Source organism: Anser brachyrhynchus, assembly GCF_964034855.1.
Source record: "Anser brachyrhynchus genome assembly, chromosome: 2".
In the NCBI taxonomy this organism is placed as follows: domain Eukaryota; kingdom Metazoa; phylum Chordata; class Aves; order Anseriformes; family Anatidae; genus Anser; species Anser brachyrhynchus.
The window spans coordinates 153,712,643-153,784,731 of NC_137695.1; the positions used below are offsets into that span (position 1 = coordinate 153,712,643).

The 72,089-nt window shown below is 41.4% G+C and overlaps 2 long non-coding RNA genes across 4 annotated transcripts; one reads left to right on the top strand and one right to left on the bottom strand.

Moving 5' to 3' along the window:
• Nucleotides 1-1,979: 1,979 nt before the first annotated feature.
• Nucleotides 1,980-28,868, bottom strand: LOC308190742. 2 transcript variants are annotated; one of them, XR_013947469.1, is made up of 3 exons: nucleotides 28,794-28,868; nucleotides 15,380-15,550; nucleotides 1,980-2,702 (listed from the first exon to the last, which is right to left on the bottom strand). It is a non-coding gene; the product is annotated as an uncharacterized lncRNA (long non-coding RNA). The 2 variants fall into 2 exon arrangements; XR_013947470.1 differs by lacking the exon at nucleotides 1,980-2,702 and adding an exon at nucleotides 14,117-14,316.
• A 2,503-nt stretch (nucleotides 28,869-31,371) lies between these two features.
• On the top strand, nucleotides 31,372-52,223 carry LOC308189233. 2 transcript variants are annotated; one of them, XR_013946171.1, is made up of 3 exons: nucleotides 31,372-32,233; nucleotides 46,411-46,538; nucleotides 47,310-52,223. It is a non-coding gene; the product is annotated as an uncharacterized lncRNA (long non-coding RNA). The 2 variants fall into 2 exon arrangements; XR_013946172.1 differs by lacking the exon at nucleotides 31,372-32,233 and adding an exon at nucleotides 46,217-46,301.
• Nucleotides 52,224-72,089: the final 19,866 nt, after the last annotated feature.

A 72,089-nucleotide genomic window follows, 5' to 3' on the forward strand; every position in this document is an offset into this window, starting at 1 on the left:
ATTCACCTGTGAACTATGGATGGGAGCAGCTCGTTTCCTTCCACCCCTGCATCATCAGGAGCAAAGGGGGCCATTTGAAGGGAATTTCCATCTGCCTTGTTCTCGGGGAAGACACTCACCTGGAAGGAGAATATTGCAGAGGGTTTGAACCATGGGCATAGCAAAGAGCTTCCTCAAAAGGTGGGCATCCTAGGAAGCAGGTATTTTATAAGCAAGGCTTTTTATTCTGGAGAAGAGGCTGACCAGAAGGCAGGGAGCTTTGTGGAAAAGGCTCTGAAGGAGACTAGAAGGTACAACATACAAGGAAGGTCAAAGAGGAGATGCATTGAGGAGTAACTAATGAAATTACAATTGCTTCAGTTTTCTCAGACTTGGGCTTCTCCAACTGAGACACATCTGCCTACTCAGCAAGAGCCTTAAGTCCTTTTAGCCCTTCATGTTTATGGACCAAGACGCAGGATGTTCTCCCAACGCTTAATCTGTCTCCAACTGTCATCTTCTTCATGGCACAGGTTAACACTGGAAAACTTATTTTTCAGATCATTTCTAAGGTTGAGGAAAGTCATGTGGTAACAGGTAGCAGGGTCTCTGGAGATGTGTTGCCTGGAAAGCAAGAAGAACCCTCACTCTTCTCAAAAGCTTGTGTCAAGACAGCAGCCAATTAAACGCAGCTGTAAATGAATTTCTTTTAGTCTTAATAAAAGCAGAGAAATTCCCTGTGGAAATATACATGTCCAATATAAAACAAACCAGACTCAGAGGGCATCATTTATTGTGTAAAAGTTCAGTTAAAGACAACAGAATGTCCTACATTCATACCTGGCTCTATGCTCTTTCCCCTCCCTCGCTCCTGACCCCATTTAACATTCCCACAGGACATACTGAGATTTATTGGAAATGTTCTGGACAGGACTGAAATGACAGCTCCAGTCCCAGAAGCTGCACGATGTTAAGTAAGATAGAGAAAAGTGTTGGTAGCCCAGATTAATATTGCTATAACATGTACAAAGTACAAGAAAAAATAATATGAACTCATCTAGTCTATCTACACAAAACAAATAAAAACTAGAAAGTTGAAAGTTGTTTCAATTTTTCTCCTATTAAAAGTGATTTTAAAATTGGTGTTTTTCTTCCTTTCTTTCTTTCTTTTTTTTTTTTTTTTCTCTTTTTAACTACTGACTGATTGTGAAACACTTTAATTGGAAAAACAAAGCCTTTTCTGCCAGGAAAGTTGTATTGTCACCATTCTCTCAGGATAAGCTCCAAGGGGGACCCTCCTGAGCTGATATAGCCATGACTGAAGTTGTGGCTCTGTTTTTTCCCCCTACCTGCTCATGCCTCTCGCACACGGCAGCACATTTACCCTGCACTCCCTGGGTTTCAGCTCGTTGGATGCATGCCTGGCTGCAACCACTCCTTTGCAAACCCCAGCATACACTGGGAGGGTGCTCAGCAACTTTTGTTAATGTTCCAGTCTTTTAGTGCACGGCAAACCTCTTGTCTTTTATTACAGGTGTTCAGGCTAGTTGCAGCCATAACCTAGCAGACTGCACAAGGAACCAGGCAGGACATGGAGAGAGAAACAGCATTTTTTCCTCTCTGTTTCTCATTCTCATATTAAGTAGTTCTCTAGTCAGGAGGTCCTGGATACTGCCCCATTCTTATTGTTTTGGCATTTCACTTTGCTTCATGTTGAGTTTCTTCTCCGCTTAAAAAACACTCAGTGGACTTATTGCTAAAAGTTGATATTGGTTGTTCAACAAAGGGAAGTGCAAAGTCCTGCACCTGGGGAGGAACAACCCCTGGATCCAGGACATGTCAGGGGTCACCCAGCTGGAAAGCAGTTCTGCAGAAAAGGACCCTTTTGATGAACACCAGGTTGAACACGAGTCATCAATAAGTCCTTATCACAAAGAAGGCTAATTATATCCTGGGCTGCATTTGCCAAAGTGTCACCAGCAGGTCAAAGGGAGTGATCCTTTCTCTCTGCTCAACATTAGTGAAGCCACACCTGGAGTGCTGTGTCCAGTGCTGGGCTCCTCAATACCAGAGAGACCTGCACATACTGGAAAGAGTCCAATAGGTAGCTCATGTAAGATCTTATCAGTGTCCATAAATAGCTGTAAGGGAGGGTGCAAAGAGGATGGGGCCAGGCTCTTTTCAGCGGTGCCCAATGACAGAACAAGAGGCAATGGGCACAAACTGGAACACAGGAGGTTCCTCTGAACACCAGGAAATGCTTCTGTGCTGTGTGGGTGACAGAGCACTGGCACAGGTTGCCCGGAGAGGTTGTGGAGTCTCCCTCCTTGGAGATCTTCAAAAGCCACCTGGACATGGTCCTGGGCAACCTGCTCTGGATGTCACTGCTTGGACAGGAAGGTTGGGCCAGAGGGCCTCCAGAGGGTCCTGCCAACCTCAACCACTCTGTGATTCAGACTGTAGAGATGCCTACACTTCTCCATAGTTTTTATTTCACTGAATAATAATAGGAAATAACTTTTATGAAAAGGTAACAGCCTGAGATTCCCAGAGCGTGAGACTTTCCTCCCCACAGCCATGCCTTTGAATGACACCTTCCAGCTTCAGGGATGGTGGAGCAATTCCAATTAACTCCATTCATCACTCAGGGTTGAGTCGCTGAGTTGCTGAGTTTGCAGTGATGGTTTCTGCAGTGTGGCCAGCTCTGTGTGCTCAGCTGCCTGCTGGAAAAAGACAAATGCAAATTGCTTGCACATGTAGCAAAGACCAGAACAGGTTTCTTCAACTCGTTCCCCAAATACCTGTGAGGCAAAGCACCCTCCCAAACCACCTAGTAATGTTGCTACAAGGTCAAATCAAGCCTTACTCCACCCTGACTGTCCTGGCCCCTTCAGCACATTGGAGGCAACAACGCACAGGATGTTGGTGGAGTCGGATGCCACCCAGCTGTGATGGCAATGGGCACTCATGTGGAAGCTTCAATCCACCCAGACGACAAATCATTTGTTGGTCTATCTAAAGGGACTGACCCTGCAACTGTGAGTCAGGGCAGCTGGTTTCAACAAAAGAGCCCTTTACAGCTCAGTTTGCTAGGAGGGAGTAACACTGAGTAAAAATGTTGTTAAACACGCATGGTGCTTCAAGTAAAGCTTGCAGATCAGTAATGCTGTGAGTGAGCTTTATGGACATCTGCTCTGAACAAGCCAGCATTCCCCGGAAGCTTTTTTACTTCTTGCCTACCTTCTTTCAGAGAAAGGCTCCTCCATCCCCTGGTCCCTGAATTATGCAAGGAACCCATAAATCACTTGAATGTTGAGGCTAATGCTCAAGCTGAAGTGATGGAGCACTGCAGGTTTCCCAAGATTTACTGCCTAGAGTTGATCACCTATGGTGAATCCTCCTGTCTTCCTCAGGAAGTATGTTTCCCCACTCCTTCAGGCTGCCAGGGTGAAGAAGCAGCCGTGTGAGCTTCAGCATGGGTGAACCCTTCATGTGAATCACCGCTGCCACAGCTCCATCCACAGCTCCATCCCCAGCGGTGCCTGGATCCACGCTGGCTCTCCTCCACCCACCTTTGCAGGCCCTGCTCTGTGGGGCCAGGCTGTGTCAGCATCCCTTTATTGTACAGCACCACCCCATCCCACATGGAGATTTTTGCTTTTTTATAGAATGATTGTTTCCTAGAAATAACATTTGCTTATCAGCAAAGCAAAAAATGTACGTTGTCTGTGTCAGGTCACACTAAACAATGTATTTGGTTATTATCAGATTCCAGGATGTGATCTTCTGAGCTAATTATTTTTTATCTGAGTGACAGTTTGCCTTGATTTTTCCACAACTGAGAATCCATTATTTCTTTGTAGGCAGAGAAGGCCTTTAAAACAAAAACAAAACAAAACAAACCACCACCACCACCAAAACACTGAAAGAGCATATCTTTTTTTTTTTTTTCCCCCAAGGGGTTCATGAAAAATGTGAAAAAATCACATTAAAGCAAATTTCTTTCTTTAAACTACTATCTGAGATGTTTGTGGAAAGTATTAGCAAGCCTGAGTGACCAAAGACGTTTGTGGTTTTGTGAAAATTTTGTTTCAGTAAAAAATACTAACCCTTGAAAGAATTATTTTAAACCCACGGCAAGTTTGGAAAACCCACAGACATCTTCAAATAAAGGAAAATTAAAAAAAAAAAAAAAAGGAATGTTGTATTTCATATAAGGAGGGGATCTCAAGCAGTTATAAGCTTGAATATTTCTGGATCAGGAAGCCTCTTTATGAGGTATGGAGAAATGATCTGTAACTGGCATAAACAGCAAGCAGAGGCAGCTGAGATCACCACAATTTATAGACTGGTTGCTGGCTATGTGGGAAGGCTGGACTCTGCCTGGGATTTATTATGAGGTTGGATGGAAGGTTGCAGCTGCCTCACATTCCTAGGGAAGCCAAAACCAAGATCTCTACCTTCTTGGAGATGGTTTTTCAGTCTCCTTGCAGACCAAGCTGAGGCTTGCTATTCTGCCCCATTTTGGAAGGGTCAGGGTGACTTTTTTTCTTAATTTGAAAAAAAAAAAAAAAAAAAAACTTAAAAGTTATCACTTGAAGAAGAAAGGGAATAGAGTTTTTATGTTCCTGGGCCTGATCTCTGCCATCCTCCTTTATGCCTCAGTTCTCACTGCCCCAATTTAATGACACATTTTGCTCTTAATTCACACTGCGCACAGTTGCACTATCTTCAGTAAGACTGCATTTGCTACAGGGTATGGTGGAATTTCACCTAAAAGTTTCTTCTCTCTCAGCTCTAAGTAGGTGTATTGGGCTTATGTCCAGGTCGCAGCGGGACTGCGGGGGTGGTCTTTATGAAAAGAGACCAGGGGCTGCACCCATGTAGGACATGGCCTAGCTGCTCCAAAAAGGACTGGTCACTGGCTGAAACCGAGCCCATCATCAGTGCTGGTTGCACTTCTGTGATAAGATAGTTAAAAAGGGATAAAAAATGCTTTCCATCTACTGAGAAAAAGAAGAGTGAGAAAGATGACAAAGAAGTAGCCCTGCAGAAACCCCAGAGCAGCAGTTCCCCTGCGGCCTGTGGAGAGGCCCCTGGTGGAGCAGGCTGTCCCCCTGCAGCCCACGGGTCCCACACGGAGCAGATCTCCACGCTGCAGCCCGTGGAGGAGCCCCCGGTGGAGCAGGTGGATGTGGCCTGGAGGAGGCTGCGGCCCATGGAGAGCCCCCGCAGGAGCAGGCCCCGGGCCGGAGCTGCAGCCCGTGGAGAGGAGCCCACGCAGGAGCAGGGGGGCTGGGGGGAGCTGCCGCCCGTGGGGGACCCGTGCTGGAGCAGTTTGCTCCTGGGGGATGGACCCCGTGGGACGGAGCCGTGTGGGAGCAGTTCCTGAAGAGCTGCTGCCTGTGGGCAGCCCCCGCAGGCTCAGTTCGGGCAGGACGGCATCCCGTGGGAGGGACCCCATGGAGCAGGGGCAGGGAGGGACAGTGAAGGAGCAGCGGAGACGAAGCATCAGGGACTGACCACAGCCCCCAGTCCCCGTTCCCCTGCATCACTTGCGCTGGGGGAGGTAAGAGGAGGCAGAAGAACAGGGAACAAAGGACTGAAGCTGAGCCTGAGAAGAATTGGGAGTGAGAGGACCGTGTTTATAGTTTCATTTTTGTTTCTTACTATCCTACTCTAATTTATAATTGACAATAAATTAAATTCATTTTCCACAAGTCAGATCTGTTTTGGCCATGACAGTAACTGGGAACTGGTCTCCCTGTCCTTACCTCAACCCATGAGCTTTTTCATCTAATTTTCTCCTCTGTCTTGATGAGAGGGAGTGAGATAGAGGCTGGGTGGACAGCTGGCAGCCACCAAATTGAACCCATCACAGAAGATAAGTGCTTATTTATTTATTTATTTATTTATTTATTTATTTATGTCTTTATTCTTACATTTTCACCTTAACCAGTCCATGGATGAAATACCATGGCCCAAACTGACATAGGTAACCTCCCTCCAGAATGACTGCAATCCAGTAGTGACATGCTACAAGCCGTGCGCATGTCTGTCCGTCTCCCTCTCTCTCAGCCGCACAACTCATAACAATTTTCATTTAGTCAATTAAATGTCCTGTGGGTCACCTTGTACACTAGATAATTTATAATTATTGCAAGATCTGAAAAAAAAATAAATTATTAGTCATTGTAATAACAATAATAATAAAAACCTTAGTGATTGTAATACCAAGCAGAAAGGAATCCATAAGATACGGCTTCAATTAGATATTATGAACATTTTAAGGACAAAAAGAACATATATGAAAAGAAAAAGTCAGCATACAACTATTCCCAGGAATTCTGCATTCTCCACTTGAATTACATTTTTTTTTTTTTTTTTTTTTTAAGTGTAAGACTGCTGTATAAAACTGTGTTGGCAGCAAAAATGAAATGGCCAGTTGTGGTACCGCCAGCCAGAGGAAAGAAAATGTTCAAGTCCCTTCTTGTTCTCTTGCTATGCCCAGGAATGTGTAGGTGCAAACCTGGCAGATGCTACAAAACCCTGTCTGACAAGCCAGACCATTACTGTATCAAATGTGACACCGGTAAGTCACTTGCAGCCAGTACATAACACTTCAGACTTGGCATCTTGGCCAGGTTTTACAAATATTAGTCTTCCCCTGTGGTAAGGTCTAGTTTGTTTATCCCTTCCTTGTGCTGCGAGTAGGGTTTCACAGAAAGAATCCCTCTGGAGCTCAATGGAGCTATTCATTCCTGTAGATGTTCATTACTTCCATGGTTGCACAGATTAATCCAGGATCCAGATTTTTAAAGGACACCTTGAAAGACACCTATATCTTCTCATTGGCATTGAGATTTAAATTTACTTTTTCAAAGAACACGAACGATTAGTTTTCTAGCTGATGTGATTTCGGAGAAGAAATGGATGTTTCTCTAGAAAGAGCCAACAAAGGAAAACATCAAAACGCAGCCCTTTTTAACATTAATATGCACATTTCTACACTAGATCTTCAAAGCATCATTAGTAATTCTGGATACACAACTTCCTGTATCAGAAGCGCTTGAGAGAACACTAAGTATAGTGAATTCTTAAAAAGCAGGTCCCTCAAAGGTCTCTCAAGACACTCATCAAAAATGTAGTCAATTTGGATCACAAGTCACTCTGCAGATCTTTTACTGCTTTTATATTGCTTCTGTCATTCTGCACCAAATACTTTATACCTGTTATCCCCCAAAGCTGCCTTTTGCATTGAACTATACAGTAACAAGCAATACTATAAACCTCACAAAAGCCATAAAGTGTAATAATGGAAGCACTGAATTATTTGCGAACTGACATTTTTGATTTATATCAAATGACATAATTCATTTCGGTCTTCTTAAATGCTAATTACTTTTCTCTTTATTTTCTTTTCTTCCTTTTTTTTTTTTTTTGTGAAATAAAATATCTGGGAGTATTTCCTGCATGTCATATGTCTTATTTATGTAATTCCAAATAATTATAAATTTGTGAGATTAGATCATTCCTAGTTCTGGACATGTTGCTTTGAATTATTTGGAAGGTATAAATCTGTAATATTTAATGAATTTCAGGAGTATTTTTTCATTAAAAATGTATCACAGAGGTTCAGCGGGTGATTTCTAGAATCACACCAGGCATTTTTAATTAATTTTTGAACCTGGCAAGGTGCTTTTTCTTCGGTATGAACTAGTTGTCTGCCAAAGGGAGTTTTGTGATGCTCTGAAATGTGTGTTAGGTTCTCTAGCTTGTGCTTTGACTTACAAAAAAAAAAGAAAAATAAGGAGGACAAATGCCAACATTTCTCTGTGACACTCCACTCCACAGTATTGCCCACTATGCAAATATTCTTTTCTTACATTGCCCATTTCGGGATTCCTAAAATCATAAGTCATACTCCAAGTGAATTATGACATGCTCCTCAGTTTTTGCATAGTAGGACATCACACATTCTTTAAGTAAATAGGAATTAAAGCTTGCTTAAAAAATATTAGTAATGTACTTGAAATGATTGTCTCTGGCTTCTTATTTGGTAGAACCATTTAATAAACTTCTTATGGAAACAGCCAAATGAGAAAATTTCCTTTGAAAAGCATAATTTTTTCCAAGCCACTTGGATATTCCACCAGGAAAAGTTTTACAATCCCGCAGCTGACACGAGGACAGCCAAACTGACACAAACATTTCAGCTAAAGGAACTGCAGACTGACTAGGATTAAAGAATGGATGGTGAAATTCTTTCCTTTGTTCTCCTTCCCTCTAAGGAGAGTGTGTAAAAAAGTAATACTTTCATGCTCTGGCCAGTCTGAAAGATTTGGTGGGTTTCATTTTCATCAGTGAGGTCTGGGACCCACAGGGGTGCCATTTTGTCCCTCCTAGAAATGAAAGCTGGAGAAATCCTGGCCCCCTACAAAAACAGAGAGTTTTGTTGTTGTTGATGTTGCTGTTGTTGTTGTTGCTCCATCCAGAGCATTTTCTGCCACTCAAATGCCACTTTCAGCCTTCCCCTAGTGCTTGGTCCTACATGGGACACAGAGCAAGAAGCTAGGTGAAGATAGCTAGGGAGCAGAGTGGGAGTTTTGGACTGGACTGTGTTGCTGACTCAAAACTACCTGCAGACATCAGGCATCACATATCATCCCTGACCTCCTTCCCACCACAGTGAGATACTTGTGCCATCAACCCAGTTGTATCAAGCTCCAACCTCCCAAAGCTCTGTTCTGCACACAGGGAAGAGGACCCAGACTGTTAATACCTGCACGATCTGCTAGCCAACATTTCGATCCGTCAGAAAACACTTCGCCCAAATTTTCCTCAAAAAGAAATGGTGCATCTCTCTACGCTTTTATTTGCAGCCCCTGGAAGATGTCAAAAGCTTGTGAAGGAAGTGTTTGCTGATCTCTGTCAGCAGTGTAATGAGATGGGTGACTCAGTTGTGGTCTAATTAATGCATGGAAAGACCTTTTCTAAAATACACTTGGTGTATTTTCCCCTGGAGACAGGAGATAACTGCAGCAAGCACATCCTCCCACACTTCTCCTGGGCACTAGAACTTATTAGCAAATCCCCTACTGATGCTCTTTTACTAGGGCAGGTAGTGCTGCAGCAACCATGATGGGAAATATAGGGTAAGTGAGCTCAGGATTTTTGTCAGTGTTTTTAATGCAGTTCTTTACCACCTAACCATGAATCCTGATGGCATAAGCTAAAGGGCTGTTATCCCACCAATTCTGTAAATACAATACTCCAGTATGAAGGAGGGTGGGTATGCTTGCTAAAAATAGTAGTTTAAGCCACTGCCTTTCTGGTATTACCTCTGTAGGTTATGGAGCATCCTTGGGGTATCTGTGCTCCAGCAAATCACCAGCAAGGAAGTAAGTGAAAGGTTTGCAGAGAGTCATTTGGACAAGCAAGTCCTTAGCTCACTGAAACAAATAAACAAAACCAAACAAACAAAGATAAAGAAACAAACAAACAAAAATAACAAAAAACCACCACCACCAGACCAAACCACCCAACCACCCAAAAGAAAAAACAAAACAAGAAAATCAAAACAAACAAACAAACAAAAAACAGACAGAGAAAGAGAGGACTTGAGTAGATTAAAGACCCAGCAGTCCCTTACCAAAGCATTTTGAAACATTTACTCACTAGAGATTTGCTTCATGCCATTTTTTTTTTTTCGCAGTGGAAAGATTGACAGGATTTATTTATTTTCATAAAGTGGCAGAACTTCACAGCTCTGACATCTGTCAATACCTTTGGCCAGCAGGTTCAGAGGTTATTAGTATGGATCACAAAGACACACACAGACAGCTTAGTCAGACAAACCCAATTTCACTGGTGAAAATAGGCTTTAAGTAAAGAGACACACAGGCAAAAAGAGTTTAGCTGCAAAGTGGGACTGAAAGAGAGAACCAGTGTTACTCAGAGGGCCCGAGATAATTTCTGCTGTCTCCCCATCATCCCTAGCGTTTGTAGGGTGGTTGCTGGGTCACCTTGCCAGGACCCCTAGCACAGGGTGAAGGAGAGGAACCTGATCTGGGGCTAACAAGGCAGGCAGCGGGAGGCCAGCAGGCAGAAAAGGACTCCCATCCCTATCAGGAGAAGACAACAGCGTGACATCTCTGCTAGCATGTCATCTCACCCTGCTTATTTCACCCTGGGCTCAGTGCCCTTTTTCATGCGCAGTATTGGCACCAGTGACCGGCACTATCTCCTGCGTTGGCTCTGCTGAGAGGAGAGGTTGAGAGGAGGCTGCAGGTGACCTCACGTCTAACTGGTACAGGGAAATCAACCCGTTCCCCAGACCAAAACCAGCTCCTGTCTCTGTCAAGGAAGTCACCAGTTTCCTACTGTGAAATTCAAGACAAGGCTCCATCAGGACTTACATTTAGCAAGTGTTTGTGCTCAAGACAACCTCAGACAAACTTTCCGTACAAGTATAGAAAACATTAGCATCCTAGAGAGCTCTCAGGAGTGCTCTTCAGGTTAACTACTTAGCCGGTGATTTGGCATATCACAAAACACTTATATTTGCATGATCTGAAAGATAACAGCTCTGCACCTGGAGTGGGAACCTGTTTGTCTTGTCTCTCTGGGAAGCTGACTCCTGGGTGACTTTCCTGTGTGTTTCCCCATACCTCCGTGAAAATGTGAGATGTAAACTCATCCCGGCAAGTCACTCTCTAGGGAAAGTAACTGTCAGATCTCAGATTTTTTTTGCAGAGACACCAAACCCGTGGGAATTTGTTTCTCTGCGGTTCTTTTATGGCTAATAAGAAGGAAACAAGCACTGGAGCTTGCTGTTCTTCACCGTCGTTTTGAGGTACTGCTGGATTAGATGAGTTGCATCCTGCATCCCCTTGTTTATACCTCCACACATTGCAAAGGATGTTGAGGATGACGTATTTAGAAGTAGCTTTTTGTATGGTTGAGATTTGTAGGTTTTCTTAGGACAGACCTGGCAACATGTAGTTGTAGCTTTATTGTTTCCTGGAAAGGTTGGACCAGATAAAGGGCAACTACTCAAAGATAATGACCTCTGCCAGGCTCTGCCTGGGTCTGCCTGTGCCATTCAGGTGTTTCTCTACAAAATCGCAGATGTTTCAGATGCCTGTACTTTACAAGCCTGAGTTATCTCACAGTTAATATTCAAGCAAAAGTACCGAGTGAATAACTGAGAAAACCTTGCTTAAGCCATCACATAACAAATCCAAGTTTTCTGCTGACCTAGCAGCATTTTCTGTTGTGTCAACAGAAGGCCAACTAGGACATTTCTGGGAGATATTTTTGGCCATTGACAAACACTCTGATCCAGTAAGTTTATAGCCATCTGGTAAAAGTCCTCAGCTGGTGTTTGTCACACTGATTTACACTGGTGGAATACCTGCCCAGCCATCTCCCAGATCATCACAGAACTTTATTGTGCCTTTTTCTCTCTCTCTCTTTTTTTTTTTTTTTTAGAAGGAAAAAAAAACAAGCAAACAATCAAACAAGCCACCACCACCACCAACGAAACCACCCACCCTGTCCCATAAAAGCGACCACAGGATGCACAAAATAAGCTCACAAAAGGGGGACATTGTCCCTCGGAAGAAAATTGAAACTCTTCTGAGTAACAACATTATAGCCCATGGCACTGTCATGTAGCTGCACTTTTATAACGGACACAATATAATGAGTGTTGTTCATGAAAGCTGGTTATTATATCCTAGCTGGAGGTCATACTCCGGCATGTATAGAGCTGGTTATTTGTACGCAGTGGGAGTTCTGCTTTTCTTCTGGTTTTCTTGGTCTTTGTCTGTTTGCAAGGTACCGCATATTCAAGCTCACATTGTCCCTCACACTATCCTATCAACCACACTTGAGAGCTGAGTATTTGAAGTGCTGTTTCAGCCCAAGCCCATAAGCTCCACTGACGTCAAAGCTCTTTTCTTGATCAGTTTGTCGAGTGGTTTTCGTGTGGCTCTGAGAGTGTCGTTACTGATCTTGAACACAAGCAGACAGTCCTCTGCTCTCCCACCATTCTCAGCCCTTTTGGTCTCATTTGCTCCTGCTATGTGTGATGTTGGATATTCTGTTTTCCTTATGAGTGTTTCTGCCATGGATTGGAGTTTAAGAAAAAAGCTCTCGTCAAACTCTTCAGTCCTTGCCGAGAGTAGCAAGGGTTTTTCTATCCTCACCAAGGTATTGGTACAGGAAAAAGAAATTGTTTTTAGCTGGTATTGTCTTTTATGGTCTCACTGAGGTAATCATCAGTCCTTCAGGGGCAAACTACAAACCATTCATTTCTTGTTCCAAGTCGCTTGTGGTTCTTCTTGCAGGAGATGGAGCCAGTCTCTGAGTACCAGTCAAAGCTACATCAGTGGCTTAGCAATGTTTCTCTGGAGTACACCCGTGGTCCTGGGAGATGCTGTTTGTGAGTTTGTCATGCAGCAAGAACTCTAACTGGTGGAGAAATGAAGCAGCTTCTGCTGGCAGGTCAGACAGTGCACGTGCCTCTAGTACGTTGTAGTGAGCTCAGTGAAACCTCCAGGTTGTTTTGTTTTAAAACTTTACATTGTTCTCTGTTCAACTACAAGAGAAGGGGAAATGACAACTATGCCAGAAGTTTTATTGAAGTATAAAAAATCCAACAAGCCCTCTAAAATGGCTAATAAACCACCTTCCCTTGCCCCAAACTACAAGCAAAAAACATTACCTTGGAACAGATACTTAATCTAGTAGATAAAGCAGCTCTTGTCCATACATAAAATTAATTAGGCACAAAATACTCTGTACAGGCAAGCGGTCCCCATTATCCCTGAGGTTTTATTCTTTCAGGCAAACAGAAGCACAAACAACATATTCAAAATCAGGGGTGGCTGCGGGGGGGGTGGTGTTCAGTAAAGCATATTCTGCAGTATTTTGTTCTCCATCACATAGCAGGTACCTTAGGTTATTTATTAACATGACTGATGTGTTATGGATGAGAAAACCTCTTGCACCTGTACTGTCACTGCTATCTCCTGAACTGGAGCTTAGAAGGAGAACAGAGACATTTTTTGCATGTGCCCTTTGATGTGCTGGGTCTGCAGAAGAGACTACAGAATACTTACTACTGTCATCATTTTTTTTTTTTTCAGAGAACAAGAAGACATTCATCTCCACAAACCACTAAGAATATTAGCACCAAGAGTTTTAGCATCTGTCTTCCTTCATATTATCACCACCTTGCAAAGTTAAGAGTAGGGCCTTAAATGTAAACCAGAAAATAGGTCCATTAAGGCTTCAATTTATCACAGCTATGCTGCAATTTCCACTCCATCTATGTGCATGCTTCTTGTTCAAACAGAGTCCCTATCTCTCCTCCATAGGAACAGTCTTTGTTGCTTCTATGTCTCCTCTCCTCTCTTCTCCTAATCAATGTCATTTGTTCCCCCCATCCCTTCTAAGAGGTCTGCTGGTCAAACAGTACATGCTTCATCTCTTTGTGGCTGGTGGGATTGTTGCATCACTTTATATGACAAGAATCATGTAGAACTGGAAATGAGGTTAAACACATTTTCTGTGCATGTTTATTCTGTTTTGATAACTTGTGTAAAGGTGAGATATGCATGGATCCCCTGAAGCAGACAGAACAGCCAGAAATAATTTGCAGTCAGGTTTTTGCATGGAAATATCATCCCAGACTACGTAAAAATCTAATGGCATCTGCATGACAGGGCACTCTACATGGTTGTGTTTACAGATATCTGTGCTAGGATTGCAACAGGTCCAGATACCCAAATTGTCTCAACAATTTTCTTTGCTAATAGAAAGTTCCACAGAACCCAAGGGAGTGTGATCCTGGGCTATGCTTTCACTGTGTGCTTTACACACAATATTTTGTCATCTTATTCTGGGAGAAAAGGTATGGGCCAACACGTGTCAACCAAAGCCTAGATGCAGTTTGATCATCACATTGCTGATGTCCAAACTGTGTACTTTAAACTAGCAGTTATTTCTGACATTCTTGGTGCCAGAATATCTTGGGAAAGCTTCTAAAATACATGAAAAGAAAGAAAACAAGTATGAGATGAACCATTCACAGGAGCAAAGAGTCTTGGTCCCAGAGTCTCATGTCAACGCAACTTTGTGGTAAGTTACTTTCTGGTTCCCATGGCACCAGAAAGGAAAGGTGAAAAGATCTGCAAGACCAAAAAAGCCTCCACTCTGAAGGGTGGGCATGGAGGTCACTATAGCCAGCAAGCCACTTTCCTCAAGTGTAGTTCTTGAGAGATGTTCTGGTGTCCTGGCTCTTCCCAGGGTGCCCTAAAAAAGCCTGGACTGGAGAGGAAACCAGAGACAATGAATGCAGCTTTGAAGTAACAGATGAGTGCTGTCTGTGTGCATCCAGAAAATCTCAGGAGAAATAAGGTTCTTATTGAGAGACAGTGTAAATGAGCAATAGGTTCCTCCTTGGGATTTTTATGTGCCAAATAATAGTAATAATAATAATAATAATAATAATAATAACAACAACAATAACAATAATAATAATAATGCACACGTTACAGACAATTACCAAAGAAAACACTGTGCAAACAAAATTCACATCTGTCTCTTCAGGGCCAAGCACAGTGACGTAGTAAGCAAAAGAGAGATTTGTAATTCTGTGGTTTGGACACCTCCTCCTAAAATAGCCTGAAGCCATGACAAGATGGGCTGTTATTCCCAGTGAGCAGTAACAAGTATGGCAGGTCTCAACTTTGTAGTGTGCCCAGTGGCCTGGGGCAGAAAGGGACAAAAGCCTCAACACCTTTTTGTTTGCTGTTCTCCTTTTCTGATCCTGTAGATCACTATTGAAGGACAGTTTCAAAACAACGATGTAATGTAGAGTAGCTGGGGGCAGAGGACGATGCCCCAGGGCAGAATGAAGGAAGCAGCAATGTGACCAACACGATCAGGTGTCAGGGAGCAGGTTGTGCCAAGTGTAACACTATGGCCATCTAAGTCTGGGTTGGCACAGCCCCTGTGTCAATGTTATTCTTGGGCTGCTCTTCTGTATTGGAATCAGATCGTTTGACAACGATTATCAACATCTAAATCATTGAATCACAGAACCATAGAATCATTTAGGTTGGAAAAGACCCTTGAAGTCATCATATCCAACCATCAATTTGCGTTACCAAGTCCAACACTAAACTGTGCCCCTAAGCATCACACCCACACTTCTCTTAAATATCTCCAGGGATGGGGACTCTACCACTTCCCTGGACAGCCTGTTCCAGTGCCTAGCCACCTTTTTCATGAAGAAATTCTTCCTGATATACAATCTAAACCTCCCTTTGTAAAACCTGTGACTGTTTCCTTATGTCCTATCACCTGTCACCTGAGAAAAGATACCGACCACTACAGTCTCCTTTCAGGTAGTTGTAGAGATCAACTAGGTCTCCCCTCAGCTTCCTTTTCTTCAGACAACAACCCCAGTTCCCTCAGTCCAAATGAATGGACTGAAGCACAAGGAGGCCGCTTAGCAGACAGACAGCATTCCAGCTCCATTTAGTTCCAAATCTGGTGTCTGTAGGGGAAAAAATAAAAAATAAATAAGTAAATTAAAAACTCAATCCTTAATATGCTGAGGTGGTCAGACTGAAAACAGTTTTTCCATGTAAAACTTATTTATATTCAAAAATAAGAATAGTAATAATTAGGGTTAAAAAAAAAAAAAAAAAAAGAGAGACTTAGGTGATTGTAAATATCTTTTTTTTTTTTAATAGAAACAACTAGTTCAGATTTAGGTATAATATTTCTTTCACTTTATATTGAAGTTTTTAAGAGAAAAGGGAGGACTGTACGCCTATGAGATTCTTTATTTTTCTCTATATGCATCATCCTGTCTAGTAAAAATTATTACTTCTCCCTACCAATCTTGTTTCACTATTAAAAGAAATACATTTCAAAACAAGAACAAAAAAAAAATCTATTCAATCCTAGTATGCTTTGGTCTGCTAAGACCAAAATGTTGAATTACGTATTTTTTATTTGAAACGTTTTTGCTTTCTATCTGTTTGTACAACAAAATCAAATTATTTCCTTTCAGATTACTTCCTTTCATTTTCTAGATTAGCAATGAAGCATTAAAAAAAAAAAAAAAGAAAGAAAGAATAAAGATAAAAAAAGACTCAGCTTTTCTTAAAACCCCATCAATTATTATAATTACCCTCGTGCATCCTAAGTAGTAGACCATAAACCAGAGGCAGGCTGAACAGTATATTTTAGTAGTTACTCCAGATTTCCAGAATCTTTTACTAAATGTTCTGAGGGTTCTGTTCCTGGAACCTTCCTACATTCCTGATAATAATAATAATAATAATAATAATAATAAAAACAATAATAATAATACAACCACAATTAAAAAAAAATAAATAAATTCACAACCAACCAACCAACCAATAAAACACCAAAGCAAAGGAGTAAGCAAGCCTATAATTAATTATTCATGATAAGGGTCGTAGGTGCTTGTAGAATAGCTCACAGACCAAAGCATTGTGCAAGGAGTAGGACCAGGAGGTCCATGCTAATATGTTCCCAAGTACTTGGAGCAGGAGAGAAAGGATTTAGAAAGCTGTTCACTATCTCATTAGTGGTTTGGGTCCAGGGTTTCAATTGCTGCTCCTGCAGTTTAACCAGGTCAGCACTTTCCAGTGACTGAGGCAGTAGGTGGCAAACTGGCATCGATGCCCTGCATTCGTTGACTTCAGGAAAGCCTTGCAGTGCATTTCATGGTGTTCCCATCTTGTATTCATCCTTCTGCCATTGTCAGTGATGCTAAAGCAAAATAAGCTCTATTTGTTGCCAGTGAAAACTGACTCAGGGCTAAACCAACAGAGGGAAAACTAAGTTCCATGACTATCAAGAGCTCATTATTGCAACAATATGATATTAATAATTTGACTGACATTTCCTCTGGAAAACGCAGAAAGGATATGTCAATAATATTTACCCATGTGAATACTCTTAGAATGCTTGCACATTTAATTGCTGCTTTGGATTTAAAAGTCTCTTCTCTCTAAGCAAATACAGTTTATTCAACCACAAACTGCTCCTCTCTCATCCGAAGCAACACAAAAGTCCTCAGATCTGCCCTAGGAGGAAACAATTTCAAGTATTTCTCAAGTATTTTTCAGGTAAGGATGTGTGTGTATGTGTGTTTGTGTGTGTGTGTGTGTGTGAATGCTTTAAATGCTTTTAGGGTAACTGGTCTGCTTCCAGGATGATTATTTCAGCTTTCTCTTCCTTGATAGCAAGCCCTGCTCTCATGTCCCCTTTGCTACCACTTCTACCTTGTGCTTGGTGATGACAGCCCTGTACAGCCTTCTCCCAGCAGTGACCACAGCAGTTGCGAGAGGGCTTGGGCATGGGCACTGCTCTCATCTTGTGCCAAAGGCTTTCTGAGCACTGGGTCCAAGTATGGTGATGGCAAGAGACAGCTCAGCAGCCTGTCTTTTCATTGGTATGAAAGAAAAGTCAGCCTGTAACTCAGCGTGCAACCCAGCCAGGAGCATATATCCTGGGGTTAACAGCAGCACTGGCCCAGCCTTCTCCACTGAGAGTTTCTGAATGGCAGCTGTGGTGTCACCCTGATATTCATTCCGGGGACTTCTTTCTCACTTAGTTTCTTCATATTCTCTTGCTTTGCCTTTGGACATGTTTGGCAGACACACTGACCTTTCTCTGAAATGGGATACTGGTTGCAATACCTGCTGTGTTTGCATGAGCTGATGGGACCAACAAGAGGGGGGACTGTTGTCATTCCTTGTGTAGCTTGTGCTCCAGAAAGCCCTGAGAAAACACAGCATCTAATTGAATATGCCTGTCTACCTTGCGTTTAAAAACTGGAGGTTAAGCTGTGAGAATATCCCGGGGAACTCTGCAGAGATACACTTCTGTAACTTAATTTGGGTCTGTAACAGGGTGAGGTAGCAATTTTCTAATTAAATGGTGTCAGCAACAACTCTGAAATCAGGCCAGAAGCATCTTCTACAATGGCTGTAGCCATAGGCTGAGAATGGTCCTGTTATTGATGAAGATAATCAGGAAAATACAAGATCGCTTTGCTTGAGTTTTTCTCCATTTCTATAGTACACGGTAGAGGTTATTGTTTCAAGCACATTGTCTCCAGGAGATTTCCATCTAGTTCTGCATGACTTCTTCAGCATTTTAAGTTATTAAGTCATTTATTTTTTTCTCTTAGTTTGTTAAACAATTGCACAACATGACACAAACCATGCACAGGAAACTGCTTCATTTGGTAACATTAATTCTTTCAAGCATTAAAATATCACTTGGTCAGCTTCTCTTGCAACATACAGTTAGTTTGCCTTGTTAATGTTTCAATATTGAGTTTGTTTTATATGTTCCATAGAAAAACATACAATTATACAGTTCTTTCTCCTACCAGATTTATGACAGTCCAGAGGATGGATCTGGATAACATCTATAAATCATAAAAGGCCTACAGAAAGTGAACAGGAACTGGATTGTTCACTGTTGTTTGTTTTTAAAAACTTTTTTTTTTTTTTTTTTAATAAAACCGTGGAAAGACAGAGTAAAGCACTAGTAAATATTACTTCACTCAGCACATATCTATGCTGACGAGCCCCATTCTGTAGTTCAGTGCTGTAACTGTTAGTTTTCCTTACAGCCCAGGCAACTCTGTGTTTGTGTGCAAAACAATTTGTCTTGCTATCGATACCATGTTAGCACTGAATGTGAGCTTTATGTACTTTTTTCTTCTGCTGCTCAAGTGAGAAAGAGCAAAATTCCTCCCTGCCATGAGAATTTTCACATTATCCTGTCTCAATCCAAATTGTCTACTCTTCCTATGTTATAAACCTTGGTTGTGTACAAGTTTTCCAAAATTTCCAGCAAGTAACACATCTGGTAAACTTTTACCCTATCAACAGAAAGTAGAACTGAAACTCTTTTCACCTGTTGTCTCAGAAGAATCCTGGAGTATATTCATCTATTGCCTTCCCCTTCAAAAAATTCATCTCCCTTTCCAAAATTTTCAGGTTTTTCATGTTTGTACATAGATAGGAAAATTAGTCCATAGAACAGAGGGACACTCCAATTTAATCTGTTTCTTATTTGAATTACAGGAAAACCTGAAGTTGATTGGAAAATGGGAGAAATTTCAAGCAGTGTTGTGAGTTGCACTTAAGTGCTTTTTATAATAAGTAACACAAGACAATTCTCCAGGCCTCTGGGACATAATTGTTTCCCTAGCATAATTAGGACTGCCTAGCTCCTTCCTCATACCGAATTACCAAGCACATTATGCTACTGTCCATACTATATTTTTCTTGCAAAAGAAAACAGCTGGACCCTGATGTGAAGGAACCTGATTTGGCTCATCCAATCGTTGTTGGCCAAGTAATATCACAGATAACATGTTCTGCATGCACAGAGGGAAAAGGGACAAGCTCAGAGCCTCAAGATACTTCAGGTACAGTGGAATACTATGCGCTTTGAAGAACAAGGAGTTCTGGACTGCAGCAGCTGGGTTTCCCCCAAGCTGTCTCCGATCATTTCCTAACAGCTAACTAACATAGATGGTCAACAAATATCATCCTGGCTCCATCTTGAAGTTGGCTCTTAAAAATACTCTACAGATGCAATATGGCTGCCTTTCACTGTGGGCCACTGATTCTTAGGATACTTTGAGAAAGTTTATAATTCTTTTCTCATCCCATCTGTATGTAGCTGTGTAGTTAGGCATGCGTGCTAGGGACTGTCCAAGAAGAAGCAAAAAAATCTTTAGAAGTCTTTTTGATTTTGTGATGCCTCTCTGCTTTGAGATGGTAAGATTTCCTGAGGACCCAGTAGACACGATATGTGACTGCCACAATTCCTAACGCCTTGGCAGAAAGGCAGATGTCTCTGTTGTCATCCTAGACACAGCTGGATGTCTGTGGGGAGAGGCTGTGAGTAAATCCTCGCTGCAGGAAACCGTGGTCTGTCAGGCTCCATGAATCCCAGGACACCTCTCTGCAGCCTGCATGAAAAATGTCTGTTGATTCACCAGATGGAGAAAATGGTGCTGGGACACTTTATGCAGCAGAAATGCCTAATGGAGGGTGGATAATGTTTGCTAGAAAGAGTTACACACAACAACTGACTGCACCAGTCAGGTTAAAAATACCCAAAGTGCCAATGTCAGTTTCCTTTTACTTTTCCTTAGAATAGCAGTAATGACCTTAGCACAGAACACTGCCTGGAGACAAATGACCAGCTGGGTTTAACGGCCCTTGACTTAATTTCTGCCCATCAGCACCTCCCAGCCAGTCATTAGTCCTGCTGAAATGCTCTGTGTATCGATTACTATTGATTCATTCATTGATTGTGTCCAGGGGCTGAAGTTAGAAGCCATAGTGCCAAAGGCACCCTGGAGATTCATAACAAGATGAGTTTGTTTAATTCATAGAGTATTTGAGGTGCTTTAGAATGAAACATCATAAAAAGAGGTTGAAAAGGTAAAGAGTACTTATGGGACACAATGAGGCCTGGACTCCTCTGCCTATTAGAATCAATGACACGTATCAGATATTTTTAATAGGACTGGTCTCTAATGCAGAAACATAAAGGAATCCAGCATGTATTATATCTGTCACATCCCAAAGGACAGTAAGATACCAAGCGAGAAAGCTCATCAAATAACCTTTGCCTATGGCAGAGAAGGAATGTGGGGGGTAATGTCCCACCTTTTTCATTGGGGACATCACTATTTGCTGTCGTTGCCTTTGGAAACACTGTCAGCTTTAGTTTCTGGAGATTACCTGGACATGTTTAGTTCTTTTTTCGTCTTGCACTTGAGGCTGTCAGACCCCGTCTGTTCTGCAAGGAGCTGCATCTGAATAATTAATGTAGCACCCTTCAGGAAATCAGATTGATTGTTTTTAATACCTGCTTTATGACAGGATTTGCAAATTGCAAAAGAGAGGAAAAACAGTTTAAGAGATGATATGGTTTAATAACCTGCCACCTCCATATTTTCTTTTCAAGTTTCCTTCCTGGGATTCAATGCAAAGGATAAATTAAAGTGAACAGCAGCATCTTTGGCTGAGCTCTCTTGTGTCTTTTGAAGTTCCTCTATGCACCAAATGGCAGGAGTGTACACAAAAGGGAAAACCTGTGGTCAAAAGTGTTCCCGGATACACACTGCTGAAGTGCTTCCAAAGTGCTGAGAGCTGCCAAACACCCCATGGTGGTGTAAACACTAGTGGACAAGTTGCTCTACCTCTAAAACACATAGCAAGATTTTCCATAACATGTGTCAACAAAAGAAAATATGTAAATGTTGGCTGAGGAAATGCTTATACGTTCCTGATTTGTAAAGCATTTAAAAGAACCTAGCTATTATAGACAAACCCTCTTTTTTTTTTTTTTTCCTTTTTTTTCTTTTTTTTCCACTACTTGACCAACAGGAGGAAGAAGGGTTGAGAGCATAAAGGTCAACTAGTTCTCTGCCTAACTCTGCCCACTCATTTGTCACTGACTTTTTGATCCTGTCTAAATCTTAAAATTGTTTTCCATTTCACGTCTTACCATTTTAACATGATTACTGTTTTCTTCTTCCATAGAAGACTTACGTATTTTAATGGTGTAGAGTACACTGAGGTCTTTGCATAGGAAAAGGCTCTTACCATGTTATTGTGAATAAGCAATAAAGGAGGTTGGTGAGATTAATTGTCACCGAGCTGCAAAACTGTAAACACATTTTCTGCAGAAACAGACAAATTCACATAATCAGTTTCTTTGTGTGGGAGAACAAAAAAGGGATTTGTGAAAGTTGTGATCTCCATGAATCTCAGGCCAGTTCTCTAGAAATACATTTTTCTTTTGAAACTGTAATTAAAACTGTGATGCATTAGAGATATTGTGGGTACACATAAAAATACACCCATCAGAGCTCATTAGGGCCATTCTTAGTCAATGGAGAGAAATAGGCACTTTCAGAGCATGATTTAGCAAACCTACTTTATTCATACAACTTAAATTGAGGTACATAGCACCTAAGATCAATTTCTTTGTCTTCTATTAACTATAACAGGAGCTTGGGAGAGTTAGGTCCCTGGTGCTATTTTAAACATCTACACAAAATCAGTTGAATATCATGTCTAGTGTATGTCAAATGTCACCAAGACATCCACAGTTTAATGATCAGGAGATGCATTAACATAATAGTGGTGTGAAGGAGAGACCAGGTCCAGATTCTCTTCTTCTGAAGAGCAGAACGCTATCAGTTCACTGCCTTGTCCCTCTAAATTCTGTAGACCAGTGAGCGTGTCCAACTATTCTGTTGGTCTTGAACCTAGATTTTCAAAATCATGGGTAAGTTTTGCAGTCAATAGGCTATTAAGTAAACGAACAACAACTCCACTTTCTCTTGTGTTTTAGGAAAAATGTGCCCTGTGCCAGCAGAGATTTCTTAGAAGTTTTAATCTCTGAGACTCTCTCCCCGAAGCTGCAAGTTAAACACCATGATTTGGAGATCTGCAACACATATGATCATGTCCTGCTGGCTAACATAAGTAGCCTTCCAGCTAGCTTTTGTAGATCACAGTCTAAGATGTTGAACTGTTGGTGAACTACATCAGCCCAGGTGTCTAATGGAGTCATATGAATGCCATGAGGTGGAAGAAACCTAAAAATTAAAAGGCATCACGGCATGCTGTGTAGAAACATAAAGCTGCTGTGCTTTTAGCCTTGTATGCTTAGCTCTGGATTTAGCAACAAAGCCTTACTAACTCCTTGCAACGAACACTTTATCTCTGTGTGTTTGGTTAGCCTCAATTCCCCAGTGACATGGGATTGAATCCATCTGGGCAAAAACCTTAAAACTTGGAGTTGGCAGTAATGCTGTAGTCTTTCTTTCAAAATAAAGAAACATCCATGTGCAATCATCACTGAATGTAATCCATGCTTTGTGACCACCTACTTTCTTCCCTTCAATTGAATCTACTAAACTTTGTGTGGCTGTTTTCCTTGCTTCTGGGATACAGCTCCTGATTAATAGTAATGCTACTTGGCCACGCTCTGCAATCTTCACTGGAGTCTTCTGTCATCTCTCAGATATTCAGATATTATACTTTTCTCAGTACTGCTTTTTTTTTTTTCTTTTTTTTTTTTTTTTTCAGTAGAATGGCTGGAAGACTTTTATAATTTCCACAGTCCTGTATAAAGATACCAGTGACAAAGACAAGTGAGTGCTGCTTCTAGTGTAATTCTGAGCAGTGAGCTGCCACATTTTACACTCATTTTCAGCGTCTGTAAATCCATAAAGCTGTGAGATTCCCAAAGTAAACAAGTGTAATTTTTTTTGGATGGCAGAATACATTGGCAGGTAAATCTTAATGATAATTGCTTCTAATTAGCACTTCTATCAGATGACAAATCTTTTAGTCACAGCAGAGTGTCACTTGAAAATGTGCAGATTCTTTTTTTTTTTTGCCTTTGAAAACATCAAAGAAAATCATATATATTGTTTTTACTGTACTGCCATAATTGTTTGTTAAAAGCAGGAGGAAAAAATGAGGGATGAAAGGCAGAAAGACAAAATGAGAAACAGCTTTGATAGAACAAGGTCTAATTTAAATGGAGGATTGGATTCCATTCTGTAGCCAAGTTTCCTGCTTCTAACAGTTAGTATCTCACCCTCTTGCACTCACATCCAAAGCTTTTTCTTGAGCATAGTGGACAAATTTAATTGTTTATAGTTAATGAGAAACAAGTGTTTAAGTCCAGGTTGGATGGGGCTTTGAGCAACCTGTTGTAGTGGAATGTGTCCCTGCCAATGGGACATTTTAGATTTAAATTATATAGATATAGATATAGATATAGATTTAAATTTAGATTTAGATTTAGATTTAGACATTTTAGAATTAGATGATCTTCAGGGTCTCTTCCAACCCAAAGCATTCTATGACTCATTCTATGATTCTATGACTGTGGATTCACCAAGCCAGGCTTTCCCTGTCTGAGGACTGAACGTGTCCAGTAGGTACTTCATGACTCCATGAACCTTTTGATTGAGTGAGTGTCAAGTGGGATCTAATGCAGGGGGTATTCGAAAACAGGATGACATCACAAAAACAAACAAACAAAACAAAACCAGAAAGGATATGCATTATTTTTTTTTTTTTTAATTGAAACTAGCACAATGTTAAAACTGGTCATATCTATGACAGTCAACAGCCACCTGAGGCAGTTCTTCATAGGGGTCAATGAGGCTGAGCAGATCTGCTATTCTAGAAGACCATATCACAGACTGTTTTCTCACCTTGCATTTCTGAGGCTATTGTAGAAAAACACAGTAGCTAGAAACTTTTCGTAAAGGAACTGGTGAAATTCAGAAGAATCCAGCAACACTGAGAGAGGCTTGTTTTGCATTTGTATATACTGATTCCCTACTGTCTCTCCTTCCACATGGGCACTAAGAGGTGTGGTAACACATATGTTCCTGTATAGAATCATAGAATGGCTTGGGTTGGAAGGGATCTTAAAGTTCATCCGGTTCCAACTCCCCTGCCATGGGCAGGTTGCCCAGGGCCTCATCCAACCTGTCCTTTAACGCCTTAAGGAATGGGGCATCCGCAGCTTCTAAGGGCAACATGTATTATGGTGCAGGCCATCTCTTCCTTTTCCTCAAGGTAGAAACATAGGTGCCATACATACACTCTTTTTTAACAGGAGCGTGATTAAGTAAATGACAGGTATTGACAGGTAGTTTTGAAGAAATCACCTTTGATTGTAGAGTAAAAACTGATGGGACTCACAGTGATATTTTAGCTCCTCTGGGAGCAATTTCCTTTTACGCTGAGGGCTGTTGTGCTCTAAAAGTACAGTTCATAATCTCAAGTGGGAGTGTTCATGTGGGCCTGATGTCTCACCTTGCATCTTGTGGAATGATTATGCCTATCTAAACATGGAATTTTTCTCTTGTCTTTACAACATATGTTCCATTCTTTTACAGCATATGCTATCCATTTTCGGAGATCTTTTTGAATCCCCATCCTAGTCTACAAAATGTTTGCAAATATTTTCCAGTTTTATATAATCAGTTAATTCAATAAGGTCATTCTATATTTCTTCATCCAAGTCATTAAAGAAAGTATTTAACAGGGCTAGATGGACTCTTGCAGAACCCCATTCAATACTTTATTTCAGTTTGACACTAAACCATTGATAATTAGTCTTTCAATACAGTTCCCCATACTTTAATAAGTCTGTGTTATAACTCATTTCTTGAACTATAAAGCAGGAATGACTGTTCCTGCAACTCACAGGACTGCTCTGAACATAAATCTAACTGTGACTGTCAAAGCTAACATGTTACAGTGGTCTGAAAAAGAGATTTTGTCCATCGTCCTACAATCCTGTCTACTAGATTGATCTTTCTCACCATGTGCAATGAAAAGCACATATTTATTCTGAACCATTCTCTAAATCTGAAAATACTAATTGGAATTCCAATTGGAATTTCCTGGATTATGTCCAGCTGGAGTTTTTTTGTTTGTTTGTTTGTGTTTTATTTTGTTTTGTTTTGGTCATGTGAAACAAGTTCCTTTTTGAGGGTCTAAGAAGGGGAGCTGATTCACCCTATTTTCTTACGGTAAAACATGAGGAGTGACAAACAAAATGAGAAGAAACAGAGACAGGAACGAGCAAGGGGAACAGAGAATAGGCCAACTTTTCATTCTACCCACTGCCCCAGATTTCCAAAACACAAAGTATGTATCTCCTGTTAGCTTACATGAGAGCTGAGTAATTCAGATCTCAGAATGTATCCAGATCTAAGTCTTTTTATCCTGACCACAATCTATCCTTTGTTTTGAGGCTGTACAAAGAAATAATTGACTGTAGTGGATTATGCATTCCAGTTTATACCATGGCCAAATTATGACATAGTAAAACCTTCAACAGTAAGGGCTATTGTTTAATTACAGAACATTAGAGTGTGAAGGCCTTGGAGAAGAAAAACAAAGTCATTGTTTCAAGACGAAAGAGGAATAGGTTCATCACAATTAGAAGTTGCCCTCAGGTCAAATTATAGCCTCCCAGGGCTCCTCCACCCTGTCATTATTTATCATTTATGTCATTATTTATCTTGAGAATTCATACTGTTGCATGTCTGGTAAAAAGTTATCCACACAAAGTTTAACTGCCAGCTCAGTCTAGATGTCAGGCTTCCCATTTTATATGATCCAACATTCAGGGACCACGCAGACTTCAGAGTAATCATAGAGAAGGAGTTTGCCTTCTATTGCTAAAAGCTCAGATTTATCCAATCTTTTTTGGTCCTATCGTTCCAATCTCTGGTGACAGGGACAGGTATCTCCAGAGGGCAACTGAGATCTTCACACTGCAAAACTGTCCTCAGGAAACACCTTTTTCTTTCCTTTGTCTAGAGAAGGAATGCAGGGTAGCTCCATGTCTATTTTGGTTTCCTTTGTTAAACAACAATTTTTTCATTCCAGGTGAATAGGAGAGTTTTGCAGGTACCATTCTATGATAATCAACAAACTTCAAAACAGCCAGAAGCCTCAGATGATGTGTCCTGTGTATCTTAAAGTGGTGTCAGACCATTCTATCCATCAGAATAACGTTTCATATCAATACATGTTCTTTCTGTCTTTAAATCTAGCCAGTAGAAGAGGGAAGACCCATTAGAGAACTTGAAATTCTAGGCATAACAATCTAATAATTGAAATACTTTCCTATGTTATCACCTTTGTACCTACCCATTTTGTATATTGCTGACAGGACTGACTGATACATTTTTATCATTCTGAGGATGTCAATAAAATGGTTACATGACTTAAAATACTTTTTTTTTTTTCAAACTTTAATTGAATTTGTTTGAAATTACTTTTACTGTCAGTGTCTTCTGTCTACACATTAAGAACTTATCAGAAATTTTCCCAGGCTCCTCTTTAAATATTTACAATGAAAAATTTCTGTTGTTAAAAGATTTTCTTGCTTTCTGTATTTCATTCATTTGAATTATCCAAAAAATAATTAATATATATATATATATACCCATGCATCCAAACTAATTATCAGAATCCCAACAACTGCAGATATTAAACGTAAGGGGCTGCCCAGGTGGAGAACCATCTGAGTGCACTGCAGCATGTGTCCTCACCCAGTGAAGTTGGTGTCCACTGCCCCACACAAAATGACAACCACATTACTGTGTTGTCCGTAAGTCATCATCAATTATATGTGGATGGTAAAGTTAAGCATGTTGCTCTGCTTCCTTTTCCGTTTCCATTTAATTTTCTGGTTCTCCTGTTTTTTTTTGCTAGCAAAAAAAACTCTACACTTCTAACTCTCCATCTGTGAACATTTGCTTTTGTGTGAAATAGATTTCTTTAGTGTAAATATTTGAAATAGGAACCTTTCCCTTCATATTTTATATCAGGTTTTTAATTTAAAAATCAACTTACAGATCTCTTTACATTCATAATTTCACAGTGTCTTCTCCTAAAAACAGGAAAGCAGTAACTTAGAGTACCTTTTCCTTTTGTGAAATGATAGGTCATGGCCTTTTAATCCTGAAAACATCATAATTCTCTTCTCTCCATTTCCTGTCTTTTTTTTTTTCTTTGCCTATTTATTCTTTCAATTTTCAATGTTTTATTTCTTTTCAGCTGCTATGCCTTTCTTAACTGTCTTTTATTCATTGTCTCTCTTTTGCTCTTGTTGATGGAGTTGAATCAAATAATATTCTGTCACTATTTTGAGATCTTTCATTTGCTGCTAGAAAACATATGAGTTTAAGTCAGTGGAACCTGCTAAAAAAGAAAACAGTAAAACATTTTATGTCTGTGTGAATGAACTGGAGATTTCAGCAGTTACATTCAACTCCAGGCAGTCCTTCTAGCTTCAGACAGCTTATTCCAAAGTTTAATTTGATTTTATGAGTTCTTCCTGGCATATTCAGTGTTGTCTGAAAATAGGTAGGGCTTCTTTGTTTCTTGGGAAAATGCAATCACCAGAAGTTGCCAATATTTCAAAATACCTTGAAGAGTGCCAAGATTAGAAGAGCATTAATCCTCTTGGTTTGGAGTGAGTGATAATTTCTGCTTATGTGTTAGGCACAATTTTGCTTTTCCCAGTTCTTTGCTCAGAAGAGATAACCTCATACTCCTGATAAATACTGGTGCCTCCCGAAACCTCTAGGTGTTTTCTCATTCTCACTTACATTTTAGATGGCTCTGCCTTAGCTTACCTCTGAAATCCTGACACCACAGCATTGTCTGATCCAGCTGCAACTCAGCTGAGTTTTCCTGTGGGCTGACAGAGGATCACACTGCTGTTGATGAACAAATGTGTCAAGCTGTTCAAAGACAGCTTCTCTGGTCAAATAAAATCCTGTTTAGGCACTGTCTGTGGTGCTTGTTACCATAGTACCTGCACCTCGAAAACATTAATAAAATAGACATTGCTCCGAGACAGAACGATATCACCACTTCAGCTTTCATGATGCAGGAAACACAGCCACGTTACGCGGGAAGCAGTGGGAGCCTGAAAATAGTAGCCTGAGGTTTTATCCAGATTAAAGAGTGAAGGAAGTCACCAGCACAGTTCTGTTAAATTCCTGCTCTGAAATTTGCCCCGGAGGAAGCTTCCACTATTTACTGGTTATACAGAAAGCCTAAATAGATATTGTAAATATATCACCAGCCTGATGTTATCCTAAGCACAGCAGGAGCCCACAGAGAAAATGTTTTCTCATCTTGGAAATCGAAGCCTACCTTTCTGGTGAGCTTGATGCCCAGGATCAGCTCAGTCTCTCAGCTCCCTCTTTCCTGCTCCAGCAGAGCATCTCCATTCTGTCTTACACTACCTGTACCCGTTTTATGATGTGCTAAACCAAGAAGAGGTGTTGAGGTCAGCCCCTCGTGGGGCCTCTGGCATCCTCACCTCGTGACTCATAGTTTGGAGTGGCTCACTGGTGCTGTGGGCTGCTGCTCTGATACTCTTGTTTGTCTATGCAAACATTGACTGTATTTACTCTTTGAATTCAGCCTAAATAAAAAAGTGTCACTTGCACCTCTTTACTTTAACCAGGCCTGCAGTGAAAACATGTGATGGCAGTCTCTAAAAATTTCCCCCATAATGCTGTGAACAAGGTTTTACTTGTGTGAATGCTAATGAGATTAAAATGTCATGAATCCAAGATCTCATTTAGAAATTGCTAAATGTTCAGAATGGTCCAGATCCTCCAGGCATGTGAGTATGTAATTCCTTGACACCAATAGCACCAATGTGGCTAAGTCCCTTTAGGAGAGAGATAACCTCACCATGTTATTGAAGGATGCTGTGACTAACAGACATCAACAGCTTGCTGCCAGGTCTGAGGAAGCCTATGTTGCTATTGTCCCACTTGTTTTCCAGTTTTCCTAAGCATTATCTTTTAGTTGATTGCTTATGATAGCAAGTGTGAGCATTCCCAGCAAGTTTACAGTCCTTACACAGAGTTAAGATCATCGCGTTCAATAGCATGCTACACTGAGGGGCTTCAACTGCCAGTGACAGTATTCTCTATCACAGTTTCCTGACCTCCTTTGGGAAACTGATGTGCATATATAGACTTTGAATTCAGAAGGAATTCTTTAAAAATAAAGTACTATAAAGTAAACAAAAAAAAATGATGGAAAGTTCCTGTGAACAGTAACCTGTAGGAGGAACTGTCTCTTGCTAGGTCACTGAAAGCTGAAAGGAAAGGGCTGTGCCTTTCTAACTGTAATCCAGTAAGCATTTTAAACATTCCTCAGGAAACAGCTTTATCTCTTATTTATTTATTTATTTATTTTTCCCCTCCAATGTTTTGACTGTATTGATTGTCAAGGGCTCACATCAATATCCAAGTCAGTGAATGAAATGTTACTTGGCTTAAAGTAACTGGGGATAAGGACATGATTTCAACACCAATCCTATTTGAAGAGGTGTATTTTTTAATGTTTTTAAGGAAATTGAGAAGAAAAATAATCTTTTAAATATTGCCAGGCTTTTTGGAATATAGGATACAGCTCTACAGGAAAGGGCAAACCACCATCTCATCAGTATTTCTGTCTTTAGCGAAATAACAAAATAACATTCACAGACAAACATTTGCTCTTGCAGGTTTTTGTTTGTTTATTTGTTTTAAATTTTAATGTCTTTACTATCTGGGATGTCTAATTGTTCCTTTTCTAGCAGAAGATATTAACATATGCTGATATTGACCTTGATCTTCTTTACACTGTAATACCCTTGAAAAATTGCATTCTGCATACACTTCATACACCAGATCGAAAGAGTTGTGCATTTTGGTTTCTTCTCTTGTATTCTTATATTTTATGACAAGTCATGTCCTTGGACTTCACTGTCTAGGACAATAAAAATAAATTATGTTCACGTCATCAAAGTACAGCCATGTTGTCTTGTAGGTTACTCTGTGACTCCCTCATGTACTGTATTTCAGAGTTGGCTGCAATATGAGATGAAAAATAGGTATATGGGAGCTTTCTTATCTAAATTACACACTAGGTGTGGATGTTTTTCTTGCTTTGTTTCTTGGCAGATTTTCCAGGATGCTGCATCAGAGTAAGCAGCCAGAAGAGGTAAGATCAGTCTACATTTTTTTTTTTATTATTTTTATTTTTTAGTACCAATCTGAAACGCTTGGCTTTCCATAATGCTTAAGAAAAAAAAAATGAACAAATAAATAAATAAATAATAAAAGTCAAGTACGTTGTTACTAAGCTGATGTACAAACTAAATAAGCTTATACATCTCCAGGTCCTTTTCCACAGCCAGTTCACTGACAAATCAGCCCACAATCCACAGTGTGACCTTGGGCCACCTGCTTTGTTTATCTTTTGTCTTTGTTTACCTTTGTTTACCTTTTCTTTGTCTGCCTTAGATAAGTCAGATCTAGGCTTTGAAGCAAGGACTTTATTTGTACAGCGCCTGAGGGAATTCAGACCTGGTCTCTTTCTGGCAATATCCACTGCTGAAGACAACACAAATCATGAATGAGGGTTCACTAATCTGTAATGCCACAGCTGGCATGTATCTCACCTGCCTTAAGACATCAGCAGAGTAGATATGTCTGCCTGAGAAGGTCAGCTTTGGAGTCACACTCCCTTCATAGTCAGCATGGAGAAAGAAACAAGTACTTCTGGGGTATACATTTGTACTGCTTTCGGCTGGGATAGAGTTAATTTTCTTGTGCAGGCTCACATGATGCTATGTTTTGCATTTTTGATGAAAATAGTGGTGATAACACACAAATATTTTAGTTGTTGTTAAAGGAGTGCTTGCACAGAGCCATTTCTGCTTCTTGTGCTGCCTTGCCAGAGAGGCTGGGGGTGCAAAACGAGCTGGGAGGGGACGCAGCCAGGACAGCTGACCCTAAGGGACTAAAATGATATTCCATACCATATGGTGTTGTGATCAGCAGCCAAATGTGGGGCGAAGGAGGAAGAGGGGAAACGATCGGAGAGGTGGCATTTGTATTCCCAGTAAAGCCCTGCTTTCCTGGAAGTGGCTGAATACCTGCCTGCTGATGGGAAGTAGTGAATGAATGCCTTGTTTTCCTTTGCTTGCATGCACAGCTTTTGCTTTACTTAGCAAGCTGCCTTTATCACAACCCACAGGCTTTCTCACTTTTACCTTTCCGATTCTCTCCCTCATCCCACTGAGGAGGAGTGAACAAACGGCTGTGTGGGGCTTGGCTGCCAACCAGCATTAAACCACAACATAATTCCTCCAGCCTGTATTGGCAACCAAATTGAGGATAAGACATATTTTACCCTAGATTGTTCAGAAAGTAATAGCTAGATATCCACTGGGCAGCTCAGAATAACTAGCTGAGACAGAAGTGAGTGTTTTAAGTGAAGAGAAATCATGCCACGTTCAGCTTGAAGACTGTTCTCTATTGAGAAGATCTCCGTCCATTTGGGTTTCTACCTGCTTTGCACCCAGGGGACAGCACAGAGCAAGCTCATCCAAAATGTTGTCCAATGGTTATGACTCTAAGCCCTGAAAGAAAGCTCATAGACATATAAAATATGTTTAACTGGGGTTTGTCGTTTAAAATGGGGGCAATAGAAGATGAAGCCGACAGCATCTGGATTTTGGTTTCTCTGCTGTCACACTATAAATAGAAGGAGGAGGAGCAGTTACAAAACAAGTTCTCATGTGCAAGGTGAGATCAATTGATCTCAATGCACAGTGAGGGCATTCCCATTGTAATAAATCCTTGAGAAATTGTGATTTTTGCATGGCCACTGAAGTCGTGAAAGGTGGCAGTGAGGTGCCTCACAGGCTGTCACCCACTCTGGTTTTGGCTGTCTGGGGCTTGATCAAAGGTCCAGAAACCAGTATTTTTCTGAGACTTTTTTTTGTTTTGAGTGTGAGAGAGATTAGAGACATGGATGTTTCTCATCAAACAGAACCTACCCACGGATGACTGGTGATGAGCTGGTATTAGCTAGTGTCACTCTTTTGAAACCATGAAAACATTGTGCATCAGGATTTAGATTAGTGATTTATTTATTTATTTTTTCCTGTGTGAATATATATGCAGATTGGAGGGAAGATCTGAGGGTGTCAGCTGAATAAAAATAAAAATAAATAAATAAAAATAAATAAACAATTTGGAATACTGGCACCTTCCTTAGTATCAACTCCGTAATCCACAAAGGCAAACAACAGTATGACAGGGTGTAACATTTGCATTAAAACCACATTTTGGCAATTCCTGACCAAAATTTCAAGATTTTAAAGATAAGTTTATGATTTTAAGCATGTAACTCAGGATTTTTTTGCAGTTTGAGAAAAATAACATTGTGTGATGAAACAAAGAATCTAAAATGTGCTGATGTTGCTCAGCGTTATATTGAAATTAGCTTTTTGTGCAAAACTACCAAAGGAGAAACTGCTTGCTGGAGATCAATGCAGTGTATTCACTGCACCACAGAGGTGACTCTTCTAATTTCATTTTAGATGGAGTTTAAATTCCACTTCAATGTTTATTTGTAAACATCAAGTTGACACAGACCAGATATTTTAGATGATTCTGTTCCTGAAACAATCTGTGATTACAAGATTAAATTAACATCAGCTTCATCATTATCTTACTCTGCTGAAATGACTGAATATATCTCCTTTGTGGCAGGTTGCACCAGTCATTTCCAGGCATCGAATCTTTATTTCTGAGATAGCACAAACAGTCCTCTAACACTTTATTTATTTTTTGTTCCCCACTTAACCAAAAGAAATAAATATTTCTCTAAACAGCAGTTCTCTTCAATTAGCTTATTATAGTTCACAGGAACAGGATGTGCATTCTGTGTCCCTTTAGAAAAAAAGTCTCTTGCTCTAAACTAGCAGTTTGCACCCAGCCTATGAGTATATTACCACAGTTGCAATAGAGCATCAACAAGTGAAGGGAATATCCAAGCCAGATACAGTCATGGCAACATCCATGACCTTTCAGGGGGAAAGGTGCTTTTTTTGCAAAATATAAACTGAAAGAAAAAAGTTTTTGCTCACTCACACTCCCTCTCATGCTCACAGGTAGCAGCAGCCAGGCACCACAAGGTTTGTGTCTGGATGGTAGGTCCACTGTGATAACATAGACGGCAAGTGACACCAGCTGTCAAGACCTCCTCAGGACTCCTGGGTTTTGCTTGGGTGGGTGACCATGATTTCCAGTAGGCATTTTTGTAGTTTTTCAGAGCTGGCAGTGATCGTTTTCTCCATCCTAACCCACTCTGCACGTCTTCAGGTCACTACTCTTCTTCATCTCCAGGCTTGGGTGTCTTGAGAAGCTGCAGGTAGATGCGCTGGGGTCATGATGACCTGCTAATCTTCACATCTTTAACACAGTCCATACACAGTCCATTCTGAGAACCCTGTCCTTGCTGTATGCTCCTGCTGATTCCTCCACACTCTGCCATTCCCATGCATTTTCCATTTGCACCATTCTTAGCCTTCTTTTTACAGTGCTGTAGACATGGACTAGCACAGATGTGTGTGATTAAACTGTAATGTCAAGTTACACCAACTGTTAAAAAACTCAGGCTTTGCTGCTTGAAAACATTTTGGCTCTCTTGGTGAGATTTCAATCTAATGTAACATGCAACTCAGGACAAAATTTGATTTTAATGCATTTTTCTTCTTGCTTTAAACAACTGAGAGTTTGTTTTGAATTTCCATGTGAGGTTAATTTTAATTGTCTTCAGCTACCTAGAACTAAATTTGTACCTAGCCTGTACTAACTGGATGTGGTCACTACAAGTCGTGTGTTGGATTAGCTGCCCCATCCGAAAATAGATGTCTAAGGTAGGAGAAGTCATCCTCTGCTAAGAGGTACATTTCTCCTAGGCACTGACAATAAGGAAAGTTCGACTTTGCTCACACCACTCAGCCAGCTCTCAGTTGGTTCAAGGTATATGAGGAGAATCCCACCCTTAACAGAAATATAACTGGAATTGTTTCCAGATGCTTAGGACTGTAAAGCCCCACAGACTGCTCTAACTACCCAGTATTTGTCAGACAGCCACTTCTGGCCTGAGAAAGTACAGAAAATAAGTGGAATTCAGCCATGCAAGGCTATAAATAATCAGTTTAATAAATCTGAATAGCTTGAGACTTAAAATGCGTGAAAATACTGATTTATTAAAATAAAGTACTCCCTGCCTTGTTGATGCTGATCTAGAGCCAGAGAATGGAGACAGCCCACTTCCTTCAGACACCTCCAAGGGATGGAACAACTCAGCCAGGATCTGCACGGTCTGATGTGTGGAACAAGCCACTATCCCAGCTCGTAAAATTTTAGGAAGATCAGGGTTTTAATCTGAGTTTTGGACTCACGGATGAGATCTTGAATGAGAATCCCTTTTATGGTTTCTTTTTTGGATGGAACACAAGAGGCTGAGTAACTTGTGTTGAAAATTCTGCTTTTATTTGGGAAAGATGAGGGCAAATCATGACCTTTATTTTCCTTCCTTTTCCTTTTTTTTTTTTTCTTTTTTTCTTCCCTCCCCCCTCCTCTCTTCTCTCCCCCAGGTCATAGAATCACAGAATGGTTTGGGTTGGAAGGGACTTTAAAGATCACCTAGTTCCAACCAGACCAGGTTGCCCAAAGCCCCATCCAACCTGGCCTTGAGCACCTCCAGGGATGGGGCACCCACAGCTTCTCTGGGCAACCTGTTCCAGTGCCTCACCACCCTCTGAGTAAAGAATTTCTTCCTTATATCTAATCTACCCTCTTTTAGTTTAAAGCCGTTCCCCCTTGTCCTATCACTGCACCCCCTGACAAAGAGTCCCTCCACAGCTTTCCTGTAGCCCCCTTTAGGTACTGGAAGGCTGCTGTAAGGTCTCCAAGGAGCCTTCTCTTCTCCAGGCTGAACATCTCCATCTCTCTCAGCTTATTTCCACAGGAGAGGCGCTCCAGCCCATCTTTGTGACCCTCCTCTGGATCCCCTCTAATAGGTCCGGGTGCCTAGAGGTCTCACGAGAACAGAGAAGTAGCCCAAGCTATTTCTGCCTAAGCTGGGGAGATGCTAAATCACTATAAATTGCAATTGCATACGGTATGCTCAGCAGTGTCTAACCACAGAAACTAACACCAGGAATATCACTGTTGGAAGGATCACACTCTCTTTCTTTACTGTAACAATACCACCAGCCCTTGGCAATTGAGAATGAATGGGACGTTTGATAAATAATGCTGACAGTGCACAGTGTATGAACTGCTTTTGACAACAGGCACTTAGTGATAGATGTCCTATGCAAAAAGCAGGCTACACACTGAGATAGTCCCTTCCAGAAGCACGGCTATTATTTTTTTCCTTATATGATAGAAAGATACCTCTTGGAAAGCTGTTGTTGCATTGTCTGGATGAATGGCAACAAGTAGTTTACAACATTTAGGGAAAAAGGACCCAGCCTTTCATTTGAGAGTGCAAGGCAATATCAGCGGTGTAGAAAAGCAGAGTCTCCAAAACAGAGGCGAACAGCTTTTGCAGTGGTCACCACTGTCTGGGAAGCCTCACGGAAGCAGCTGCTTCCAAATATTCTTTTAAGCCCATTGAGCCTTGATCCAGCTGTTAAAAATAACAATGTTTTTCATCCTCCATAATAATCGGATATAGCCGGGCAGTGCTGGAGGAGCAGTTGCATAAAAAAAAAAGCCTCTGTTATATAACAAAGATGCACCATGGCCTCCAAGCCAGAGATCCCAGGCAGATTTGTGCAGCAGCCTCTTGTCGCCGCTTTGCAACTCACGGTGCTGACAACTGCCTCTGCTCAAGGACTCTGACACCCCTGCGAACAGCTGCAGATTTGTGCCGTGCCTGGATTTGGTGTCCTGTCTGCGTAGGAAGGTCGGGGAAAGAGCCCACATGTCTGTACCTCATCAGCTGTACCTCGCAGCGTGGGCTGTCGTCTTAATCCCGTGGTGCCACCGGATTTGCAGTGATCTCCTGGACTTTGCAGTGGGGAACAGAGACGGGGCAGTCACATCTGCTGGTGCCACCGCTGCGTTCACAGGGGGCTCCTCCCAAAACCTCTCCTTTGGTTTGTGGGCATCTGCATCAACCACCCTGAGAGGAAGCAGCTCTCTGCTTTCTCCTGCCTCTCCCGGAGTCAAATTGGCACCCACCTGGGCTACATTCCTGAGGTCCTGAGGTTTTCAGAGGGAGGGATCAGAAGCTCCCCTGCAGCAAAGCACTTAAGCGTGAGCGCACGCTGACATATTCAAGCAGTCCCTCTGGGAGTCAGTAGGACGTTTCACACTGTTAAGTGCTTCTCTGGATTGGTCTCAGACTGAGCTTGAACTTTACTGTCTCACTTACCATAAGATTACCTAAGGGTGAAAAGAAGCGGAAACAACTAAAACTTTCCTTTTAAAGAAGCTGAAAATGAAGACAAATATTTCCCTGAAGATTTACCAGCAGTAAGATTGGAGAAATTGGTCTGCAAAAAAATATGAAACCTATTCCCACAAAGGTTTCCTGCCTACTTTTAGCCGCAAGTTTCAGCTGATATTTCTTCGTGTGCTTAGAGCCGCACTGCATGTTGCAGCTGGGGTTTGCAGGATGTAAAAATCCTGAGGCAATTGGCAGAGTAGGAACTGTCTTAATTAAGAGAAGTTAATTCAGCTGATCTGAACCGAACATGCATAGGCAAGATGGGGTTTGCTCTACTATTATCTGGTGCCAAGGAAACTCTTAAAGAGTTGAGAGAGAAGGGACTTATCCAGGGAAACACCTGATAAATGCATTAGACCTCAGGACAGTTTTCAGTCTTTGAAGTCACACCAGCTCTGGTTTGTGCAAAGTGCAGCAGAGCTTGGCATTGGTAGGCACTCAGAGGACGTTTCTCTCCTCACCATAACTCCCTTTTCCAGTGCTGACTGTGACTCGAGCCAACCTGATGCTAAGAAAGGGGAAACTGCTTCTGTGAGGGCCCTTTTGGCAAACACAAAGTGCATAGGGAGGCATTTTGGGTGCTTAACCATACACCACAAGAACGTGGAACAGATCCCAGTCTGCAAAGAGCACACCAGGCCCACACGCTCTGAACATCCTGAAGAAGGATTTTAAAGAAAAGAAGCTGATTTTCAAGAAACCCTGAGGTTAAAAACTGGATTATTCATCTTTTTTTTTCCTGAAGAGGTGGTCTGTTTGATGTTCAGTGGTACCCACCCATGGGCAGAGCCTGGAGGAGGACTGCCAAGATTTACATTGCTGAGCATGTATTAGTTGGAAAGACCTTGCTTGAAAAAAAAACTTAACCTAGCTGGTGCCTTCAGATGGGTGAGTGAGACTATTGCTTGTCACCTGAAGCCTTTGGATGAGAGAATCTTTGGAAGCCAGTCATCTGCAGGAAATATCCACGTGCAAGTAAGAAGAGCATCTTAGAAATGAAAGTGCTTGGTTAGTCTCACTAGCTCATATAAGCATCTGGCAAGTCCACCAGGCTGTGTATGCAATGCTGGGCTTTGCCTGTGACTTAAGCAAGACCTCTGAAAACACAAAACCACCTCATATAAAACCTCATGGGTTTTGATCTGTCAAAATTGTGAGAATTTAAATTGGCATATTTCACACAGACCTGATATTTCCCTTCCTCCTGCCTGCAGTTTTCTATCATCTAGGGTACCATTTGCTCACTCTATTACAATGCACTCTTGATTTCAGTCCCCCACTTTGCGACCTCAGTGCATTTTCTTCCCACCAAGGATCACAATATAAATCACTAGGTCAGGGATTAATGAGTCTAGTATTTTTAAAAAACCTCCCCCACACAGGCAGGATATCGACTGATGATTCAGCAGGTGATGGGGCTGTAATAAGGGGACATTTTTTTCCTTTAATTGCTGCTGAAAAAGCGAAAAAGGAGCAAGAGAAATACTTAGATTTCTGAGACAGGGGTCTTAGCTTCACTGGGCTTTGGTTCAGTGGAATCACCTGACAGGCTTGAGCATAAAGGACTGGAAAAAGCTAAAAGGATTGATAAACTGGTAAAAGACTCCGGTATGACTTTGCCTTTCTATTCTGAAAATTGGGCTATATATGGTAAATAATAGACACTGAGAAAGGGCTGACCTGATGGTCTGTGAATGGAACAGGATGAAGGGACTCCTGGTTTCCAACCCTCTTTCTGTTGGACCTGTTTGCGTACGACTGCAGGGGCAAATATTCAAAGAAGTACAAACACAAAGGCCAGAAGGGGCTATTAGAGCCACTTCGCTGAACTGTTGCAAAACTAATATAAGGAAATTTTGCACAGTAGCTTCTGCACTAAACTAGTAAATTCATTGGGTGAGGTGGGGGGCACCATGGACAAAATTGGGGCAAACATGGCTGGTAAGGGCAACGAGTGGATTTTGTTGTTTTCCTTCTCAAACCAGAGGATAAAGATGTTACTGTAAGCTCAGTGGAAGGCAGTAGAAGCAAGATGCAGGAAACATTCCTGTCGGCAGCACTTTGTGTGTGAGAGGTGAACTCCCACATTCCTGCTGAGTCCTTGGTGCGAGCAGAATCCTCATCTCAAAACAAACTCATTCCTGAACCTGACAACTTCCAGAGCCAGTCCTAGCCCAACCAGACCGCATCACCTGGGTTTATGTGCATGCCATCTCCACATCTTGACCCTACAGCGACCCGACAAGATGCTGAGATTTGAAGTGGCAAAGAATAAGTAGTTCTTTCTGGTGTATTTTATAATAATTAATTCTTTCACTGTACAAGGAAGGGAAAAAAAAGACCTGCCCTATTTCTTATCATGAAACTTTTTTTTTTCCCCCTTCATGTCAGTAAAAGTTAATAGATATCATTTCCCATTTCCTGCCAAAAGAGAAGGAAAAATCACTGGGTAGCAGGTAGGTGGATATAAGAATCAAATGTGACACAATGAAAATATTTTGACTAACATAAATTAACATGCATTATATTTTAAGGTTTTAATGATCATATGCACAGACATTAAGGTGTCTGATGGAGCTGAGCTGCTGTAATCTACAGAAGTTTTATTTTATTTAATTTGTTATTTGTTGTATGAAAATCCACGGAATTCCCCCTCTCCTTCAAATAAGCATCAGATATACTTCAAAAAAACTGTTCATCTACCACTTCACAGAAGTTGCTTTATTCCTTGGAACAAACAAACCAACAACAAAAATAAAACACACACAAAACCAACCAAGCAAACAAGCCCCCTCAAACCTAAAGCATGTACAACCTCCTTTACAAAAATGCCCAACCAGCCAATCAGAACTGGAAGCCACAGAACAAAGAAGGCATTTTTACTGTTTGTTTCTATCCTAGCCCTGTGTTTTCCCCTCATATTTTACATTCCCTCCTACCTGCTGCTCTCTTATCTGAAGCTCATTCTTTCTCTCTTCTGTTTGACCCCAGGTTAAATGTATCATTTATTTCCATGATATCCTTCAGCATTTTGCATTTCTCTGTGAAGTCCTCAGCCAGCTTTTTCTTTACTAAAGATTAAAGGAGGTTGTTTTTCATGCTGTTTTGAGTAACAAGAGTGAAAATCTGCAAATCCCTCTCAGATGTTCTTATGCCAGTCTCGCTGCCTGTGCCCATTCCTCTTCACTTCCAGAGGAGAAACTGTCCCCAGAGTTTCTACAGTGTTGGCTCTTTGTATGTCAGGGGAAGAAAATAGTTTTGCAGAATTTATAGGCTGTGATGGCAACCCAGTGACCCTGAGAAAGATACTGATATACTCAGAGACAAGAGAGCAAGGCTACAGATAACATACTTGAAATACCTGAATCCCAGTCCAGCACTGCAGGCAAGCTCGGTTCAGAAGTAAGCTCCCAGTCAACCTAAACAAGTGATAAGACGAGGGGAAATGGCCTCAAGTTGCACCAGGGGAGGTTTAGGTTGGAGATTAGGAGAAATTTCTTTACAGAAAGGGTTTTGCAGCATTGAAACGGGCTGCCCAGGGAAGTGGTTGAGTCACCATCCCTGGAGGTCTTTGGGAAACGTGTAAATGTAGAACTAAGTAGTGTGGTTTGGTTGTGGACTTTAGTACTAGGTTAAAGGTTGGACTAGATGATCTTAGAGGTCTTTTCCAACCTGAATGATTCCATGATGATCACAGCTTCCCTCCTGAGCTGAGCAGAAGGGGGAATATGGTGTGAAACTCGTGTCAGCTCCTGTGAGTCAGGCCAATATCTTCGGCAATTACGATGTATACAGAATGGCACAAACAACTCGTGGATTACAGCTGTTGTAAAGAGTGTGTGCAGGTATGTTTCTAGGATACTGCCTCATATACTAATGCCAATTAGTACAAGACTGAAAGCAAATATTGAAAAAGATAGAAAGGGAGACGGCAGCAGCAGTGAGCTCCATGGATTAACTGGCATGTCTGAATCCTCTTGTTTTGACTGAGTTTCGTCTGGACCTGCCAGCTGGTTTATATGAAACCCCTTAGCTGTCCACTAGGGACAGGGAACAATTTTTTCTCTCGTCACAAAAACTCTGGGCCTCATGATTTTATGGACCTCTCTCATACTTCTTCCTTAAACTGTTTCATCTCCACTTGCAGCATGGTGAGTGTTAATCTCCTCAGTTGTTCCTCATACAGAAACCATCCATTTCCTCAAATCACCATTTTCCTTCCCCTTGAACATATTCCAGGTCCACTGTAACTTACCTAAGGAAGGAATGGTTTGGGGGCAGAACCACACACAATGTCTACTTACATGTGCGCAGTGGATCTGTTCTTTGATCTTTTCTCTATTTCTTCTGAAATAGTTCACTTTTTTTTTTTTTGGTCTTTTGTTTTCTTTTTTCTTTTTTTTTTTTTTCCTCTCTCCTTTTTGGGGAAGAAGATGCAAGAAGGGGCAAACAGCTCTCTAGTTTTTACGCTGCTTTCTTCCATAAAACTATCTCGTTTGGCACATGAATAAGGCCACTAAGGAGAAAGAGGTGCAGGAAGGAGGTTGTCTGGAGCAAGACACGTGGATCAGACATGCTGATCTCCAAGGAGCTGGTTAAGGGACTAATAGAGAGGCAGGATATCAAATGATGAAATGGGATGGTAAAGAGACTCTGAAATAGAAAAAGCAGGTGACAGAATATGGCACCCAGGTCACCCAGCCAGGAATAATCTTCCTCCCCACTTTTCCCTGTCTTTCTTTTTCCTCTCCACTCCTCTGTCCCAGGCAGGCTAAAAGAAGCGTGACAACCTATCAGTGATGGAGGGCTTATGGAAAGGGCTAATTGCTTTCTTTGCTTTGTTCAGATGTACAAACAGACCATCACTTACAATCATTATCCAGTCATCATACATCACACAGACCAGTTCTATTTTCCATGCTCTAAATATGTCACAGGCACTGTATTTGTCACTAATTGCACAATGGGCTATGCAGGCCTGCTTTAGGAGCTAGTAATTTGTTAATATAAGACATGGGGCTTTGGCTTTATCTCAAATTTCCAAATGTTATTGAGGCAGTTAAATAGTTTATTTGTTTAAAAGACATCATAAGCTGCATTTTCTGTCATTTTTATGAAATCATATATGAAAACCAACAAGGTCCATGTTATGACATTGCATTTTGTTTTAATAATGATAGGATTACTGAGTGGAATTCTGGAAAAAAAAAAAAAGAGAGAAAAAAAAAAAGGTCATTTCTTCCAGGCATATTCAAGTTTTTTGGCTCTACTTCTCCTTGCCTTTTGGCTTCTGACCAAGTTAAACTGCATTTCAGAGTTGTTCATTTTGTCTTTCATCAGTGTATGATGGTTTGTGGCAGCAGAAGCTTAATACAAGAAGCAGGAAAAAAAAAAAAAAAGGTCAGAGGTTCTACTCCCACCCTCATTTATATGTAGGCAACAACAACAAAGGCAAAAGAGCTGAAGGGACACTCTAGTGACAAGAACCAGCCTCATTTCTTAATGCAGATGAGACAGTACTGGAGCCATTGGTTGCAGGGATTTTATTTACCATGGGCTTTGCCAAATCTTTACAGCCAGAATATCAGTAGCTGTTTAATTCCTTCACTCTCAGCCTGGAACAAATGCATGGAGCCCAAATATGATTCAGTCCCTTCCTTGCTTTGGGTACTGATCAGGCTGTGGAGTTGTTCCAGCTAGCAAAAAGCCTCAAAAGGCATCATTCAAACCAGTTGTCATTGTATTTCCATATGGAAGGTACTATCCACACAGCCAGCCCGGCTGGCCAGTGTGCAAACAAGACAACATCTTATCGTTGTCTCTCTTCATTAAGGCGATTTTGCACGCTGTCCTTTAGGTTTTAGAAAGCACAGGTATGTAGCAACAGTACTTGTATCTGGATGTTTTCTGTGACTAGTCAAAATGGTAATTCAGATACATCTCTGCCAGCTACCAACCTAAATTAATGTACAAAAGAATACTGACCGTATGTCAGCATCAGGGGGTGGTGATGCTGATGCTTGACTGTGAGCTCCTCCAGCTTGGTCTGGGCTTGAGCAGCCACTGTGCAAAGCCCTGCCTGGACCAAAATGTCCCTCCCTGACTTTGTAGTTCCCTGCATGTTATTAGTCCCCACAAGAGTTATATCATTTGGTTTGCATGAAGCTGCACAAAAAAGCCCAATGGGAAGAGCCCAAGAGGGCTGGGACACCGACCCAGTGCCATGCAACACCATGCAGAGTCTAAAGGTGATGTGAAGAGTTGTGTAAGCTCTAAGCTCCTTCTTGGGCCAATAACTAGCTGCTTCTCAGAAAGCCTAATTTGTTTAGGTAGGCTCTCCTGAAGTGGTTATAAAGTGTCCCGTTCCAGAGACAGCAGTGTCCTGGTCCAGGGTGTGGTGAGACTGGGTACCTCTGAAATAGCTCTCCAATGTAAATATGGCATGTAAGCACGAATATATATCCAGGCTCACGAAGAGAAGTTGCAAAATTGCCCTGGATGAGTAGATAATCTATCCTCCAATCTCACTGAAAATTTTTTGAGCTACCAGTGAGCAGAATTTAATTGCACTAATTAATCTGCAACCAACCCATAGAGATAGGTGGGCAGAACGGTACCTCCAACCATCACAGTCCCTGTGTATACAAAGTGCCTAACACTCCCAGAGGTCTTATTGCGAATAAACACCATAATACAGCTGCTGTTTCCTGTGGGCTGTCAGTTAAATGTATTCTTGAGAAGGTTATATATTAATTTCTCAGCCTGAAGTTGTACACCCACCCTATCAGCCTGGTGGCAACTTCACGTCAGTTGAAGTTAAAGCTGTCCTGTCCTCCAGCTGGCCAGGTTGGTATAGCAGCAATATGGGTTTGCCAGCACAGAACTCAAAGCCTGACCTAATTTTCCAGGCTTTTCAAATGGGATTTTCTGTCTGTGCCAAAATTTTTCTGCAGCCAGACTGCTATTAGTACGTAAGCTAATATATTTTAAACTACATTATGCTGTGGTCAATGACTTGGAGGTACTCATTCATGTCATGGCAAAAAGGATCAGAAAGTAAAAGGGGTAAAAAAGTAACTTTTTTTTTTATCTTGTACTGTTTTTTGGAAGACTTGAATTTTTTTGAGGATGCTGAATGCTGATTTTAAGGTGCTGCTTAGATATGGATGCAAGGAAGGAAACTGCTTGGAATCAGGAGAGAGGGTGGTGTTTGCTCCTGCCCTGACACACAACCCTCCACATGCACACATACATGCACTGGGAGAGATGCACCATCCCTAGTCCCTGGTTAAATCCACCTTGAAACTACCCAGATATGATAGAGAAGGCAAGCTTCTGGTGCTGAGCGTAGACCCTGCTTTCCCATTTTGTTGGTGCAGCACAAATGGCAGTTCTATTCTCCGTAAATACTAAGGGGAGAATAATTCACATCCCTCCCCACCCCTTTGTAAACTACGATTATGCTTTTTTTCCCCCCCCTCACCATTTTTATTTGTGCTTGAGTGTCTATAAGTGATGCCTGTGCTGCCAGTTACCTTTTAGATTTCCATGCAATGTGGCAGAGAATCACGGGTTGAAAGACTGCTGTCACAGGGAGCTAAATCAAACATCTCTCTTTTGGCCTTCAGCAGTGTCACCATGATGGATGGGAGACATCTTTCTCCATGGCTTTGCAGGTTGATATTTTCCATTTAGCGAAGTGTTTTTATAATGCTCACTTTGTGCTCTACAGGGATAGTTTTCTACTGTGCCCTTCAAGGTTGGGGCAAAAAATAATAATCCCCAAATGAACACCACAAAAATAATCTAAAAATTTCAAATCTTCAGTATTGCCAATAATGTAACAGAAGTTGAAGAGAGACCACAGATAATTTTCTATCGCTGCACTTGCCCCTTTGGAAACCTGAGACCCTCTCCTGCCTTCAGTATCACCTCCCACATGCAAACTCTTCAGGTTTAGTGAACCCAGAGATGCTGCTCCTTGAGAGCCCTGCTGCTCTGTGCTGCAATCTCCCTTGGATATGCTCACTTGCCTCCCGGTCTGAAGGGTGCACCCTCCACAGAGAAATGCCAGCACAGTCCTTTCTTCTCCTTCTTAAGAAGACAATGAGCAGGCAGATAACTTGTGGCCCTGCCTGAATATACAACCTATTTGTTCTTGCCTTAAATACCTCCACGAGGCAACTTCCAGATAATGTCTTGTGGGAAAGGTCCATGCTGAGGCAGTCAGGGTGTGGGGTTGCAGGGCCAGCACAAGGCTGATAGGACCTGAAACCTTTCCTGCTTTTTTTTTTTTTCCAGATGTCTAAATACAAGCATCTAATGTAGTTTTACTCCCTTTTTCTCCCACCTGCCTTCCAGCTGCACTTCTACAAGACCATAGCTTTTCCATGGGCCCTATGTCCTCTTGGCCAGTTTTGTGTGGATGTGTTGAGTAATTGAATAAGCCTGAAATAGCTGAAAATTAGGACTAATATTCTGAGTTGTCTAAAATGACACTAGCTACCCATGTTAAGGCAACTGGATCTCACTGCAAGGTGGTGACACCAATGCACAGGCCACTCACCTGCCTCCCCCAGTCCTGAGTTGAAAGTGCAGGTGATTTCTGGTTACCAAGCGCAGCATCATAGGGACCATCACTTTGTGCGACAATTCATGGCATTTTCTCATTAATTTCTGGGCCATCTTTTCAGAATCCTGTATGGGAAGCAGAATGGCTCTGCTCTTTATTTTCACAGCACTTTTTTGTCTGTCTGTCCCTAGCTTTTAGTTTTTCCCCCAACAGAAATTGAACTTGCAATGATTTGTGCTTTAAGGGAAGTTATGATGATTAGAGCTATATTTTCTAGTTGATATTTGCATTGTCCTTGTTAGTCATCATTTGTAATACGCTATTGTTTTTAAGTGATTATAATTATAAAAAAAAAATATTTGGTTATGAACTTTCTGGAGTTTGCCAGCTCATTACCACTAATTAAGAACTTTGTTTAGTGTAAGCCCGACAGCTGGCATACACATAGAGGAGCATTTATTTCCCAGTCTATTGGCGGTGATGTTGTTTTAAGTTGTGCAGAGGAGACATTTTAAAATTCCTTTTTTTAAAAAACTAAGTCTGCTTCCAGGCTGAAAACTCATTTGTTTTTCCTGGTTCAACAAATCAGGCAAAAGGAAAAACAGGCAAACAGGAGGCAGAAAAGCTGGATGATGTAGTTAATGCAGCATCCGTGTAACCTTTGCTTCTCCTCCTTTTCCAGCTGCAATTTGTTCACAGTCTTTGCCAGCTGCTGCTTAAGAAATTCAGGTTCTCTCACCTTAAACTGCCCTGACTAAGCTCAGGTAAATTAATCTCATTGCCTCAGCTACTCTTTTGTTTGAATGGGGAAGAATTTTGCCAGAGCAAGTGTAGCAAGCACGCTTTTCCAAAGCAAAGTGTTTATTTCTTCAGGTAGGGCAGTGTGGTTTGCACTCCCAGCTTCTGCACTCACTGGAGACTCTGAAGATTGCCTCCCATGTGTTATGTGAATGAAGAAGATTTACTTAATTGAAGTTCATAAAGCACAAGGAGCTCATCAGGTAAAATTTACTATTTAATTGTAAAGCCATAATATATTATGATTTCTTGCTATTGTTTTTAATACTGTAATTATTTTGCCAATTGTTTGTGGTTCACTCTCTCTCTCCTGGCTGTTGGTGTGTTAAAAAAGCTCTATTTACAGTCCCATTCACCATTTTGCCTTGCTTCCTTCCTACCACTCTTCTTCTCCCTGACTAGTAACTGCATTCAGAAATGCAAACAGGTTTAGAGAGGGAAAATCTGTCTAAATATTTCAAAGTCAAAAAAAGAAAAAAAAAAAAAAGAAAAGAGGAAAAGTAGAAAAATTCAAATACTGCATCCTGATGGGTTGAAAGCAGAAAGTTTGCACAATTTGCTTCGCCTGTGCCACTGCAGTTCAAGGGCTTGGATCAATTGGAAATCATTTGCTGGCTCCAGTGGGCTTTTGGTCAGGTCCTATGTGAAATTCAATTGCCTAATGAGCTCTCAGAAGGGCTATGAGCTGTGCAGGCAGGATACAGGGATAGGCTCTCACAGCTCTCTCAGATAAATACAATGAACAAAACCTTTGCAGGTTTGAATAGCCACAGAGTTCACACAAGGACACATTTCACACATCAAAAGTTTGGGCACTGCATGGTCTTACAGGACCTCTACTTTTAATTTGGGCTTGAATTTGTAAGGAAAAAAAATCTCACAGTTGCACACCTTACAGACCTTTGAGCCAAAAGGGTGGTTCAGACTCTGGTGGGAGAGTGTCCTGTGTAAGTACTTGTCTCTGTCACCTGCAGGTACTCAGAAAAGGATGAACTGAGGTGTGAGAGATGTGCTCATGGCAGGATTTGTAGAGCTTTTCACACTGTGAGTGACAAGAAGTGAGGAAGAGCATCCCCCTGAAACCTCCCCAACCGTCCTGTCTCCATGGAACAGATTGCATGGAAAGAGCACAGAGAAGAGGAACAAATGCAACAACTTTTACCATGTGGAAGAGAAAAACTTATCTCTAAGTCTTATAAGGGCTCAGGCACCTAGTCACTTCTGTGCCATAAGAGCTGGGGCTGGCTTGAGACTTCAGGGAAGGCTGGAAGCATGCTGCTGAACTGAGAATCAAATGGCTGCAAGCACCTTGCAAGGGCTTCACAAAGCTGTGCATTGACTACAGGCCACATCTTGGGGACATCTGGATTACAGAAAATCTAAATACTGAATCACCTGCCAGAGCAGCAAGGTCGGAAGTTGTGGCCCAGGCTTTGCTGAGCTGGTGTAAGACTGGGTACAGCGGCAATGCCAAGAGAAGTTGGAAGGGACACCCCAATGACTTGGGGCCACCTTCATGAAATAAAATTCTCCACTAATTCTTCATTTGTATCATAAATTTCCCTTACCTTTAAATAACATAACTCCACTGAAGTTTTTATTATATTGCCAGCTTACTCTGAAAGCTTACTTGATTCCCTCTACATTTACAGAAAAGGTCAGAATCGGGTTCTGATAACCTCCCCTTTCACTGCTATACTCACAAAATGGTTGGGACTTTGATACCCAGGAGGACAGCAAGGATGTAGGCTCCAGCATGGCTAGTGACAAATGATAAGGAAAGGTTCACCTTACCCTGGGCAAAATATAGTAACTTTTATAATCTTGGGAGTAGGAATGACCTGGCCAGACTGAACCTCTCTCCTTTGCTTCAGGCACAGCCTGTTTTCAATGCCCAGCTCTTTGATGTGAGTGCGTTACTGTAGGGACTGTTCTTATACGACCATGTGTCAGTTCAAGGAATTGAGCTCAAGAAAGTGCCAGCTTTCCGCTGCCAATTACTGCATGATAAAATTTCACAGATCATCACTGGCATTTGTGTACTCGAGGGCTCACATCACAGTCAGATATGATTGAACACAGCTGCTCACATGTCTGAAATAGGCAGAGCAAGCTTTGCACAAAATGCTAGACGGTGGTTGCCTACTTTCACAGTCAGTCTTTGAGATACTACAAGGCTGCAGCTCTGTGCTCTGCCCCCTAACGAGTTCATCTGGCTGTCAGGAACCATGCTGGCTTGAATCAAACCTCTTGATGGGGTCTGACCAGTGCAGTGTGAGCAGCACTGGGAAGAGAGAGGCAGGCAGCTGACAACCAGCCCAGATCTAGGAATAATAGCGGTGCCTTCCCCATCCCTTCTGGTGGTAAAAGACAGCTGTTACCAGCTAGCAGGAATTTGCTCCTGATGAAAAACAGCTCTTCTGGCTAGGTATACCCATGCCCCAGTACGGGCTGCACTTGGGACTGCATGTGAAATATGTGCATATGAGTGCATTGAAGCTTGACATTAATTTGCACGGTTGTTTTCTCTTGTGTTGCTTCATGTTAAGTTTCAGCCTATGCTCATGGAGAGATATAGATGAAGCTTCCCTGGAATTAAGAGGGTCTTGAAAGATGAGTTTTGTTCCTGAACCACTGTCACTTTTTTCACCATCTTGTTCCTTCTTAGGACAGTTAGAAAAAAGCTTCTGAGGTTCTGGTTTTCCTGACACAGCAGTGTCACCCAGGCTGTGATTACAGAGCTGCTTTCATATCAGGAAAAGAGAAGACCTTGCATGTGATAAGGTTTCCCTGTTGTCTAGAGAAAAGCTGAGCTTTCATACTTCATTGCTTTTCTGCAGAGCTGCTTTCCAGCTGGCTGGTCCCCAGCTTGTCCTGGGGTTATTTCTCCCCAGGTGCAAGACTTTGCACTTTCCCTTGTTTAATTTCTTGAGGTTCCTGTCATCCAACATGTTGAGTTCCCTTTGGAAGGCAGCTGAACCCTCCTCACAGTTCTGTGTCATCAACAAACTTGCTGAGGATACTCCCTGCCCCATCATCCAGTTCATTAATGAAGATATTAAACAGGACTGGACCCAGTATTGACCCCTGGGGTACACCAGTAGCTACTGGCTTCCATCTGGACTTTGCACCACTCTTTGGGTCTGACCGTTCTTCCACTTTTGAATCCACTTCACAATAAATTCATTAAACATGAAGTCATTTCACTCTCTAATGCCAACACGTCCCTTAAACCCTGGATATGACTGGAGTTTAAATGGCAGCTGTATGATGTTGATACACGACGGTGAAACCCACCTGGTCAGGGACTTCCCACTTTCTACTTTTCTATGTCATCTTCGGCGGCACAGAATGGAGTTGTCAGCATGTCCTCAGCAAGCCAAACACCTGCATACTCAGGTGAGATCTGGTCTTGCCAATAGTCACCAGACCTGCAATTCCACCAGCCTCTGACCAGCAAAAATGTCAATTTTCATCTCTCTCACTCTCACTGGTGTTCCCTCCTGCTGTGGTGGCCTGAAAGCAGCAACATCTGTGAGCTATAAGAACAACTGTGGTCAGGGATGTGTCTGGTTCAAAGAAAAATGAAAATTATATCCCGAAACTGCTTTCTGGGAAACCATTAACGGTTACAAAGTAAATAATCCGTTTTCATTATGATGAGAGTTTTAATAAGAAAACACTATCCTGTCCTTGTGTTCTAATGGTGCACATTTTGCACACTTATATGAGGGATTATCTCCCTTATCCCCTGAGTTTTACTTCAGGAAGATGTTGGGACATTAAACTGCCTAGCTCAAAGTGGGAAAAATACATCCAAGGGGGTGAGGTGTTCAGCTGGGGCAGCACTGGGGACCTCACCAGCTCCCATGGGGCTTCTGTGCCAGGATCAGCTAAAGCCAAGGCCAGGCATCGAATGGGTGAAATCGAGACACGTTAGCACAAGTGCAAAGCCTATATAAATGCCTGCATTCAGGTGTAAACTAACTATAGAGGAACATCTACCTGAAAATACGATTGTGGGGTAAACAAATGAGTGGATGTATTTCAGCTATGGCTCAGTAAATACCTATAAACCTGCACATACCCGTAATGCATGAATAGTGATCACCTGCAGTGAGCGATGGCTGGGTACCTGGAATGGGAGAGGTGTTCAGTAAGGAGTAGCTTTGGTCCTGAATTTTTCCTGCTCCTCACCTTGAAGGCACTTGTTCTCATACCTACACTTTGTGACCGAGGTGTAAACTGCTCCTACAGCCTTTTGCTGCTCTGCATCCATACAGTGATGGTATGTTTTCCTTTCGGAGGGTTTGCAGGTGAGGTTAAACATCCAGATAATGTAAAACACAGTGAGTGTGCTGGTTTGGTATATAAACGTCTCAATACATGCACCATAATTACTAAAAATCCAACCTTTTATACATTTTCAGGATTTACATAATTTTCAGTTTGGAACCTGAATGTTTCTTCTCTCTCTTACGCCTGATGGAAAAAGCTTTTTTTATTATTTTATCTTTTTTCCCCATTTTTTATTGTTATTTTTTTATTTATTTTTTAAACTTTCTCCATCCCTTACCATTCTGTCTCCAGCAGCAGAGGTGAGGCAGGCCCATGTCCCTGCAGCCCTGGCACGCACCAGGCACATTCCATCAAGTTCCTTGTCCAAATGAAAAGCTGAAGTGGCTTCTCTGTGCAAGGAGGATTGAAACCAGATCCTGTTATTAAATTTGCTAAATGGGAATGTAATGATTTATGAGGAAGGTAGCGAACACTCAGAAAGAATTTGGTAATAATAACACTGGTTGAAGAACAGCATGGAGCAGGCTTCAGAAGTAAAAGATCAGTTAAAAAAAAACAAAACAAAACAAAACAAAACCAAACAAACAATCAACAACAACAAAAAAAAACACATACACATAAAACAAACCCACAAACAAAGAAAAAAATAAAATAATAACAATAACAAAAATAACCTAAGCAAAACTACTAGATGTGAAAGAGATAAAAAAGTTTATATTTTTCTAATGAGACCAGCAACCAAGCAAAGGACTGAAGTGGGTTTCATCTGATGTATCCAATAAGAGGCACAGACAATAATATCGTTCTGAAGTCATGCTTGAGCAGTTCAAAGCTTGCAACATATTTAACCATGCACCAGTACTGCCGGCAGATATGTAACTAAATTCTAGATGTTCCTTTGAAACGAAATAAAAATCTATCATCTCCATAAGTGTTTATTTTTCTGGAATATGTGTGGCAAAATTCAAAGGGTACTGAAAGTTTTTGTTGACTATATTGAGCACTGGGGGGTCTTGGCACATTTAGAAAAGGTTGGCTTATCGATGCAAATTTTAGCCAGCTTGGAAAAGCAACACTCTAGTTTGTCTTCTAAGAAAAGGGGTGAGGGTGTCTGTTCATGGACTTGCATATGTTTAAAGCTTTTTCAAAAGGGAAATTATGTCCCTTAAAAAATAAATAATAATTAAAAAAAAGAATTAAAAGGGAATTTAAAGATAAGAGGGAAAAGGCATTGCCCCTTTCCATGTTACTCTGCAGTGAGTCCGTGCTGCAGCAGGATCTAGCAATGAATGCTACACACCAAATGAGGACTGAATGAAAAGAAAAACCTGGAGATGTACAAGATCTGCTTGTGTGAACCCTTCCAAACCTCCCACCGATTTCTCTGGGATAACAGATATCTCACGGTGTCACTGTGAGCAGGAAAGGAAACTCAGACCTGATAAGAGGTGGACTAAAAGAAAGCGGTATCTCTGTGACAGTGACCACGTATTGCTCTCAGGGCCTGGGGAGCACACACAAACACACGTAAAGATTTAACTCCAGGCTCCCTCTGACTCAGGCAGAATTGCTGCGATTAACCAGACTCGCTCCTGGAAAATGGTGGTGGCCCACCACAAGTGGAAGGAAACATTTATACGTCTTTTTATTGTTTTTCTAAGAATGGCAGGATCTCTCCTGTTGCATTCCTTTGCTTCTGTGGCTTTTTCACCACCAGACTATTACAATTGCAGCACCGTAAATTTTTCCCCCATTTTTTTTTTTAAATTCCTCTCAGCTGATTTTATTTCTCCAGGCACTCTGCACGGTATAATAACGTGTGTAAAAGGGAATATTTACTTTTGCAATGCTACCTGCCCCGAGAGCAGCAAGGCATCCTGTGTAACAGCTGTGGACACTAATTCACTGCAACTGCGGTCTGTTTTCTCAGCATCAGCTACATTTCTTTTCCATATGCTAACTCCCTTTTAGCTTAATTTTCCCATTACCCAGCAGTAACATTGAGTAACTGTGTTGGGCTGTATTCAAATGCAAATTAATATCCCCTTCTGTCCATTAGCTCCACTGTTTCTTGTCTAGTCAAAGCAACTGGAAACAAGCAAGGAGCCTGGTTCAACGGTCGGACAGAGGGGCCCTGTCTGGGCTGGGGCTGCTGTTCATCCCCGAGAGCAGACACAAAACAGCAGGCTGTCAAAAGGAGAGGTCCTTCGTCAAGACGTTTCCTGTCAACTAACCCCGAACTCCAGCTAGTCAGCATATGCTGTAGCTCTCTTGAACGGCGGTGTTTGCAGTATGTAATTCACACAAGGTCTGTGCTGTGCTCTGGGTTGGAAACGTCCGCTGGATCGGCAGTGAGAAACCTTTAAGCAGGGCGGGGGAACTGAGGGGAAGGGAGATGCCACTGGGCAAACCGTATGACTCCAGTCTTAAACATGGGTAATGAGCCAGGCTGTTAAGCTAGAGAAACCTTTAAGTAAAATAGCCTGGTACAAAGCAAGTTCCCAAAAAAAGGGGATATAGACATGAATGTTGATGCTGACAACATGATAGAAGGGGAAAGGAGAGGGTAGAGAGAACAAAAATAAATATAAAAACATATGGTTTGTCTCACAAGGTGGTGTCTCTTTTTTTCCCTGCTCTCTCTCTTGTGGGACCACTTGGGACTAGAAATACTAGCACCATGCTGGGAGGAAAAAGTGCTCTAATTCCTCTGCACCCCCACCCAGAAAAATGAAGCTCCACCCATGTGAGTCACCAAATCCCGAAGGGTTTATCCATTCCTCACACCTGTGAGTTCCATTTGAATTTGTTTCCACTCTGATGCTTAATCTTCAGTCACCTACTGGTCTCACCTTTCCCTTTCAGCACAGGCACGTGCACTTGTATTAATACCATTACTCCATGCTAGGCAGATCTCCTGTTTTGTAAATAATATGATGGAGTAAATTTTTATATATTTTTTTTCCCTTTTTCTTTTCCTGCCCACTATTTGCAAAATCTTTTAGTTTAACTTGACAGTTTACCTTTGAACATCCCCCCCACACACACCCTACCCCCCAAAAGAAAGGGATGCAAGAACAGTAATAGCATCCATCACTTAGAGGGCTTCAGAACATGATAAGAAACAAAGCTGATGCCTGAATCCATGCCAAGGCTACTTAAAGTTCAGTTGCTGGAGAAGGCAAGGCAGTGAGGACAGAATGTTTTGGTTAAAGACGGTGAAGTACCACTTCTTGGACTCCACAGTTCCAGCTGGCCGAGTTAGTTACAGTCATTTAATCAAGAGGCATCAAAGAGAGCATCCCCCCACTCAGAGCAATCCCTGCAACATTGGTCGGAAATCTCAGATTGTAAACATTTGGAAACAGTTATGTGCAAAATGGCTTGTACACCAAATCTGAATGTGGTGTAAATAAAAGATATTTGTAATCAGTTCACAAAAAGGAAGGGAAGAAATTAATGATGGAATAAATTATTTACCATGACAAAATCATTGCTGCTTACAAAACCAACACCTTAAGGTTCACATTAGGTGAAAAGACCTGTGCTGAAGTTTTCCATTTCTGGTAGCTCAGAGCATTGCTTAAGTTCATATACGAGACCCTTTCACGTGTAAGGGTTCTGTTCCTCCAGTGCAGAACAATAAACCCGCCAGCCCAGGTAAGTGCTGAAACTCAGACATCTGCAAGGTGCTGCCATGGAAGGAGCCTACTGCACCCAAATTTTTGGCTGTGGAGATTGTTCTGGAGATTGTACTTTTTGTATGGGACCTTGGTTTCTTGTTACCCTTTGGAGAGAGTAAATTCCATGGCAGATCAGTGTTGGTTAACCTTAGACACACAAAAAAGCAAAGGCAACGCTCCTTCAGCATGGACATGTGATACCAGGCAAGGAGAGGTTTTGTCACAGGGTGATGAAAAAAAAAAAAAAACAACAAACATTTTCTGGACAAAGATGTGAGAAACTAATCCTACAGTGACTGAAAGAAATCAGACAAATGTTACACAGAACAGATAGACTTTCATCTCTGACCTGCCCGCAAAGGACAAGCACGAACTAAAGGCAGGCAAAACAACGCTTGTCCAGCTGGCCTGCCTTATCTTGTAAGAGATACAGCAACTGGGTGCCCAGCTTTGAAGCCAATCAAATGATGGACCTGCTAAAACTTATTAGCACAGACTTGCGTGCTGGAAACCAGAGCTGGGGATGCAGCGCTCTGAAGTGGAAATGTCTGGAAAACTCTGAGGCTGTGGGATCCCGGAGGAACATGTGGTTCCCCTCTGTCAGCCGCTGTCAGGTAAGGAAAGGCAGGGCTGGTATTTCTTGCAGCTGAGCGGGCATGTTGTGTTGCCCTTGCTGTTTGCATTTGCGTCTTTCCCTGTTCTGCAGCCCCAAGTTCCCTGTGCATCCTGAACCCCTGAGGTCCCTCGGGTCCGGAGACTCATCTCTGACAGAGGCTGGCACCAAAGTGCAAAAAAACTCATAATGAACAATAATGGAATAACAGGCCAGAGGGAAAGCTTCTTCCTAATAGCCAGAGATCGACTCAATAAAAGCAGAGCACAGCATAACGAAAACAGAGGGAAAATTGGCAGCAGGATCAGCCCTGCTATTACTGCAGAGATCCAGCTACCGAGAGCCAAACAGAGAGCGGCAGCGATACCGGGGTGCTATTCTCCTGCTGCAGGATACAAATAGCTCCCATTGAAACCAATGACATTTATTCATGTTCCGTGGCGACAGAATGGAGTATCCTATCTACTTACTCAGCAGTGCTGTTGCAGTGAGATCAGTGAGGGCGAAGCGTGTGTGCCTGTGCAATTCGTGCTCTCTGTTTGAGAACACTTAACTGTCATGACAAACTGCAAAAACATTGCCACTCTATAAAGGAGCCTGCAGGTCCCTGTCAGAGGCAGATACAGAGCCGTAAGGCTGTGTGCAGGCACTGGGGCTGTTTGCTTGCCTCCATTCCCATTTTATCTCTTGCTGGCAGGCCAGTTCGTTCAACGAATCAGTCTCAAGTACTTTTCCTTTGTGTATCTTGTTTTTTTTGGGGTAGAAAATGACTATTCATTACAGTCTCCCGTTTTGTCCTGCATGCCCATCTACCAGTGACACATTAGGATGTGCAGAAAGTCAGGCCTGCAGCCAGGGCTGGGGGTAATCATACTTTGTGTTGGTTCAGAAAAGCCTGAGAGCTTCCCTTTGGGACTAGAGGACAGTTATGGATGGCTTTGCCCTTGCCTGGGAAGAGGACTTTCTTGGGCTTTGGAGCTGGAGAAATGAGAGCTGGGGGGACATGATGGAGAGCAGGGTCTGAAGTCAAAGGCCCCTGTGCAGTGGAGAAAGCACTGGGAGAAAAAAGAGCTTAAACTGAGAGGAGAACACATATCAGGGATGTTCTGCTGTAGACATACTGCAGGGTATAGAGTTGCTCAGGTAGTTCTGGGGAGAGGCTGCTCTTGAGTTTTGAACATATAGATAGTCTCAGCTAAAATCAGATCAAGATATAACTAAAAACTTCAGAATATGGAGGATAAAATGTGTTATGAGATTTTTTTTTTTTTATTTATGTGGCAGGAAAAAATATCTAAATGCATCTGCCTACATCATAAAATTATTGCTAGCCCTTTTTTTGCTCTGGTCAGAGAAGCAAACTTTCCACTTGAGATATAGTTTACACAAGTTATTAGTTATTTGACAGTACTATAAAGGATTATGCTGAACAAGATCAAGATGTCCATTCCAGAAGACCTGTATCCATACATGGGTATAGTTATGCTAGTCAAAATAAATATTTAAAGGAAGAAAGCTGCCAGCATAACCATCATAACTCCTAAACAGATCTGCTGCAAGATAGAGAAAGTGGAATTTCCCTTCTCATACCAGATCAGAAAGTCTTTTTTTTTTTCTTTTTTTCCTCCTCTTTGAAAATGCCATTAATTCACCAGATAGAAGCTGTGTGAGAACTACTACGTTCCAAGGGGATCAGGTAACAGTGATGGACGAAGGGAACAGATTGCTGAAGGATCTTGACAAAACTCAAGAGCTTTCTCCCCACACCTTTTCCCCAGACTCTAATCTGCTTTTTTCTTCCCTGGTACCAAACTGCATCAAAAATAAGTCTCGAATTCGAACCACATTTACCTTGCTGCAAATCCCTATATTGCCACATATGCTGCAGAATTCATAATAGTGGCTTGAATCCATTTAGTCAATGCCACCTGAAGACTTTTAGGATTTTTCAGATGGAGCAAAAAATCTCCACATAGGGACCTTCAAATTTTTTGTAGCAGTTTTTGGTTCATTTATATTAATTGTGCTGAAATAAACAAACAAACAAAAACCACCACACACTGGAAAACAAAATGAAGACTCAGACAAAGAAACTGTGTTACTTTAGCTGGAAGTGTGAATTTAAACCAATAGAAATCCTCTTGTAGATATTATTTCAGTTTAGATTGTCATCCAGAACACTGACTGGTGGAAGATGCTTCATTTGAAAAATCCTACTTCTTTCACATATAATGTGTCTCTGAAATGAATTCATTTTTTTTTTCATAATCTAGAAAATATACTGCTTGAAAATTATCTCTGCTCAAGAGAGTTGCAGCTGAGGGGGTTGCTTGTGAATAATTTACTTTAGAGTTTTGCCCTTTATCTTTTGGAAATTCTGTTATTGTAGCCCTGAATTAACTAACATTTTATTACAATTTAGCTTAAAAGGAAATAACAGATTTCCAATGGCAGTCTGTTTGGTTTTAACTGCTGTCTCTGTGTATCTGCGTACCACATGGGGCTTTATCCACATCCAAATGGAAGACCTGACCGTAGTGATGTGAGCACATCAGACAGGAGTGGATACCTCTTTTATCCAAAAGGAGGTCAGTGCAGCTGTAACTTTGTCTCAGAAGTGCCTGCACAACCAGATGGTGTTAACATCCTCATCATCCACTGAACCTGCACCCAGCTGAGGCAGAATGTGAAAGACTTGAGGTGGTTGGGCACCTGTAGGCACCTGGAATGTCAGAGTGAATATTACACACTGGTCTAGCAGATGTGTGCTAGTCTAGCAACACATCCCTCCTACAGTCACATGTCCTAGTAGAGATGCTCCTTGCACTGGATTAGGAACTTCTTTTTACTGTTTTTCGATAGGCAAGACCTAGTTAAATCCACTTTAACTAAGATAATTTTGAAATATAATTTGGAAATATAAATGAGGATAAGGACCAGGCTTCTACCAAAAAAGAAATTCCAGAAAGTCTACTCTAAATTTCAGTAAATGAATCATGACTCTAAGAGTAAATTTATTTTGTAATCTAGGGGTTACTGGATGAGAAATCCGATAGATGCAGAATCCTTCCTACTTTCACAAACTATAATAATAAATGAGACACTTTTTCCAAACATCTAGTCATCCCACAAACAGGAAGAATCCTTCTTCTGATTCTTGCACAGCATTGCAAAATTACCAGATAATTTTTCATAGTCTAGTCTGGGGAGAAGGGTCATTGCTTTTCCTTCAAAATGCATGTATAGTTATTTCCAGGAGAGAGGGGAGAGTGTTCGATGAGCACAAAGTGAGCCAGGGTGTAAGATATATTGGTATGATATATCGTATGAGTCTCTCCATGCATTCACGTTCAAGCAGTTCATCACCAGGCCGAAAGGAAAGACAAGTGGTCAGCTGGTGACTGTAAATCTGTCCATTTGTGTAACTCGCTCTAGTCAGACACATTTGCAAAAAGCCCAGGAACAAACTCTGTCCTGTTTAAAAGAGTAGCTGAGTGTTGTTCATGTGTGCCCTATCAGTCACAGAGCCTTAATATGAACGTGTACGTGCAATCGGTGGAAATAAAGAGAAGACCATGCACTGCTGGGACTGTTTGTGCAGACAAGCAAGTGAAGTACTGGGCATTTTTATTCTAAAGAGCACAGAGAACCACTCCAGAGTCAAATTCGTTTTATTTCTACTATTAAAGTTCAGAGCCTGATTCTTGTCTAAATGCCCTCGTGCAATTTTGCTCTCTGAAGGAAAACATTTGGGATCTTGACAAGACTTGGGGCTTTATCTCACCTATCTTCAGCCACCTGTAAAGCAGGCTGTTTATGTGAACCAATCATCTAATTTTCGTCAGTAAGTAGCAAGAGAAGCTATTTGGGAAAACTGCCCCCTGGAGTTCCCTTTCTCTATACTGACAGTGAAGGAAACCCAGATCATGAATGTAAACAACCTGCCTAACTTTTAGATGTTTGTTGTTGTCCAGTAACTGTTTTTTCTGGGTTTCAGCTACACCAAACCTACTTTTCTGACCTCTGGGGAATCCTTGCATAACCAGCACTTGCCTCATTGCAGCTGTGGCAACTGGGAAGAGGGGCCGTAATTAGGGCACTTGCACTCAACTAAATGTGCACAGAGCAAGCAGAGAATGAAGTCAGTCAATGTACTTCCATTCTACTTAACTCTCATTTGGGACATTGGACCTTCCCTGTCTTCCTTTCCACTGAAAACTAAGAAGCTTGCAAAAGAACCTTCCTCCTGTCCACATCACAGTGAGATGCCAAGTCCAGACACTACCCTGAAACTTTCTGGAAACATGATAACACATGTATCGCTTACTCCCTTTTGATCTGCAAGATATTTCCATCTCGTTATGCTCCTACCAGGATCTGGGATGCTCAACATTTGTAAAACTACCTCTGGCAATTTGCCTCTATCCTCAGTTATGAGCTTGGGTAATTCCCATGACGTGCATGGTACTGTTCAAGCATTTATTATTTATATTATGCCTCTAATACCTATCAAAATATGTCCCCTCTACCAACTGGAAGGTGTTATCATGAGCCTTGTTATCATGTACCTTTTCTAAATTCTCTAGATTCTGCAGCAGTAGAATAGAGAAGAGCAAGGAAAGTTTCTAACTCTGTTCTCTTTACACAGCTGAAAGGAGTCAGGGAGGTGAAGTGGACAGAAATGCTGTATAGCCTTGCTCATCTCAGAGTGCATTACTTCTGCTCCCTTGTTTGAGGTGCAAGTCTTTCTTCTGCACTCTTGCCTTTGCAAGAACTTTTCAAAATTTATTCTGCGATGCAGTCAAATACAAGATCCATCCTCTGTTCCATCATCATTCACTTAACTCAGCACAAAATTGCAGTTTTCCACCACATTTATGTGTTTTTCACATTCCCACCCGTGAACTTTCCCTCTTGCTACCAGTTCCACACACTTGCTTCCTAATCCTGGCATTAATCCTTCATAATCCCTATTCATGCACTCCTACCCTCTTATTTCTTCCACCTGGGCCACAGCCATAAGCCTGACCAGTCACCTCTACCCTTGCCCCGCACTTTTCAAAGAAACATGAAGCCCAACTTAAAACTGCCTTCTCCCTCTCTCCATTTGTGTTATGTGCATTGAAACACACAATTTGGTTTTCAAACTGCTGACAGCCAATGACTGCATTTACACCATTTTGCATTTCAGAGTTTAACAATATCACGGATGAAAACCCTGCATGTCCAATTTGCATACGTGGAGAATTCATGTGCAGTTGCCCCGTGTCTTTATGAACTCTATGAAGTGCCAGATGACCAGTCACTCTAATTGCTACATGGGTTTGGGAGCATTTGATTTCTGAGGAGCGATTATGCCTGAAACAGATTGTGCCCAAAGAAAAATGATCTGCATGAAAATGCACTTAATTATAAACTGCCACGGCAGAAATGGAACCTGACAGCCCAGCTGCCCCATAGGACTGCTCCATACATCACTGAGCAGAAGAAATGGTGCTAAGAGCCAAGCTCATAAAATCCACTGACAGGCACCAAAATAAACTCTGATTTTCAGAAACAGTTGGTACTCAAGGAGCTTTCATACATGCAAGGGGAAGTACTGGGCCATGCAGAGCACTTGAAAGGGGAATTTGGTAGAGTCAATATCTGCAATCATTTACAAACATCCAAAATCAGTGGGCCAATGTGTGAGGCGCTATATATGTGTGTCACAACTTCTGGTAGAGAATGAGTCAAGCCATATGTCTCCTACTGTGTGTTCATGGCTTACACCTTTCTTTGTTAATTCCTTTATGCTGGGATGACAGGCACTAGGTACCTAATTCCTTGTCCTTTCCCCAAGAAATAACATGCCAGATGCCATAAAGACCTGGCACTACCACGTCGTGCACAGTCAGTGGTGGATTATGGAAGACATTTCCTTTTACTACAAAATCTGTGAGGTAGTTGCACATCATAATGCAATTACACTTAATGTAGAAAAGCAGCACCTAAAAGTATAGCAAACAAGTACCTTGAAATCCTGGATTACTGGGATTCATGATTTCAAGACCAAAACTTCTCACAAGCATAGTAATAAGGGTAGAGAGTATACAACAATGATCTCAGAGAATAAAGGAAAGAAAAGACAGCTAAAGTTTCAAAGAAAAATGGTAAGAAATAAATAAGATATGAATAATGTCCAAGCTACTGGCATAGTAGATAAGGATATCTGATAAATACCGTGAATGTAGATGGAGCAAAGCTATTCAGAGATACTGTTTTATTTGGAAGGAAACAAACTAGCAAAAGGAATATAAATGCTTGTTCTCAAGAGCAAAGATATTAAAGTAGATATGGGTCTGTTACTGGAACTTTTGATTCTAGCAGATCAGATCAGAGCAACTGTAAAAAAACGTTACCTAATAGTAAGTACAATAGGCATCTGTGAGGAAGGCATCAAAACAAAGACAGCCATTGTACACTGCAAGAATAAGAATACAAGCACCAGATTAAAGCAGTGGGGCACACAGGACAAGCAAATTGACTGAGGATGGTCTAGTTTGTATGAAAATGATGGCACCATGAAAGGCAGACAGGAGATTCCAGGCACCCATGTAGGGCCATGGAAACTTTGGGAACATTGGGTGCGGTATGGTTCTCAGGAGGAACAATTATCCTGGGTAGAGTACTGCACTAATATAGTTTATAGTTTATGAAAACTCTGATCTTTTCAGAGTTGAATGAAGCATCTCCATGTGAAACAAGGCAGCATCATGTAAATATCTTTTATATCCCAGAACCCAAGTACTCCCAGAAGGAAAACCAGAGGATCATGCAAAGTGGTTGTAAAGATAGGGAGATTTCTAGAGGACAGGGAAAGATCTGTGGCATGATTATAGCATATTCTAATGGTCTCAGTCCACAAACAGTGCAGAAGGATGCCAGACCTTCTCCTGGCATATAAGAATCTAGAACAGCCTGATCCCAGTTAGACTGCAGATCAGTCATAATAAAAAACAGAATTCTGTTGGAGACAAGTGATGGTCACAGTTAAAAGTCAAAGGGGAAATGCAGGCTGTCAAAAAAACAAACAAACAAACAAAAAACAAGAAAAGACACCCAGGAAACAAGACATGTTTTATCTTGTCATTTATACTAGTTGATATGCGAAATTCTTATCTATTGTGGGACACCAGGGAGCATGACACCAGAATATTCTCATCGTCAAAATGAGGCAGAAATGGTCTCTGCCTCTAAAAACATTTTTTTCAAAGCAATGGGCATTTATGGAGCAAATTTGAATGAGAAATTGCTCAGTCTGAGCTTGTTGAAATATCTGGAACCATGTGACTTGCTGGTTTCAATAGAAAAGTAGGTGACAGGACCACAGAGGCAAGGTAGCACTGCAACATAAGAAAGTAGGAGGTAATCAGATCTGAATTGGCTTAAAGCTGATGTAAATATGAATGCTAATACCGGTAATAAACTTTATCAGAAACTGTGAACACACCCAGTCTTATCAGTATGTTCTGTTAGATGTCAGTGTTCCACTGGCATATGCCCAGTGCGGCAGGTACTACTGGATATATACCACATAAACGATAAGGCTGTGTGATACTACATGATAAAAATAATAGTTGTCTCTCCTGGATCTCCCAAACACTAAGATTATAGCTGACGACATTTGTATTATTGGAGGAAGTAACGCCCAGAAGAGAATCTTGGACTATAAAACTGTCATGCAAGACATCCTGAAGAGACTCCAGAAACAGTTCAAGGCTGGAAAAAAGACAAGAGATTTTTAAAGTTGTGAATTCCTACTGGACTTCTCAGGCTCTGTTACTAAATTCAACAGTATGAGGAAACCTTCTTGAACACTGTAACATATTTGTCTACATTCATAAATTGACAAACTGGTGTCTGGTATGGTTTTGGCCCAAGCAAACTGGTACTGTCCCAAACAGCATCCTGTTTGGAAATTAGCACTGGCCAGAGACTACCTCCAGCAGGCAGTTTGGATGTGGCCACCCAATTTCATGTCTAGGAGAGTTCTGTGGTACAGGCATGGGTTGTTCTCTGTCTGCTGATCTCCACACATGGAGTATTTCTGGACATGTTACACTGGCCTAGCTATAACTTTGAGAGTCTCCAGGCAATCCAATGAAAAGAGACCAAGATAGACCATAACAGACAGCAAAAACACTCCATAGTTGTCCTCTTCTTCAGGAACAAGGGCTGTGCCCCACTACCAAGGGAGGGATGAGCAGTGCATGCAATACAGTAACCAGTTGAAAGGGAGTAAGCAATCTTTCTACAAGACTTCAGAGTTAGCTTGAGATGGAGGAGGATAAGGGATACCTTGTCCCTTGGAGAAGTAAAGGCATATCTCTGACAAACCAGTCACTTTTTATATGAGCAAGGCTGAGTTTTAAGGCAAATCACAGAAAACAAGTATGTGGAAGGGCCTGAGAAGGTCTGAGCCTAGCAAAGAAAGACCTCACAACCCAATGGCAAAACACAGCAGGTAGGATAGCCTAAACAGACGAGGTACAGACAACAGTGGAAGTGTAAATGAAATGCAAGAAGAGTGGTAGTGAACAAAAAGCAGATCCTGAAATGAGAGGCAAAGTGCAGATGGTAAGAAGACCTAGAAAGAGCATAAATATCCCTGAGTAAGCCTGACACAAAAGAAGGGGGACAGAGGAAACAGGTATTTGAAATAAACAGAACCAACATGTTGCCACGCAACAGAACGAAGATAGCAACAAGGTTAAATCAAGTTCATAGTCAAGATACTGAAAACAAGAAGTGGGGAAACTGGTTTGAAAACCAACTCATTTGAAAGCATATGACTTCAAAACATTAAACAAGGGTAGTGGTTAAAGCCACATCTGTAGGTTCAGGAACACGCTAATATCCACTTGCCTTAGCAGCAAATGATCCTGTAAAACACACCTCACCTAAAATTATTCAAAATAGTGGTTTAGCAATTATTGTGTGACTTGAAAGGAGGAACACATCTTTCAGGAAGGAATTATTTGGAGGCGTACCAAGGAGTCACTTTCTCTGTGCATGGTTACATGCAGGATCCCTGTAGAAATAAAATTAAAAGAAAATGTCCATTCTGTGTTCCAAATGCCTCTTATAATTACTGAGCACTGAGTACATGAAATGTCTCTTACATTCTTATATAAAAGCTAAAAGTAAGGAAACAGCAAAGAAAAGAGAAAGAGTAGAGGAGATGGATCATGTCACAAATCTGTCACACCTTTATATAAGAGTCAATTTATAATGGAAAGATGGGGGAATCCCCATCCAACAGAATGGGGAGAAGCTGGGAATAGAGGCTGGGAATCCTCTAACAGAATGTCTGAACTAAAAAAAAATATATAAATAAAATAATAATAATAATAATAATAATAATAATAATAATAATAATAATAAACTAGTGTGAAGGGAACACAAATCAAAGGGCAAACAGATATTGGCTTTCTGTCCTGGGATATTTGAATTGTGTCAGGCCTCAGCTATGACCTTCACTAGACTTTGGAAGAAGGCAAAATCGTGTCCTCATCCCTTCGTCTTGCAACATGTGCATGCCAGACCATACCTAAACTGTTTCCTGCTCTGTGGCACCACCTCCTGGCACAGACGGATGACACAAATCCAAAAAGATGATGAAAAGCAAAATTTTGTGCAGCTCGTTTGTTTGATCTAAGTTATTGTTAGAACTGCTTGTATGAGGGAAGCAGGGGATAACGTCATATTTTGATGCACAGGTACAAATAAATGTAATTGTGAGAAATTGCATCATTACTATTAAAGAATAAAATCACGAGTGAAAATTTATTAATATGCCTTTACATACGATTGAATTAATCATCAAGTGATCTTTGGTAGCATGTACTTTCCATGCCCACCCACCCAAGGTTTGCTTCATTTTTCAAGCTTACTGAATAAGCATAGAGAAAGCAAGGAACTGCTCAAGGGAAGAAATCACAAAATTCTCTTTTGTGTCATGTAGCAACAGGAGGCCTTGAAATAAGATCTCAGCAGCACAGGCTGTACTGCCACTTCTGAAGCCAGCAGAAAGCCCTGCTGTCGCACTGCAGGAAAGATTTCATTTTTACCATGCTTGAATTACCCCTGGATGTTCAAGGTGAACCTCACTAACAAACATAGCTAACTACAGGCCATCAAGCAGAAGAAGACTACGTAGAATGAAAGTCCGGAGGCATTTTTCAGAGGTGGTCTTTGGTCTCTGCCCATCTTTCTTCCTTCTTCCCAGAGGGGAGCTTTGCTTTCCTTCCATATTTAGCTAGGTGATGATTTGTGAAGTTATGATCAGGAAGGTGGGCATATGGCTACAAATAATAATAATAAAAATCTTTCTATTTTTGCCTCCTGTTGCTTCTTAATATCTCTTCACCTTCAGTTTGTACATTAATGAAAAAATCAGCATTATGCTTCCAGCAAGCTGTTATTTGTTTGTTAGGCATAGAATGATCAGCTATAGACTTACTCTCATCTCTGTAGTCAAAATGTTTCACTGCAGACAAATTAATTGTTTTGGGTGAATATATTATGTACACCTTTATCAAAGATTTTGAAGTGAGTTGGGAAAATAAATAATAATAAAATTAAAAAAAAAAAACAACAACACAACAAACACCTCTTCTCAGAAAAGCAGGAAGAATGCATTTAGGAAAAACTGAGAAGAAAGAGCTCAGTAAATGGGTGCAAGGCAGAAATATATTCTATTTAAGTAAGATATTCTTGCATTTAGGAGGACTAATAAAACAAGAAAGTGTTCACAAAATTTGCCACTGATCTTTCAACCTTGTATTCAAAAAAAAAAAAACAAACAAACAAAACAAAAACAAACAAACAAACAAAAAAACAAGCTTAAATACCAAAGTTACTGACCCTTGTGACTTTCCAGGAACTGAGTTATGGATTTGGAACAACAGAATAGAAACTTACAAAATTTTAACTTGAAATCTTTGTTCCATATACCTGAGAAAAGGAAACATACTCATGAACACAGTGGAAGGGAAGGTTCTGTGGGGAGGAAGTTCTTGCATTTTCCTCATACTGTGTTAACTTTGACCTCATGAATGTTAGGTTTAGTTCTTTATCCTGTCCCTCCCATGACGGTGGTTTTGTGTAAAACTTTAAGGATCTCTCTACTGAGTCTGTAAGAGGGAAATAACAATTCTTCCTACAGGTGTGATGGCAAAAAATATTGAGAATTGCTGCCAGTACCTTCCATACACAACTTTCAAGGCTGTTTGCTAGATCTGTATCTGAACATCATGGCTGGATGAACTTTGCTAGTTGCAGTTTCAGTGATTTTGTAGCCTAACAGCAATACAGTTTACAGACAAGTACTCTTTTCTTAATAAGGAATAATAAAAAACACAGTCAAGAATGTTGTAGAGGCAACATATGGAATAATCTTTTGGCAGATAGCAGAATCTAATTTCCTGGGGGTAGGGGTGTGGAGTTGAACTAACCTTCTGATTTCAGGACATCTCAGACACTTTTTGAGATGCTAAGTAGTCTGAAATTCAGACACTAATTTAGGTCTATATTTCTGTATGGTTAATAGGATCAATTTTATTTTGAACTACTTCTTGAAGTACCTCAGATAATCTTGGCAATGAGCAAAGCAGATTTTGGAGCACTAAGATGTCAGGCAGATAATTCAGCTGGTATTTATATCTTCTGTCCTAGTAATGAGAAAGGTGCCATTGTCTTTGAGGGGATTAAAGTAGGTACTGACTCTATATATCCACTGAAATGTCCTGCAACAGCACATGTCAATAATCTTTGAAATAAAGTAGCAACAGCATGACAGCAGAAAAAGACAGGATATGATCAAGATGTGTTTTTTACAAAAGTGCTTAGTAAGAGATATTGGCAACGTCAAGAATATGGAGCTCTAGGAGTCTGTTTTTTTTTCCAGCCATGATAGAGGGAACTAAACCACCATGGGCCTCAGGACAAATGATTGTGGTATCAGGCAGTACCATTTAGGTCTTGAAAACATTTAAGAATTCATTAACAATTTTGCTTTCCCATGTACTTTCCTGGGTGCAGCCCCACCTTTTGTTCTCAAAGGTGACTCAGTTTTTAAGCACACTTCCTCTTCTTTCAGGATAAAGGAAATTTTCTCATGTACCGTTTAATATTTCCCTCCTACTACCTTCTTCTCCTCTGTGCCCCTCCTTTACTTCCTTTACTCCCGATTGAGAAATGTTACACAGGTGTAATAGGACTTATGGACTTAATTCAAGCAAAGTTTTCACATCATGTTCACTGACACAATGCTTTCATGTTTAAGCACTTTGTCTAGGACATTTGCGGACACAGAACAAGTTTTTTTCTTCCTCGCTTTGGCTTCAAAGTAAAGCTCTCAGTAACATAAATAAGACACCAAAGGAGGACGTCACCCCAGATTAACAGAGACTTCCCTAAAAAGTGTGGTAATAAAAATGACCTACTTATAACACCTTTCTGAAGTTGATCTCAAGCAGATGGTAACTTATTTTGTTCTTCAAGTTTTTTCTTCTTGTAAGCAGAAGTAATGAGAGAAAAATCAAATTGCATGTGTTAGTTCAGTCTTCTCACCAGGTTCTCAATGCCCCCTCAGATGACATTGTTGCTAGTAAATAGTGCAGCAGAGATTGGATCAAGAGATGGGTCTTATGATATGATAAAATTACTGGTCATGAGAATAGCTTGGTATTGGTACTCAGCATTGCTGACATCTCCATAATTCAGGAACCATCTCTTGGAAACTATAAATAGTTAAACTCCTTACCTTTTCTTCTCAAGGGGGCCAGTTTATGGGAAATGCAATGGGTGACACTTTCCCCCGCTTCTTCACCCTCCCTTTCTCCTTCATATCCCCCTTTTCCTCCAGGCTAGTTCCAAAATCTCTTGAGAAATTTGAATATCCTTGGGATATTCAACGCAGCAAGTTCCTATTACTGCATCTCCTGAATGTGATTCTGTTTTTATTTATGGTTAAACAATTATTTAAGAATGCCACCTAAAGATCTGTCCCAATGCAGGATAGTTATGAGTGGCAGGGAGTGTGGGAGGATATGGGCAGGCACCTAGAGCAGTGGGCACTTCCAGTGCTTTGGAACTTCACCCCTGAACAAGTGCAGAAACCTGAAAAGCTGATAAAATGTTTGAAAAAGGTGTGTCATCACCCTGGCAAGTCCAAAGAGACAAAAATCACTGCAACATGCTGAGGCTTGGCCTATACCTACTGATGCAGCCCAGGATATGGTCGGCTTTCTGGGCTGCAAGTCCACATTGCTCGCTCATGTTAAATTATTTGTCCATCAGCACCCCCAAGTCCTTCTCTACAGGGCCATTCTCAATCCACTTAACACCCAGCTTGTGTTCATGCATGGGATTGCCCTGGCCCAGGTGCACTACCTTGTACTTGTCCTTGTTGAACTTCTACCTCTCAAGCTTATTAAGGTCCCTTTGGGTGGCATCCCTTTAGGTTGCATCCCTTCTGTCCACTATATCAACCACACCACTCAGCTTAGTGTCATCCACAACCACCAATAAAGGTGTTAAAAATGACAATACAGGTTTCTGAGGGATGCCACTCATAACCAGTCTCCACCTAGACACTGAGCTGTTGACCGCAACTCTTTGAATGAGACCACCCAGCCAAATAAGATGTTTTTATCCCACATGGCACTGGAGACACTTCCGTCTCTCAGAAGTACAAGGGTTGAGGAAAGGATTGTGCATATTGGGTGTGTGAATGCGAAGAAGACTGTATAACATGTGACCTGGCACTGTAAGCTACTTATAGGACTTTTTTTAAGTTCATAACTGCATACTGGAATTACAGGAAAGTTAAGGATCTTGTGACCTTTGTTTGACTTCTGTCTAGCTTTCCCATTGCTCATGCACAGAATACCTCATACAACAGAGATTCACAGCTACTCTTATCCCAGAGAAATTCCCACTGTTGTGACGACCACACTCCCAGCCTGCATTGTGGCATTTGGACAAGAAGCCTACTCTGCCTCCTCAACTCGAGAGACTGATTCCATTGCACAAAAACTCATCAACAAGCCGTTCCTGTTGAGGGCTGATCCCATTTCATAGGTTGGTGTATGCATGGGGAGGGTTTGCATGAGGAGGAGAGATAAGAATCAGATGGGAGTGGTGAATAATAAAAGTTACACCCAGGGCTGGCCAGGAACATCAATACTTCTACTCAGCTTTAAAATGAGGTACTAAGGCTAGAATTTGACAAGTGTTCTTTGAGGCATTTGAATAAACTTGTGGCAATCGCTGCAGAAATGCCAATAAATCACAGTCGTTTGCTGATGATGGTGCTCACAAAAGGTGACACACTTTGTACACAGTAGTTTCAAACATCACCTATCTGGTCTTTGTAAATGGATTATAAAACACCTTCAGCAAATGCTGGCTGGTTAGCAATTGTTTAGTCCTGTTGTGGTTTAGCCCCGGTAGGCAGCTGAGCACCGCACAGCAACTCATTCACTCTCCCCATGGAGAGAATCAGAAAGGCAAAAGTGCAAGAACTCATGGGTTGGGATAAGGACAGTTCACCAGGTAAAGCAAAAGCTGCATGTGCAAAGAAAGCAAAACAAGGAATTATTTTGCTACTTCCCATTGGAAGGCAGGTGTTCAGCCGCTTCTAGGAAAGCAGCGTTCATCACACGTAGCAGTTGCTTGGTAAGACAAAAGCCATCACTCCCAATGTCCCCCATTCCTCCTTCTTTACCTCAGCTTTTATTGCTGAGCACGATGGCATATGGTATGAAATAGCTCTTTGGTCCATCTGTGCCAGCTGTCCTGGTTCTGTCCCCTCCCAGCTCCCTGTGCATCCAGACCCCATCACTGGCAGGGCAGCACAAGGAGCTGAAAAGTCCTTGTCTCTGGCTGGGCACTGCTCTTCAGCAAGTAAAACATCAGTGTGTTATCTGCATTATTCTCATCCTAAATCAAAAACTCATCACTATGTTAGATAATAGGAAGAAAATTAACTCTGTCCCAGATGAAAACAGGACAAGTCCTTAGCCTTTTGAACCCAAACCAACCAGTTTCAATAGCTTATCTAAGAAGTTGCATAGTTTGTCACTCTCCAACTCTCCAATATTCTTCTAGCAGAGAATCTTCCTGAAATTATTTTCTTCTCTTTGAGTTGTCTGACTACTCTGTTCAGTTGTCTGGATACTTAGGAACCAATGGATGCTATGACTCCCCATTCCACTGTTTATAAGAGAAGTCAGCACCTCAGGACACTTTGGGACAGGCACTATCCTCTCTGTGAAAAGTACATCTTCCCACTGCTAGACTGCAAAACTACATCTTAAAGGCATTTTCATGTGGTTTTCATGTCTTTTTCTCTTTGAGATGTGACTTTGTTTCCATAATTATTTTAGCTAAGGAGGACTAGATATGACTCAAAAATGTACAGCATTGGGCTCTGCTTTCAGGTACAGTAGTTCTTTAGTTCTTCTCATCCTCGTACTGGAGGTGTTCAGCCCGTTAAGATGAATGGCATTAAGAGCCATTGTTCTTTTTAAATTAAAGGGAGAAAAAAGTTCTGTGAGAAACATCCCAGTCTCACACAGGCATTAGCCTCATATAAAAAGGCAGGGGCTAACTACTAGGTGGTGCCTTTTAGAATGTTTCTCATGCCATAATAAGCAAGTTCTCAACGATTTCTGTCCCATTTTCCAGTTGCAATCGCAAAGTCTTTTCATACCAATGATATTACTTGGTTTCCTAAAATAATACAGAGAGGAAAGATGATGGAACGGAATGGGTGTATCTAATCCTGGTATGTCACCGCAGAAACCCAACAGTGAATTTTCCTTATGAACTATGCTAGCCTTCAACTCTCCCGTGTGCATCTATAAATTTCATCATGGTTGAAAGCACACCAAATAGACACTCAGACGTATTAACTGACTTCATTTCCTTTGAAGCCACCCAAAAAAGCATAAGAAAAACAAACAAACAAACAAACAAAAACCTCTGGCAGGAGATTCTGTAGGAAGACAGATGCAAGTGTGACTGAAAGCTTCTACTGTGTCCATAACCAGTACTTTTCTTTCTTCTTGGCCTGACTGTAGAAGAAATTAGGTAGCACTGATAAATGCTGTGTTTCAATAGCATTGCACCCTGAGAAGTATTTCATTAGGAAGATTGCCCAACCTAAAATACATTAAGTTGTCCACATGCTGGGCAACTGATATAGGTGCTCTGGGATGAGTTAGCTGAAATCAATTGTATTACACTAAGACAGTTGATCAGTTAGACAAGGCATGAAGCAGACCTTGGGAGCAGCAGATCTGTTTGGCTCTGAGTGATTTAAGAGAGAACACATAGTTGGTACAAGTAGGAAAATATCTAGAGTGGAAAGAATGGGGCAATCAAATGTCTCCTGCGACATGAAATCTCTGAAAACAGCTGGAGAAAATGTGAGTACAACTCCAGTTTGAGCAATATCATCCTGTCAAATGGGACATGATCTGAACATGACTCAGGTGTCAGGTGTTCTTGGTCACAAAACTGTCGGGTTCCTTCAGAAGAAAAAAAGAGGAAAAGTAAATAGTGACACAAGCATCTCTCCAGGACCTGAGGGGAGAAACAGGGAGCCTACTCACCTGAAACAAAACAAAACAAAACAAACAAAAACCAGTAACTTTGCTTTAAGGGACAGAACAGACAGAACAGAATAAGCTTGGAAATGGCAGCATGTATAAGATGCCACTTCCAGGATGTCTTGGCAAGGGCCTAACCCCAGCCCTTCCCTCAGACTGTCAGTAGGTCAGGAGAAAGTGCATATTTAAATAGAAGTTGATGTTAAAGTATTTATTCTTTAATATTATATATTTAAATATATATAATTTATATTATATATTTAAACAGATAGCTATTTCTCTCTGTTACTCTTCACTCAGACTTGTCTGTTGAGTCTCTTATGAGCCCAAGTTTTGCAGCAGGTCCATCTTCTGGCATACAAACTGCACCAACCCCAAGACTGCCTGGATACCCTCTGGCTACCCCAGATGAAAGGACACTGATCTGATGTTGGGTAGCAATATGCCTTCAGCAAAACTGCTGCTTTCTGCACCTCCAGCCCAAACAGTTTCAACTCT